Consider the following 71,723-nt stretch of genomic DNA (forward strand, 5'->3'; position numbering starts at 1 on the left):
GCATGGCGGACTGGGACGCCCATGCTAGGTTGGAGGTGCCGAGGCCCTCGGCAGCGGAGGCAGCCATCTTGCCCAAGGAGGGAGAAAAGAGAAGAAAAGAGGTAAGTCGGAGCGGTCGCCGCCGTCTGCGACCGACGGACGCAACACAAACAGGAAGGCCTCATCTCCTTTTTGTCTTCAGAAGTCCGCATCATTGCTTCTCGTCCTCTTAATTCTGTGTTTTCATCAGGTGCTACGGCGGATCCATGAACCCATCCACCACCGTATTTATTTATTAAAATATTAATCGTCCACCTATACTGAACAGCCCGTGCTGGGTAAATTACAAAACTTAACACATAAAACAGAATCAGATCGCATTAAAAACAAAGAATATATACAATGAAGAGTTCAGTTTCAGCTCTTTTAATGGAAAATAATTGTAAAGTTTTCTACAGATGGTACATAACTCTGAGTGATTGTACTCAGAAGTGACTGATAAATGCTGAGGCACCGTGGGGCTAGAGGCACATTCTTTCATATTTAGTGGGGACGCGCAGGAGCAGTAGTCTATTGAGATTTCATGTACGAAGTTGCTGAAATAAGATTAATACAAGATCTCAGATTTTTACTTCTAACCATACCCCCTACACAACAAGATCCTGATCACTTAAGCTCCATTACGACAAATCGCCATGGCGGCCAGGTGTAAAATTGGGCACAGTTAGAGGAGACCAATGGCGCTCCCGAGAGAACACGTGTGCAGGAGACCGGGGAGATTAAACTTCCTGAACCAATTAACGGCCCTGGAGAAGGATACCGTAAAGAAATGTGAACTGATCTGGCAGCCACGTGAACGGTGGAGATGGGCTTAAGAGCGTATCAAGTCCCCTGCAGAACGCAGAACATTGGAAAGTGACTTAACCTTCTTCACTCTGTTCCAGATATACGACTGAGGACATAACAAGGAAAATCAAAGCAACGTGAACCCTGTGAGAATAGTAACTCTCTTAAGAAGTGCACATTATTGAACGGTTCTATATTGTGGGTTGTACAATTGTTGGAAGGCTATGTGCTGTTGGTTCAATAAACATGAATTGCAAACAAAAAAAAGCAATATAACTATAACCGTAGCAGGACTGAAGATTCTGCACTATTGCTACTACGTGCTAAAGTGAAGGGGTGGGCACCATTTTATCCTGGGCGATGGGCGGTCAGAATGAATATCTTTTTCTTTCCTGTCATACTTTAATGGTTGCTGAGATTTGGAAGAGATGCAGTGCAATGAAGTCAGCACATGAGGGAACTCAGCAAGATTTCAGGTCAGATGCTAAAAGGCACGAGCAAACTCCGTGCGCTGAAACTCCTGTTTCAGTAAGCCAATGATATGCCAATGCATTGGGAGTTTAAAAACAAAAAAAAAGTGATGACCTGAAAGCGTGAGCACCAACTGAGTGAAAACGTACACTCAGCATAAGCTGAACACACTTTAAATCGAGGGGGAGGGGAGTCTCTCCGATGTGATTTACGTGCACAAAAATCCTTTTAAATCTTGCTGTGCGCACTCAAAGCATGTTTTCTGTGCATAAATCCTGATTACAGGTCCTGGTGCCAGAACGTCCGCTCCTGCCCTAGGACTGCCACAAGTGCATTTCCATGTGAGGGTGCTAACCAGTGTATATAGTGCTACGCACCCATTTTTTTTTAGGAGAAAGCTCCTTGCTGCATTGAGAGCAACATTTGCACACAAAAAAATTGTGCATACAACTGCAGGTAAAACTGCAATCTGCTAAACCCACCTTATTACATTAGGCACCAAGTGAGATAAATTTGCTACATTCAGGGGTAGATTTTAATAAAGTACGCCCGCTGAACAAGAGTACGCCGGATTTTAATAGATACGCGCGTAGCCGCGCGTATCCTTTAAAATCCGGGGTTGGCACACGCAGCCTGCCTCCGTTCCCTCCGAGGCCGCTCCAAAATTGGAGCGGCCTCGGAGGGTACTTTCCACCCACCCCCCCAGCCCTATCTAAACCCCCCCTACCTTTGTTGGCAAAGTTACGCCTGCCCGAGGTAGGCGTAACTTGCGCACGCCTGGCCGGCCGCCGGCGCGCAATTCCCCAGCCCAGGAGCAGTTTCGGAGGCCTCGGCCATGCCCCCAAAATGCCCCTGGGCCGGAACCACACCCGCGGCCCCGCCCCTGGAAAATGCGCTGCCACGACACGCCCCCGACACACCCCCTAGCAAAGCTCTGGGACTTACACGCGTCCCGGGGCTTGCGCGCACCACCGAGCCTATTCAACATAGGCTCGGTGCGTAGAGGGGGAGGTTGGGGCAGGTTTTCGGGGGGTACTCGCGTATCTTACATGCGTACCTTTGAAAATCTGCCCCTCAGTTTTTCTTTCATCTCAGCCTTCTCCCTTCTGATCCTATGGTGGATATTGTATCTAGAATTTCTGAAATTCTTATCACTGACAAGACATGGAAGTAGCTTCATTCAGGAAAGTGTCTCCAAATGGGCCTATCTTGTATACATCTTCAGATGATTTCTTCAATCTGTTCTCTTATGAATCGTTTATCACATTGGATACAGGTAAGCTATTTTTTTCCTCCATGTGAATCCTTAAGTGCATCTTTAACTGGAATGCATCAATGAAACCTTTATCACACTCAGTACATCTAAATGATTTCTCACCTGAGTGCACCTTCAAATGTTTGTTTAAATAACGTTTTTGACTGAAGGTTTTATCACACTCAGGACATGAAAATGGTTTTTCACCTGTGTGGATTCTTTGATGCACTTTCAGGTGTGAAAACCGAGAGAACATTTTATTACACTCAGGGCATGTGAATCGTTTCTCTCCTCTATGAGTCCTTTTATGCCCTTTCAGGTCAGAAAACTGAGTGAAGCTTTTATCACACTCAGTGCATGGAAACAGCCTTTCTCCAGTGTGGGTCTTCTGGTGCCGTTTCAGATCTGATAGATTACAGAACCTTTTATTACACTCAGTGCACATAAATGGTTTTTCTCCAGTGTGGGTTCTCAGGTGTCTTTTCAGGTATGAAAAATAAACGAAGCTTTTATTACATTCAGTACATGTAAATGGATTCAATCCCCTATGAGTCCCTTGATGCAATTTCAGGTAAGAAAATCGAGTGAAGCTTTTATCGCATTCAGGACACATAAATGGTTTTTTTCCTGAGTGGGACCTTTGATGCATTTTCAGAAATGAAAAATCAGTGAAAGTTTTATTACACTCAGTACATGTAAATGTCTTGTCTCCAATTTGGGACATATGGTGCTTTTCCATATCCAATAGATTGATGAACTTTATATCACAGTCAGTTTGTAGAGATGGTTTGACTCCTGGGTGGGCCCTTTGGTGGAGTTTCAGGTTAGAAATCGAAGTGAAGCTTTTATTTGAATCAGTGCATGTAAATTGTTCCTCTCCCGTGTGGGTTCTCTGGTGCCTTTTTTGATCTGAGAGATTAGTGAAGCTTTTATCACAATCGGTACATGTAAATGACTTTTCTCTTATGTGGGTCCTTCTGTGGATTCTCAGAGAAGAAAACCGCGTGAAGCTTTTATTACACTCAGAGCATGTAAAAGGCTTTTCTCCCGTGTGACCCCTTTGGTGCACTTTCAGATGACAAATCCTAGCAAAGCTTTTATCACACTCAGTACAGGTAAATGGTTTTTCTCCTGTGTGGGTTCTTCGGTGGATGTTCAGATTAGAAATCTGAGCGAAGCTTTTATCACACTCAGTACATATAAAGGGCTTTTCTCCTGTGTGAGTCCTTTGGTGAGTTTTCAGGTAACACAACCAAAAAAAGCTTTTATCACATTCAGTACATGCAAATCGTTTTTTTCCTACATGGGTCCTTTGGTGTCTTTTCAGTTGTAGTAGAGAGAGAAACCTTTCAGCACATACAGTACATGTAAATACTTTCTCTTCTGTCTGTGTGTTTTGGTTTATTATTAAATCTTGCTTTTGAATGTTTTCTCCACTCTCAGAACAAGAAAACATTCTCGCTTCTGATTGCATTTTCTGGTGATTTATTAAAGGAAGCTTACAATTGTAAGATTCCCCACGTTCAGCACCGTTAAAGTGTCTCGTATCTTTGTGCGTCCTTAGATGTATTACTAAGGATTCCTTGCAAGAGAAATCTTTCTTACATTCAATACAATTGAAAGGTTGCCTTTGATTGTGGATTTTCTGGTTTAATTTCAGGGTTAACTTCTGTTTGAAACATTTTGTACACTGAGAGCATGTAAAGGGTCTCCCCTCAGTGTGGGTTCCCTGGTGCAGTAATAAAAGATATTTTCTATCAATGCTTCTTCCACAGGTGTCACACAGAAAAGATTTCTTGATTTTCCCTCCTCTCTGTTTTAAGTCTGAAGTCATATGATCACTGTTATTACTTTGGAAGGAGGTCTCTGCTCTCAGGTGTCTCTGGAGGAGGTCAGAAGTCATTTGATTACCATTATTACTCTGGAAAGGTTTCTCTGCCCTCGGGTGGAGGTCAGAAGTCATTTGATTACCATTATTACTCTGGAAGGGTTTCTCTGCTCTCTGGTGGAGGTCAGAAGTCAATTGGTCACTGTTATTACTCTGGAACGGTCTCTCTGCTCTCAGGTGTCTCTGGTGGAGGGCAGAAGTCCTGTGATCACCGTTATTACTTTGGAAAGGTTTCTCTGCTCTCAGGTGGAAATCAGAAGTCAATTGATTACAGTTAGTACTCTGGAAGGGTTTCTCTGCCCTCGGGTGGAGGTCAGAAGTCATTTGATTACCATTATTACTCTGGAAGGGTTTCTCTGCTCTCTGGGTGAGGTCAGAAGTCATTTGGTCACGGTTATTACTCTGGAAGGGTCGCTCTGCTCTCAGGTCTCTTTGGGTTAGGTCAGAAGTCATTTGATCACTGTTATTACTCTGGAAGGGTCTCTCTGCTTTTAGGTGGTCAGAAGTCTTGTGATCACTGTTAGTACTCGGGAAGGGTCTCTCTGCTCTCAGCTCTCTCTGATGGAGGTCAGAAGTCATTTGGTCACTGCTATTTTTCGGGAAGGGTCTCTCTATTCTCAGCTCTCTCTGGTGGAAGCCAGAAGTCATTTGATTACCGTTATTACTTTGGAAGGGTTTCTCTGCTTTCAGGTGGAGGTCAGAAGTCATGTGATCACTGTTACTCAGGAAGGGTCTTTGTGCTCTCAGCTCTCTCTGGTGGAGGTCAGAGGTCATGTGAGCACTGTTATGACTTTGAAAGAGTCTCTCAGCTCTCGGATGTCTCTGGTGGAGCTCAGAAGTCATTTGAGCACTGTTATTACTTTGGAAGGATTTCTCTGCTCTCAGGTGGAGATCAGAAGTCATGTGATCACTGTTATTACTCGGGAAGGGTTTCTCTGCTCTCAGGTGGAGATCAGAAGTCATGTGATCACTGTTATTACTCGGGAAGGGTTTCTCTGTTCTCGAGTCTCTCTGGTGGAGGCTAGAATTCATGTGAGCACTGTTATGACTTTGAAAGAGTCTCTCAGCTCTCGGATGTCTCTGGTGGAGCTCAGAAGTCATTTGAGCACTGTTATTACTTTGGAAGGATTTCTCTGCTCTCAGGTGGAGATCAGAAGTCATGTGATCACTGTTATTACTCGGGAAGGGTTTCTCTGTTCTCGAGTCTCTCTGGTGGAGGCTAGAATTCATGTGAGCACTGTTATGACTTTGAAAGAGTCTCTCGGCTCTCGGGTGGAGCTCAGAAGTCATGTGATCACTGTTATTACTTTGCAAGGGTATCTCTGCTCTCAGGTCTCTCTGGGTGAGGTCAGAAGACATGTGATCACTGTTATTACTCTGGAAGGGTCTCTCTACTCTCAGGTCTCTCTGGGTGAGGTCAGAAGTCATGTGATCATTGTTATTACTCAGGAAGGGTCTCTCTGCTCTCAGGTCTCTCTGGGTGAGGTCAGAAGTCATGTGATCATTGTTATTACTCTGGAAGGGTCTCTCTGCTCTCAGGTCTCTCTGGGTGAGGTCAGAAGTCATGTGATCACTGTTATTACTCTGGAAGGGTCTCTCTGCTCTCAGGTCTCTCTGGGGGAGGTCAGAAGTCATGTGATCACTGTTATTACTCTGGAAGGGTCTCTCTGCTCTCAGGTCTCTCTGGGTGAGGTCAGAAGTCATGTGATCACTGTTATTACTCTGGAAGGGCCTCTCTGCTCTCAGGTCTCTCTGGGTGAGGTCAGAAGTCATGTGATCACTGTTATTACTCTGGAAGGGCCTCTCTGCACGCAGGTCTCTCTGCTGCTCAGGGACGTCTGTGAGCTCCCTGTTTCTTCTCTCACATGCAGGGACTCCATCCGGTGAGTTCCCTGCAGGGTCTCGCTGCTTCTTCTCTGACTCCTGCTGACTTTGGCTCGTATCTTCCCCCTCCGTCCTCTGGCAAACAGTCTCATGGACATTTCCTGATTTTCCTGGTACTAGTTGCAGCACTAGAGGCCGTTCTGCTCGCTTCTCCTCTTGCTGCATCACCTCATGTTCTGCTGGATCTAGAAAAAGAAGAAGACGTTAAGCAGGCAGGTGTCAGTGACTATGGAAAACTGCCAAAGACTTAGGATCAGACGTTGCCTGGAGTCCCGTGGCCGAGCAGACGTTTGAGGAGCTGCCTGTGAAAACTCGTGCGGGTTGTTTTTAAAACAAATATGCAGAGTAGTTAAGGAAATCGATTGGCTCTCTTTACCATACCCTGTTCCTTGTGCTACTTGCACTGAACCGGGACTAAAGATGTTGCAATCGGTCACTGCAAGCCTGAAGGAAGGAAGCATTGGGTCCTGCCTCATATCTGAAGGGGGAGACGGACCTGTGTGCGCCCCAAGCATTCATGTTCAACGCCATCTATTTATTTCCTTATTTTCCAATATATCTTTATTGAGGAATCCAGCAGAAAGATGCAAGTCAAACTGGAGGCCACGCCAGCAATGCTGTATCCCATCAACTTTTTCCCAATTACGTACCTTCCCCTCCCCTTATTCATAAGACAACAACATCGACGACAGGGGTCTCGCATTGCAAAAAATAAGTACAGAAGAGAGCAATAGTCCAAGAAGCAAAGTGCTAAAAACTGGCTTTCAGCGAAGGGACTTCTAGGCATCAAAGGGACACAACATCCACAGCGAATCAGGTAATGATCGAGAAAATGGATACCAGATTTCTTTAAGGAGAAATTACTTATTTGATAATTTTGTTTTTCTTGGTGTAGACAGATGGACTCAGGACCAATGGGATATGCTCGCCTGCCAGCAGATGGGGATGGAGCAAACTGACGTCACATTATATATAACCCTGCAGTGACCCCCAGCCTGCCAGTATTCTCTTCAAAAGCCACTGAGGACAGACCAGCAAGAAACGTGATTAAAAACAGATAACCAGAACTGTACTCAACCAACCATAAACACTGAACTCACATAAGATTCTAACTACCCCAAGCTAGGGACTGGATGAACACTTACCAGTAATCCCTTGGGACCCGTAGCCTCACAGGAGGAAAGACAATCATTCAGCAGCTGAGAGCGGGAAGCGGAGTCCATCTGTCTACACTAAGGAAAACAAAATGATCAGGTAAGTAATTTCTCCATTTCCTAGCGTGTAGACAGATGGTCTCAGGACCAGTGGGCTTGGGAACATGCAAAAGCTGCATTTTCCCAGGCCTGCACATCCAGACGATAAAACCTGGAAAAAGTGTGTAAGGAGGATCATGACACAGCTCAGCGGATATCGACGGGCGGCAACAGACTAATCTCCGCCCATGACACCGCCTGAGCCCTAGTGGAATGAGCCCTAAGCTGAGTAGGCTACAGCTTTCCAGCACCCACAGATGTGGCTGTGACCACCTCCTTAATTCAATAAGCTATGGTAGCCTGGTTGTTGGAAACAAACAGGAGATCCGTCTTTCGAAAAGACTCAAGAGTCCTCCAGATACCGCACGACAAGACGTTTAACATCCAAGGAGCGCAAAAGGCGAAACTCCTCCGCATTCCTGACCTTATCCAGGGATGGCAAGGAGATGGACTGATTCAAATGAAAGTCCGAGACTACCTTGGGCAAGAAGGATGGAACAGTGCGCAGCTGTAACGCCCCCCAGAGTCACCTGAAGGAACGGATCCTGGCAAGACAAGGCCTGCAGCTCAGAAATCCAACGTGCAAAACATATAACCACCAGGAACACAGTCTTCAAGATCAACAACCATAAGGAAAGGCTACGCAGTGGTCAGAACGCAGGGCCCGCCAAAAAATCCAGCACCAAATTAAGACTCCACAATGGAACTGGTAACCTCAAGGGAGGCCTAAGGTGCTTCAGTCCCTTAAAAAAAAAAAAAAAGAAAAAAAAAGGGCTACATCAGGATGACATAACAAGGAAACACCATTCACCAGGCCTCTGAAACAGGCAAAAGCCACAACCTGCCCTTTCAAGGAATTAAGGGCCAAGCCTTTATTCAATCCATCCCGCAAAAAGTCCAGAATGAGAGGGATCTTAACTGAATAAGGAACACCACCCGCCTCTCACACCAGGCCTCAAAAACTCTCCAGCCTCGTACATATGCCAAGGAAGTGGAGAACTTCTTAGCACGGACTAAAGTGATAATCACCGTAGGGGAATAACCACGCTTTAACAGGTGAGCCTTTTCAAGGGCCAAACCATCAGTCAGAATTGAGTTGGAACCTTGTGAAGAACCCGTCCCTGCTGTAACAGATCCATGTGTGGCGGAAGATGAAGAGGGGCCTCCACTAGGAGTCGTCACAAATACATATACCACAGATGCCTAGGCCAGTCTGGTGCCACCAAGATTACAAGCTCCCTGTGGCCTTCGATGCTGCAAATTATCCTGCCCAGCAAGGGCCACAGAGGAAATATATAAAGCGATCTGTCTTCTGGCCAGACCTATACGAGAGCATCTATTCCCAGGGACCACGGATCTCTCCTGTGACTGTAGAATTGAGGAGTCTTCGCATTTCAAGAAGTCACCAGCAGGTCCAGGAATGAAAGGCCCAGTGATTCACATTTAGCTGAAACGCCTCGGCTGACAACACCCATTCTTCTGGGTCCAGACTCTCCCTGCTGAGAAAGTCCACTCATACATTGTCTTTTCCTGCAATGTGGACGGCCAAGATCTCTTGAAGATTCGCTTCCGCCCATGCCATTAGGGGGTCTATTTCCAGAGACACCTGTTGGCTTCTGGTTCCTCCCTGACGATTGATGTATGCCACTGTTGTGGTGTTGTCCGACATTACTCTGACCGCTTTGTCTTGGAGTCTGTGACCAAACCGTAGGCAGGCTAGTCTGATTGCCTGGGCTTCTAGGCGATTGATATTCCATCCCGACTCTTCTTCGTTCCATTGCCCTTGGGCTGTTAGCTCCTGGCAGTGTGCTCCCCATCCTTGTAGGCTGGCATCTGTGGTGAGTAGGATCCAGGTTGGGGAGGATAGTCTCGTTCCCTGGCTCAGATGGGCTTCTTGTAGCCACCATCGTAGTTGGGTTTGAACTCTGTCTGGGAGTGGATTCCATCGCGATAGAAGTAAGCATTGTAGGGGTCTCATGTGAGCTCGTGCCCAAGGCACTACTTCCAGTGTGGATGCCATGAGGCCGAGAACTTGTACGTAATCCCATGCTGTGGGGCGAAGTTCGTTCAATAGAATTCGAAACTGCGTCATCAGTTTCGATCTCCTTGTAGGTATTGTGGGGTAGATTTTCAGAGCCCTGCTCGCCTAAATCCGCCCAAAACCGGGCGGATTTACGCGAGCAGGGCCCTGCGCGCCGGTGAGCCTATTTTACATAGGCTCACCGGCGCGCGCACAACCCCGGGACTCGCGTAAGTCCCGGGGTTTTCGGAGTGGGCGTGTCGGGAGGCGTGTCGGGGGGCGGGGCCGGATTGCGCGGCGTTTCGGGGGCGTGCCGGCAAGCGTTTTGGGGGCGGGTACGGGGGCGTGGCTACGCCCCGGGGCGGTCCGGGGGCGTGGCCTCGCCCTCCGTACCCGCCCCCAGGTCGCGGCCCGGCGCGCAGGGGTCCCGCTCGCGCGCGGGGATTTACGCCTCCCTCTGGGAGGCGTAAATCCCCCGACAAAGGTAGGATCGGGGTTTAGACAGGGCCGGGCGGGTGGGTTAGGTAGGGGAAGGGAGGGGAAGGTGAGGGGAGGGCAAAGGAAAGTTCCCTTCTAGGCCGCTCCGATTTCGGAGCGGCCTAGGAGGGAACGGGGGTAGGCTGCGCGGCTCGGCGCGCGCAGGCTATACGAAATCGATAGCCTTGCGCGCGCCGATCCAGGATTTTAGCCGATACGCGCGACTATGCGCGTATCTACTAAAATCCAGCGTACTTTTGTTTGCGCCTGGAGCGCAAACAAAAGTAGGCTGTTCGCGCTCGTTTGAAAATCTACCCCTGTATGAATAGCCAGCACAAAACTACACCTAGTAGATTGATATTCTGCACACGTCACACTAGCACTATGAAGAAATACGAAACCTACCAGGGTACCAGCCAGCATGGATGACATCACTCCTGGGAAAACGAAAGTTAACTGGACTTATTCTCTGCTAGTAATAACAAGAGGCTTCTGCCTATAGTAACAGAGCATGTACACATGCTAAAATTTATTAATTGGCTATGAGACAATGGGTGGGCATATGCAGACACCTGGTGACTGGCTGAAAGTGACCCTTAAATTGCTGAGCACGCATGTTACATCTCTGTGTAGATTTGGGCATACATCCATTGCTGTGTACTGTCTGCTTCACCAAAGAAAAGACGCATTTCTTTTTATTAAACTTCTTATTGATTAGATTCTTAGAGCTGGTCTCTACTGGTCTTATTGATCTGAGGTTCTTATTCAGTGTCAGGGTGACCTTGTCTTGTTTGATGTCGAACCGGACTCCCAAGTATTCTAGAGATTAGGAAGGCTGCAGGCAGCTCTTTGTTTGTGCTGACCACCCACCAGAGGCTCTCCAGTGCAGTTTTGACTCTGTTGGTTGCCTGGTGGCTTTCCTCTGGGGATTTCACTCTGATCAGCCAATCGTCTAGATAAGGGTGCATGCGGATTCCTTCCTTCCTCAGTGTTGCTGCCACCACCACTATGATCTTGGTGAACGTCCGGGATGCAGTGGCTAACCTGAATGGTAGTGCCTGGAACTGGTAGTGATGGTCCAGGATCGAGAAGCATAGAAAACACTGATACTCTTGATGGATCGGAATGTGTAGGTAGGCTTCTGACAGATCCAGGGATGTAAGGAACTCTCCCGGTTGTATCGCCCTTATTACCGAGCGTAGGGTTTCCATGCGGAAGCGAGGAATCTTCAGGTGACAGTTAACCGCCTTGAGGTCCAGGATGGGCCTGAATGTTCCTTCTTTCTTGGGGACGATAAAATAGATGGAATAATGTCCAGAATTTATTTGTTGTGGAGGCACCAGTGTTATAGCCTCTAAGGCTAGCAATCTGGTCAGTGTAGCTTCCACTGCCATCCTCTTGGAAGGATCGTGGCAGGGGGATTCCACAAACTTGTCCAGAGGGAGGTGGTGGAAATCCAGGTAATATCCCTCTCGAATGATGGATAGGACCCAGTTGTCCGAATTATCTCGACCCATCTTTGGTAGAATAGGGCAAGTCTGCCTTTGGACGGGTCGGCTGGTTTTCATTGTGGGGTGCAGCTGGGGCCTGGGCCCGAGCTGGCTCCCCTTTTATTGTGCTTGTTCCGAAAGGACTGGCTTCGGCCTGCGAGGCGGGCCGCTTGATATGAGCTTCGATATGGGTTGAAACGCTGTGATCCTCTGCCCCTGGAGGTCCGGGGGAAGGATCGCTGGTTTCTCTTATTCCTGTCCTCCGGTAGCCGCAGCAGTGGGGACTCGCCCCATTTGTTGGCTAGTTTCTCTAGTTCGCTTCCGAACAGGAGTGTTCCCTTGAAAAGCATCCCTTGTGAGTCTCGTTTTGGAGGATGCGTCGGCCGACCAGTTTCGGAGCCAGAGTTGTCTTCTGGCTGCCACGGCGGATGAGACTCCTCTAGCTGTGGTGCGCACCAGATCAGAAGCGGCGTCCGCGAGGAATGATATTTATTTGCTTTTTTATACCGACATTCAAATCAAAATATCACATCGGTTTACACTGAAGCAAATTGTCATCAAATACTATTGAAGACCTAATACAGTATAACAGTTCAAAAACACAGCGTGTGGAACTAAGAAAAACAAAAAAAACCCCAAAACAATAATTATCAATAGATTAATATAGATCTATATAAAATAATAACCTATCATTTTCAAACCAAAATTCAGTATCTCACCAAAAATAAAAGAAACAAACTGTATATAAGGGGATGTAATCTATTGAATTTATTGGGGGAAAGCTTTGATAAAAAGCCATATTTTAAGATTTTTTCTAAAGGAAGATGTGGAAGGGTCAGTCCTTAGTGGCGATGGTAGGGAGTTCCATAGAGTAGGGCCAATTATAGAGGGGGCCCGATTTATAGTAGCTGTTTAGAGAATATTTTTGCTGGTGGGAATAGAGAATAAACCAGTCTCTGTAGAACGAAGATTTCTAGTAGAAATACAATGATATAATGGTTTTTGTAACCAAGATGAGTCATCATTGTATAATGCTTTATGAATAAGCATAATTATCTTATACTATGATCTAAAAGTGATGGGAAGCCAATGTAATTGGTGCAAAATTGGAGAGATGTGTTCAAATTTTCTGCAATTTGATAGGGATCAAGCGGCAGCATTTTGAAGCTGTTTAATTGTGGAAGCTGGCAATCCTATTAAGATGGAGTGGCAATAGTCCAATTTTGCAAAAATTAAGGCTTGTAGTACTGTTCTAAAGTCAGGGGGATGCAGTAAAGGCTTCAGTTTTCTTAGAACTTGAAGTTTATAAAAACCTTCTTTAATTAGATTTTTGATGTGAGGTTTGAAATTAAGTTTTTATCTAAGGTAATTCCAAGGTCCTTAACTGACATGGATATTCTATAATTAGGGAATACTGATGGTGGTGTTAACTTTTTGGAGAGAAGAAGAAACTGTTTTGTTATGATTGAGTGATAGTGCCATTTGAGATAAGATATTGTTGATATCAGAAATATATAGTTCCCATTGTGATAATGTACTGTTGATGTTATCTTCGATGTGTAACAAATTTTGGACATCATCCGCATAAAGGAAGTATGAGAGGCCTAATTTATTCAGATAGTGACATAATGGAAGCAAGTAAATGTTGAAAAGGGTGGGAGAAAGGGATGAACCTTGAGGGACACCTAGTGGGAGAGGTGAGAGATCCAAAGTATTGTTATTGTACGATACTTTGAAGGAGCGATTAGATAGAAAAGACTGAAACCATTTCAGAACATTACCATTTATACCAATCTCAACTAATCTATGGAGTAGTAACTTATGGTCGACTGAGTCAATGCAGCAGAGATGTCTAAGAGAATCAAGATAAGAGAGATTCTGTTATCGAAACCATGATGAATATTATCCACCAGAGTAGCTAAAAGTGTTTCAGTGCTATGTCCTTTTTTGAAGCCATGTTGGGCTGGTAGTAGAGTATTATTGTTTTCTAAGAATTCCATAATGTTACGACCAGAGATGTGGACCCTTGGGCCGGCCTTGAGGAGAAGAGAAGTTGGATTCCACTGAAGAGAAGGCCGGGTTGGCGGCTAGCTGACTAAATATCGTGAAGAAGCTTCACCCTGGAAGTCTGCGGTACCCCCGAGAGGAGCCCTTGAGCATCCGGACCGCTGGGACTTAGGTGAAAGTAGTGAAGATGAAGTCTTCGCCCTGGAATCCCAAGATCCCCCCGGGAGGAGCCCGAGAAGACCTTGACCGCTGGGACTTATGTGACGATGGAGCGAAGTGATGAGAAGACGATTCAAAAGTTGAGGCAGACAGGAGGGAGAAATGGAACCGAAATCAAAGACCAGAAAATCAAGCAATGAATCCAAAACATATACCATGGACTGGAACAGGATCAGAAGAATCAGGAGTCACAGGAACAGGAGCACTGGATCAGGCATCGATGGATCAGGAATCACAGGAGCAGCTGACCATTCTGAAGAGAAACTTTGCAAAGCAATTCTAAGCAGACAGATGCCGGTTTAAGTAGCTTGCCGGCGTCTGACGTCAAAGGAGCTGTCCGTTATCTTCGGGTGCTGGACGTTAAAAAAATCCTCTCTCACACGCTCTCGCCTGCCCCCAGAGGGGCAGAGCTATACTTGGATCTCGGCGGCGTCTCCCTCGTGGAATATTATCCACCAGAGTGGAACATTATTCCCCTCGTGGAGATGCCGCCGCAGCGCGGTCTGCTAGGCTCGAACCTCGCCGCGACTCGGCACGGCTTCCCCGAAGACAAACAAGGTAAGGTCCCGGTCGCTAGCCTAGCGACCGGGACCGCAACACATAAGTTGTAAATTAACTATTTTTTCTATCATTTTACTAAGGAAAGGTAAAATGGAAATGGGTCTGTAATTTGCTAAAATAGATGGGTCTAAACAACTGCACATTTAAGTGAATTTGGGAGAAAACCTTGTGCAAGAGACAGGTTAACTATATCAGTGATAGGCCTAGCTAAACAGCTTGGAATTAGCTTTAGGGATTTAATAGGGATAGGATCAAGTGGGTGTGTTGCTTGGTTCATTTTATGGAGGATGGACTCTACTTCAGAGGGGGCAATGGACTCCCAATGGGACCAATCAGAAGTAATGGAAGATGTGTGTGCAGACAAATCAGAAATACAAGTGAAATTTATTGTATTAAGCTTCGATATTTTGTCATTAAGATAGTTTGCAAATTCATGGCAAGATATTGAAGGTTTATCAATTTGAGAGTCATGATGAATGGGGAAGAGTTAATTTAGACACATTCAAAAATTATTTTTGGATTATATTGATATTTGTGAATTCTTTTAGAGTAAAAATCTCTCTTGGCCGTATTAATGTCAGTCGAATAGATGTAAAGTAGTGTTTTGTATCTATCTTGAAGTTGACTTGAGGGATTTTTTTCTCCAGGCTTTCTCAGCATGTCTTAAAAGACGTTTTTTTATTTTTTAGATCGAAATTAAACCATGGCAATTTATGTTTTGTTGAAGTTTTTATTTTTTTTTTTTTTAAATGGTAGGGCAAATAATTTTAGCTGCTTCCGAGTTAATTTTAAGCCATTGCAGATAAGGTATTTGAAGTGTTCAACTGTTTTAGTGCATCTGGGAGAATTTTTTCTAGAATTTCGCTAGAACAGGGTTTGATGAACTTAATGACTTTCACAATATTTTGCGAATGTAAATAAGAGCAGTCCACTTGTAATTTAGTTTTAATTAATTTATGATCCACAACCAGGGAATAGAGGTGGTAGAAGGAGGTGAGATGATAAATATATTTTGCTATCTACCATATAAATGGGCTTGGACCGACGTGCCGCAAATGCGCAGTAGAGAGCAGCTCTACTGCGCATGCGTGAGAGCACGTCGGTTAGAGGGGAGCCCAGCGGACGGCTGTCTTGGAAGTGGCGAGGAGGAGCAGCGGCGGCAGCACAGAAGGTCTCCGGGGGGGGTCTCTCTCTCTCGTGCGCGGGGAGAAGCAGCGGCGGCACAGACACAGAAATGGGAGATCGCCGGGAGTCTCTCTCTCGCACGCGCCTCATCACCGAGCCCGGTGGAGCGGCGCGCGCGTGAGAGAGTGAGAGATCCCCGGAGACCTCCCATTTTCTGTGTCTATGCCGCCGCTGCTGCTTCTCCCCATGCACGAGAGAGAGAGAGACCCCCCCAGAGACCTCCAATGGAGGAGCAGCGGCGGCGGTTAAGTGTCAGGCGGGCCAGAGAGAAGAAGAGGGAATGGAGGAGGGCTGAGAGAGAGGGACAGGGTTGTGGAGGAAGGGGGAGGGGAAGGAAGAGGATGTAAGTGGGGAGGGTAAAGTTGTGGAATACAGAAAAAGGGAGTGGAGGAGGGCTGAGGGAGAGGGAATGGGTTGTGGAGGAGGTGGGAGGGAAAGGAAGAGGATGTGAGTAAATGGGGAGGGTAAAGTGAAGTACAGAAAAAGGGAGTGGAGAAGGGCTGAGGGAGAGGGAAGGGGTTGAGGTGGGAGGGGAAGGAAAGGGAAGATGAGAAGGGATGGAAGGAAGAGGATGTGAGTAAGTGGGAAGGGTAAAGTGGAGTAGAGAAAAAGAGGGAGTGGAGGAGGGCTGGGAGAGGGGAGAAGTTGTGGAGGTGGTGGGAGGGGAAGGAAGAGGATGTGAGTAAGTGGGGAGGGTAAAGTTGTGGAATACAGAAAAAGGGAGTGGAGGAGGGCTGAGGGAAAGGGGAGAAGGGGAAGGAAAGGGAAGGTGAGAGGAGAAGTGAAAAGGGAAGAGGATATGACTGAACAAGTGGGAAGGGTAAGACAGTTCTGGAGAAGAGAAAAAAGAGTGGTGGAGGAGGGCTAGGAGAGGAAAGGGGTTGTGGAGGAGGTGGGAGGGGATGGAAGGAAAAGGGAAGTTGTGGAGAAGAGAGCGGCTCTAACCATGCCGGTCTGAACGATGGAATCTCACCCGTTTTAACGGGCTGAACGGCTAGTTGATAAATATAAGATCTAAAATATGTCCTGATTTATGTGTTGTGGATTTGATTAATTGTTTAAATCCCATAGCTATTAGAGAGTTGAGGAAAAGTTCTGCAGAAGGTGATAAAGGAGATTTATCCATGTGAAGATTAAAATCTCCTAATATAATTGTAGGGAAATTGGAATTAATTGAAGAAGAAATGGTTTCAATCAGTGTATCTGGATTTTTATTCAGACAACCTGGAGGAGCATAGACCAACAAAATTTGCAGAGATTTAGATTTGAATAGATTTATTTCAATGGGTAATAAGGAGTTCATTGGGACCGACCTAAATTTTAATTTTTTAGCCAATAAAAACAAGAGTCCACCACCGTTTTTTTTTCGGCCTAGGAATGGAGAAAATATTATAAAGATTAGTAGGTAATTGATTAATAAGTGTGATATCTGATTTTTTTTAACCAAGATTCTGTGAGGCACACTAGATCTGGGCATTGCTCAATTAGAAGATCATTGAGAATGGGGATTTTTTTGGCTAAGGAATGAATATTTAGGAGGAGGGAGAGGAGAGAGAAGTTGGCTACTTGCAAATTTCGAGAAATGGGTAAGGGAATAAGTCTTCTAGGGAAAGCTTTAGAATATATATTATGTGGTATCTGTTTGGGGAATAGCCATTGGTTGTATATTGGGTGATTGGGATAAACATTCTGATTGTAATAAGGGGGAATCCTATGAAAGGTAAGTTAGGGTATATTGAGTTGACAGAATACAGGAATAAGCATAATATTATGCAATTAGTTATAATATAATGATTAAATATGCAATATTAGATAAACATAAAATTAACAAAGTAACTGCAAACATTTATAATTAATATTTGAAGATAAAATATAAAACACATGCACTCCGAGTTGAGAGAAGGGGTGCACAAGGGGTAAGCCCCTTTGTCGCGCCCCTTCGGCGCGCGACGCATGGCGTACGACGCCTCTGTTGAGAACTTAATTTGAAACTAAAGAATGCTGATGTCAACGGGGGTGTGTGTCACAAAGACGCCAGAGAAAACAAACAAAAGCAAATCCCTTTTCTTTTTTCAGTTTTCTCCTCTCCCCGTGTGTGCCTCTGCTTTTCTCAGAGTAGGCACTGCTGTCCTCCACAGGAGTGTTGTTCCTGGTCTGTGCTAAGCAGGCGCGTGTCACCACGGCACAGCAGGCCGTGAGCTGTAAAGACATAGCGGAGACGTCACAGGACTGTTTGAGGATAGATTCCAGATGTCTGCCCTGAGCATCCTTGAGTGCTGCTCCTTCCTCCACCGGGATAGTAGTGCGCTTCGAGACCACGCAGACCATGGCATCCACTTTTGGACATGCCAGGAGATATTTGGCGACTGGGTCCAGAGGGTACATGGCTGCCAGAGCCCACCCCCCTTTGAACGTAGTTTCCGGGGAATCCCATTCCAGGTCAATTAGTTGCTGGACGGCTTGTAATAGTGGGAAATGGCAGGAGGTCTGATGGAGTCCCTCTAGTAGGGGGTTCATCTTAGGTTCCCCCAAGGCACTTGTGCCTGGGATAGCAAGCTCTTTTAAGCTGTGTGTGACCAGGTCTGGAAGCTCGTCCTTGGTGAAGAAGTGTCTCATGGTTCGGTGGGGCTCTGTCCCCGGTGGGAGTTCCCCTTCCTCCAGGGGTTCTGAATCCTCCTCCATGTTGTCCGTGTCCCTGAAGGTGGGGCTTCTGGGCGGTGGGATCACTTCCCTGAGCATAAAGGGTCCCGGGATGTTGAGGTCCTCTGGTGGAGCCTGTGGCCGTATTCTAGGAGGCCTCGGTTGCATGTGGACGAAAGTATGCAGACCTTTGAAGAATTCCACCCAGGAGATAGATGCTGGGTCTATACTAGGGGGTGCCGTCTCCCTGGGGAGCCCCGTTTGAGGGCGGGGTCCCGCTGTGCAATGCTAGGTCCGGCGTACTGCTCGAGAGGCTGGAACCTGGTATCGGCTGGGGAGGGCCATGAGTTGGATCCCCTAGGGCCTCTTCGCACTGTATACACAGGGCCGTGGCCTCCTCATGCTGTGCAGCTTTAATATGGCATTGCTGGGCAAAAGCCCTGAGCCTTGAGTTTCTTTTCCGGTGGTGCCATGGCTTGTGCGCGTAAAATACAGTTGTGCGCGCCGGTGTGAAGCTGTGGGCGTAGGTTTGGTGCACGCTCAGGGAGATGTGCGCGCTGTTGTGCACACAGATCGAAGTTATGCGCCCGGCACAGTAAGCGTGTGGCTATGCACGTCGCTTGTGCGCACGATATTATGCACACAAGGTATTTGCACGTACGGCTCGCCTCTGTGCGCACGGATCGGAACGGCGGACAGGGCGGCGAACAGATCAAAATGGTGACGGCGACCACGTGGACAATATAGCGACCACCTCGTAGGGTCTCTACGTGGGAGGACCCTCGGATCTGACTGGGGTCTAGCCCTGCTAGGGCCGATCAACCCGGTGGCACTGGTGCCGGCTGGTGACCTGTGCGTCTCCTCGAGCTTCGGAGACCGGAGACTTTTAAATAGATTTCTACCTTACCTTGTCTCATGCTTCCCGGTCTCGTTCCGAGTGGTCTCCAGCTGCAGGGGAGGAGAGGGAAAAATACCTTCACCGCTGCGCTTGAGGTTGCACCCGCTGCCTCTCAGCCTCACCCGATGTCGGGAGCTAGGTCCCCACTGAGGGTCGGCCGCCAGACCGAGGCTTACCTCCGAGGGATTGCAGAAATCACCTCGGGAAATCTCAACTGGGGGAGGGACCCAATGGGTGTCACCGCAGGAGAGCAGGGCTCATCTGTAGAGGTAAGATTTCTTCTTCTCTTGGTTTTCTTTGGTAAAATTTACTCTAACGTTGTGCTAGCGTGCATAGAGTCCCTAACTGCTGTGGAGACAGAAAATACTGAAGAGCTGCACTTCCTGCAGGGGTATATGTACTAGGGCTGACGTCAGATTGAGATCTGACTCCGTCTCCAACTGCTATCAGGAGTACACTATACCCATTGGTCCTGAGTCCATCTGCTACACGCTAGGAAATTACCCTCACCATCAGCTAGTGCAGTGGCCCTGCATGTGACAGTGAGTGATCAACTGAGCTGCACCACCCAGGAACCGAATGTGAATCTCTCAGCAGCTCACGGGACCCATTTGTACCTGTGACCCCCTGGGAAGTGATACTAAGCAGGGCCGCTCAGATCTCAGTGCAGGGCTCTGCTGCCTCCTTTCTACAGAGATCTAAAGCCCTTTCTGCATCTTCTACCCCTCAGTAAAGAGCTCTAAACCTGCAGAAGAGTTTCTCAGGATCTCTCTCCAAATCCTCCTGTGCTCTGCAATACCTCCCTCTTACTCTGTACAGTATTTATTACTCACCTGTGTATGAGTGAGTAACTTCTCTTTCTCCTGACTCCTGGGGATCCCAGACACACGGCTCTTCCTCCTGGTTAATCCTCAGTAATACATCAGGATTTACCCTGTGACGGCCTGTTTCTAGGGAAAAAAGAGAGGAGTGAGATATATTTCTCTCACATTCACAGGAAAATGCAGAGCGGCAATGCTCAGAGAGGCAGCACACGATGGGGGAGGGACAGCGAGATTCTAATATTCCATAAAGCAGAGGGATCCCAGGGTCATCACAGCAAATAATCTTATGCTGGCCAAACATTATAAGAAGGGAGAGGGACGGAGTCAGAGGAGTGCCAGGAAAGAGAGAGAGAAGCACAAGCAGAAGACAAGAAGGAAATGATCCCTCCCTACAACTCATCGATGAGACCTCATCAGGAGGGCCGTGTCCTGTTCTGGAGAAAGAATCTCCCGAGGAAGTCCAGGGGAGGGAGATGGGAAGGCTGCAGAGTCCATACCATAAACAGTACTGGGTACATGATCTTATGCTCCTTATGTGGGTATAAAAAATAGAATTAACCAGGCTATAATCAGCAGCATCCAGCAGACAATACACTCTTACCTTCATAACAAAGGCTCTTTGTCTACACAGGAGACAGCTGAAGGTAGAATAGAGATGATGGGACCCTGGCTAGGTGAGGGGTAAAGTCATATATCCTGCAGCTCCGTGGTGTTAAGAGTACGAAGAGAGCTTATGCCAAGTATTCGGGCCCTGTGGCCCCTGATCTGCCGTCATCCTCTGTTTCTGGAACTGCTCCAAGTCCCAACAGCTGTCAGCACTTCCAAGCCCTCAGCAGGCTGACCCTCCTGACTATAATTCCCGACTTTCCTAATGAGGCTTCGACCTGGGACCTGCTCTTCAGTCAGGCACCACGGTGCCAAGAACTGCTGGTCTAGAACAACACAACACAGTCAGAAAATAGCAGCCGGTGCTGGTCAGGAAAACTCATCCTGAGGTTAAACGTAACGGGGCATCGCTTAACCTCTACCACAGGGTTACTGGGATGAGTTATTCTGGCGAGGTTTATCATGGGGGGTTGGTATCTTCCTTTTAAAGGCCCGACAGCTCCTAGGGGGAGCGCAGGTGGTCGGCTGTGTCCAGAAGCGGCAATGGGAGGAGGGTGGGTTCTCGGGCGGAGCCCACAGGCAACCCAGGAGGGTTATGGACCCCCAATAGCCTGGTGGAAATCCAACGGGGAAGTGAGAGAACTCAGCTGGAGGGGGCTTTGAGGACTAAATCTCGTCTGATTTTGGAGGAAGGGGTTTGTTGTTGCTGCTTCAGTGTTATAGGAGACTGGGAGCCCTGATTTAAAGGCAGTGACGTAATATTGTTCAGCTCTGACGGCTGGAGACCCCAGAAATCAAAAGTTTGGGGCGGATTTTAAAAGAAGCGCGATCAGCCTACTTTTGCTTGCGCATCAGACTCAAGCAAAAGTACGCTGGATTTTAGTAGATACGCGCGGAGCCGCGCGTATCCACTAAAATCCTGGATCGGCGCGCGCAAGGCTATCGATTTTGTATAGCCTGCGCGCGCCGAGCCGCGCTGCCTCCCCCCGTTCCCTCCAAGGCCGCTCCGAAATCGGAGCGGCCTCGGAGGGAACTTTCCTTTGCCCTCCCCTCACCTTACCCTCCCTTCCCCTACCTAACCCACCCACCCCTGTCTACACCCCCCCCTTACCTTTGTCGGGGGATTTACGCCTCCCGGAGGGAGACGTAAATCCCCGCGCGCCAGCGGGCCTGCTGCGCGCCGGGCCGCGACCTGGGGGCGGGTACGGAGGGCGCGGCCACGCCCCCGGGCCGTAGCCACGCCCCCAAAACGCTGCCGACACGCCCCCGGAACGCCGCGACGACCGGGCCCGCCCCCCGACACGCCCCCCTCCGAGAACCCCGGGACTTACGCGAGTCCCGGGGCTCTGCGCGCGCCGGGAGGCCTATGTAAAATAGGCTTCCCGGCGCGCAGGGCCCTGCTCGCGTAAATCCGCCCGGTTTTGGGCGGATTTACGCGAGCAGGGCTCGGAAAATCCGCCCCTTTATTTGTTGGGGCGAGCCCCTCCTTTATCCCAAGCTGCGGGTTTGAGAGAGGCATCTTCTGTCTCTTCATGACAGGCGCAGGCCTGTCATGAAATTGCCATGCTGGGTCAGACCAAGGGTCCATCAAGCCCAGCATCCTGTTTCCAACAGAGGCCAATCCAGGCCATAAGAACCTGGCAAGTACCCAAACACTAAGAAGATCCCAAGCTACTGATGCAATTAATAGCAGTGGCTATTCCCTAAGTAAAATTGATTAATAGCTGTTAATGGACTTCTCCTACAAGAACTTATCCAAACCTTTTTTGAACCCAGCTACACTAACTGCACTAACCACATCCTCTGGCACCAAATCCCAGTGTTTAATTGTGCGTTGAGTAAAAAAGAACTTTCTCCAATTAGTTTTAAATGTGCCCCATGCTAACTTCATGGAGTGCCCCCTAGTCCTTCTATTATCCGAAAGAGTAAATAACCGATTCGCATCTACTCGTTTAAGACCTCTCATGATCTTAAAGACCTCTATCATATCCCCCCTCAGCTGTCTCTTCTCCAAGCTGAACAGCCCTAACCTCTTCAGTCTTTCCTCATAGGGAAGCTGTTCCATCCCCTTTATCATTTTGGTTGCCCTTCTCTGTACCTTCTCCATCGCAACTATATCTTTTTTGAGATGTGGCGACCAGAATTGTACACAGTATTCAAGGAGGGGTCTCACCATGGAGCGATACAGAGGCATTATGACATTTTCCGTTTTATTCACCATTCCCTTCCTAATAATTCCTAACATTCTGTTTGCTTTTTTTACTGCTGCAGCACACTGAGCCGACGATTTCAATGTGTTATCCACTGACACCTAGATCTCTTTCCTGGGCGGTAGCTCCTAATATGGAACCCAACATTGTGTAACTACAGCAAGGGTTATTTTTCCCTATATGCATCACCTTGCACTTATCCACATTAAATTTCATCTGCCATTTGGCTGCCCAATCTTTCAGTCTCACAAGGTCTTCCTGCAATTTATCACAATCTGCTTGTGATTTAACTACTCTGAACAATTTTGTGTCATCCGCAAACTTGATAACCTCACTCGTCGTATTCCTTTCCAGATCATTTATAAATATATTGAAAAGCACGGGTCCTCAGACAGGCATCAGAACCTCTCTCGCTGTATATCCCCTGACGTTATAATATGATGCTACCCCACCGTGAAACCATCTTTTCTCAGCAGGTGATACACATTCTGCGCTCTCCTTCAGAAGATCCTCTCCACATTCCCCCCTCTCTGTCCTGCGGTTTGGATATCTTTTGCGAGACCTTGCGTCCATCTTCAAGAGAGATATTCAAATTCTTTAGATATCCATGAGGAAGCTATGCCCTATAGCGAAACACCGGCCACTGTCAGATCTTGAATATTTCTTCTTTGTGGTTCAATCTCTCCAAGTCGGGACATTGGTTTAAAATTCATTTTGTTAAAAAGCATTATTAAGCATTCCAGCGTTCAAAAATCATTATTAAGTGTTGCAGCAGTATGTGCCGCAAATGATTAGTAGACCGGACGGTTCTTCAGTGTATAGAACACGTCGCCTGGCTTTCTGATGCGGCACAGACCAACATTCAAATATACCATTGATGGGACATTAATCATTAGTGGCGGTGCCTTTTTTCACGTTGGTCAATCTCACACGCACCATATGTAGTGCAAAAGCTGATGAACTGTCAGATGTCAGCAGAGCCATCATGGGGGCAGCTGTACACCATGCACCCCCCTCAGTACTGTTTACCACCACCTGACAGGAGATGATCAGTGCTGTGGTTCTCTAACAAGCAGCCTCTTCACAGACTCATGAAAAGGGAAAGCTTTCGCTGGTCCTCTCAGCCCATCCAAGACGGGATCTGCCCCTTTCAGGTCGGATTCCACCTGGGAAACTTTGATGCCAAGTTCCTTAAGGTCATACGGAACTAAGGGCCAGAGCTTCTCTTTAAGAAAGGGGGGCATCTCCTTAGGATCAACCCCCTCGGCTACCGGGACCTCTTCTGGACCCTCATCCAGATCTTCCCCGTACTGCCCTGACTCTGCTCCTCCTCCTCTCTCTGGCTAAAGGGGAGCGATGCAAACAGTGCCGAAGGCTCGCGCACTGCTCCTCTTCGTCAGCCTGGGCCTCTTCACCGGCTGAGAATCCTTGGTGGACCAAGACTGGAGCCAAGAGCAAACATTTCCTGCTGCCTTTTTAATAAGCTTTATGCAGAAGTAATACAAAATCCACAGAAAAGTCCTGCGAATCCTCTGAGTCTGGATCCAGAGGATCTTCCTCGGTGCCAAAGCCTCTCTGCACCTCCCCAGGGCCGGGTACTAACGGCGATAGCTGAGGTGGGGATTCCCCTGCCTCTCCCACTGACACTGCAGGCCCTGCAAGGGATTCCAAAATGGCAGCCGTTCCCGCGCTGACAGGGAAAGCCTCAGCACCCGCGGGGCTCGTTTAGCCTTTGGTCTAGCGCTGGGCTCCTCTTGAGTGTCTTCCCCACCAGAGAGACACTCTGCGCATAAACCGTCCCGAGAGAGCAGAGACCCGGAGGTCTCCACAGGAGTGGCACCGTCTGCTGTGCGCCATGCTCATGTGGTCTGGGCAGCGCGCCACCCCCATCTCCCAGTTACCAAAGCCGCAGAAAACAATCTTGCCAGGTAAACAGCACTGCTGCAGCGATTGAGCTCTTACCGACCGGGCACCGTGATTCCCTGTGAGGCAGCACTTCCTCTTTGAACTTTTTTTTTTTTTTTTTTTTAAACAAAAAAACTTTAATGCTGCCCCTAGCACCGGTACAGAAAAAGAAAAGTAAATACTTCCCTGCGAAGCCAGGCCACAAAATGCAGAGCTGTCAGCGGACCGATGCTGCATCATGGGGGGGATGAGGGATCTGGATCACCAGATATACACCCTCATGGGATCTAGGACCGAGCCACCATCAAGGTCACCTACCCCCCCTGCTTCTCTGCCTAAACCCAGGGGGAATGGTCCCTCCAGGACCTAGCAACCCCCTGGGACGAACTGGCAATCTATCTTCTTTTCCTTTTTTACACTCCAGACTGCAGGTTTTGCACAGTCTACCATGGGGTTATGTACAGTGTCCGTGAAACTCTCTCTGTCTCCATCTGCTGGTAGGAGAGCAAAAGCCCAGGAGTCTGGCCTGATCGGTGGTATGAAAAGGAAATGTCATATGTCAGCCTTTGGGCATTGGTCAGGTGTGAGGGGTCAGAGCCATCATCATGGGGTCATCTGTACACTGTGTGCCCCCCCTCATTACTGTCCCCTGATAGGTGGAGGCAGACATCAGTGTTGGGCGGAGCAGAGTGACACCGCCATTAGGCTATTTTTTTCTGCACTAAGAGGTAGATTTTAAAAGGGCTGCTCACGCAACAAAAAAAAAAAAAATGGCCACATACGGGCGCATGCGGGCCGCATGCAAGCAAGGCGAATTTTAAGAAACCGCGAAGTGCGCGCGTCAAGAATACGGAAGCGGAAAAGGGGAGAGGGAATGGGCGGGGCATCCCAGGGCGGGGCCAAGACTCACATGCACGTAACTCCGAATTTTGCGAAAGCTGACCACGGCGTGCGTCGGCGTGCCGTTCATGTAACTTTACTGCTGGGTCCTGGTGAGGAGAGAGTCTGGAGATCTCGAGTTTTAAGCCTTTCGGCCCAGCGTGAAGGTTCGGGGGGGTCAAGTGGGAGGTTCATAGGCCTTGAAACTGTTGATATCAACCTGACAAACTGGTGGACTCATTGGGAAAACACTTTTTTTTCTCACGCACGCGAGAAACCCTGCATACGTGCGCTGAGGCCTGAACAGGAATAGGCCTCTTGAGATTACGCACGCATGTACGCACAGCGGGGGGGATTTTAAATGATACGCGCGTCCCTGATTATAAAATTGCAACGTGTCTCAGCTCGCGCACCATGGGCATACGCGCATTCCTTTTAAAATTAGCCAGTTAGAGTGCAGCTTTCCTGTTTAGTGGATGTTAAAGTCCCTCCTGCAGAGATCCATGAACGAGGCATCCAAGGCGCCTTGGTTTCAAGCTCCGAGAGGGGAAAGGCCTCAGCTCCGGCAGGAGGATTCTCACCTGGGAGCAGCACCACCTCTGCCTCACATCATCACTGCCGCATTATCTGACTCCCCTCTCTCTCCATAACTCCTGGTACCATCAAGAGACGGAGTCAGGTTTCCTGCTTACTATAAGAACCAGCGCCGTTAACGCAGGGTGAATCCCCACTTCTGTACCTTCCGCTGCTGAGAGGAAGCCCGAGGTCACCAAAATATGCCAAGGGGCCAGGGAGAGCTCCAGAGACCCCGTAGCTCAGAGATCCAAAAGGGAAGGCCAGAGGTCGGTTAGCACTGCTGGTCTAGCCTTCATGAAACCTACGAGGGAGGGTGCGATACTCGATCTAAAGCTCACTCATGGGGATAATGTCTCGAATGTCCATGTAGGTGCCCCACCTGAGCACCAGGGATCATCAGACAGTATGGTTTGGTACTGCAAACAGGATACAGAGAAATCACACAAAGACCCAAGTTTTTGCATTTTAAAAATATGGACATTGTCAAAATGGGATCATATCTGGAGGAAAAAAAACTAGAAGACTGGGAGAAGGTGGGGGAGGTGGAACCACAGTGGGCCAAATTACAAAGGGGCAATTACAAAGGCAGCAAATCTCTATGTTAGAACAGTAAAGAAAAGTAAGAGGAACAAGAAACCGATCTGGTTCTCTGGGAGGCGGCTGAAAAAATAAAGGCAAAAAGAACAGCGTTCAGGAAGTATAAAGGATCCTAAAAAGAGGAAGACAGGGAAGAATATGTGGTGAAAGTGAGGGAGATGAAGAAAGAAATCAGGAAAGCAAAAAGGTCAAGTGGAAGAAAGGATTGCCAAAGAGGTAAAGGGAGGAGTCAAAACACTTTTCAGATGCATCAGAGAAAGAAGGAAGGCCCAATGTAGAACAGTGAAATTGAAAGGTGACGAGGAGCACTGTGGGGAGAGAGACGAAGAAATGGCGGAAATATTAAACAGATACGTCAGTTCAGTGTTCACTGAGGAAGACCCTGGAGAAGGACCGCTGCTGGTGCAGAAGACCGTAGAGGCGGATGGGGTGGACGAAACACCGTTTCCAGAACAGAATGGATGGGAGGAGCTAAGTAAAGTGAGAGTGGACAAGGCCGTGGGGCCTGATGAGGTTCATCCCAGGATACTGGGGGAGCTCAGAGATGAGCTGGCGGCTCCGCTGAACGACCTGCTTAATAGATCCCTGCAAACGGGAGTGGAGCTGTGGGATTGGAGGAGAAGAGTGGGAGCAGAGAGGAGGCAGGAAACTACAGGCCGGTTAGCCTCACCTCAGTGGTGGGAAAATGAATGCCAACGCTGCTGAAGGAAAGGATTGTGAACTATCTACAGTCAGGAGGATTGCTGGACCCGAGGCAACATGGATTCACCAGGGGAAGGCCCTGTCAGACAAAGCCGATTGATTTTTTTGATTGGGTGACTAAAAGAATTGGATCGAGGAAGAGTACTCGATGTGATTTACTAGGATTTCAGCAAAGTTTTTGATACAGTCCCGCATAGGAGACTTGTGAATAAAATGAGAAGCTTGGGAGTCAGCGCCAAGGTGGTGGCGTGGATTACAAACTGGTTGATGGACAGGAGGCAGCGAAGTGATGGTAAATGGAACATATTCTAAAGAGAGAGTGGTGTTAAGTGGAGAGCCACAGGGATCGGTATTGGGACCGGTTCAGTTCAATATCTTTATGAGCGACATTGCGGAAGGAATAGAAGGTAAAGTTTATCTATTTGAGGATCATACTAAGATCTGCAACAGAGCGAACGTGCCTGAAAGAGTACAGAGATTGAAAAATGATTTTAAAAAGCTTGAAGAGTGGTCGAAGGCTTGGCAGCTGGGATTCAATGCTAAGACGTGCAGAGTCCTGCATCTGGGATGCGGTAATCCAAAAGAGCTGTATGAGATGGGGGATGTAAGACTGATGAGCAGATATGGGGTGATTTTGTCTGGAGATCTGAAGATAGCGAAACAATGTGACAAGGCGATAGCTAAAGCCAGAATAATGCAGGACTGCATAGAGAGAGGAATAACCAGTAAGAAAATGGAGGTGATAATGCCCTTGTGTACAGGTCCTTGGTGAGGCCTCACCTGGAGGACTGTGTTCAGTTCTGGAGACCGTACCTCAAAAGGGACAGAGACAGGATGGAGGCGGTCCAGAGAAGGGCAACCGAAATGGTAGAGGGTCTCCATCAAATGACTTATGAGGAGAGGTTGAAGGAACTAAATATGAATACCCTGAGGAGAGGAGGTGCAGGGGAGATATGATACAGATCTTCAAAATACCTGAAAGGTTTTAATGATGCACAGTCAACCACAAACCTTTTCAGTTGGAAAGAAATCAGTAGAACTAGGGGTCACAAAATGAAATGTCAAGGTGGGGCAACTCGGAACCACCAGGAAACCAACACTGGGCCCTGACTTTTACGGGGCAGGGTACTGATACACAGACATTAGGCATAAAGCATAGGACTGCTTTTATGGCCAAGTCCAAAAGCAAAGCACGTTCAAGCAGCACTGTCTGAATTATCAGGAAGGCTGCTCACTCCATAAAAATGTGGCTAGCAGTAATTTTATTACGGGTTGTGTTGCTTGGTTTTGATTGTAAATATTACTACCCTTAACAGAAGGCTTGGGGATAACCTGCATGGAGCTGCAGTTACTACCATAAGAAGTTTAGTGGGCATTCTGGATGGACTATTTGGTCTTTTTCTGCCGTCATTACTATATTCTCTGTATATTTCTTCACAGAGAGGGTGGTGGATGCCTGGAATGCTCTTCCAGAGGAGGTGGTGAAGACAAGAACAGTGAAAGATTTCAAAGGGGCTTGGGGGTAAACACTGTGGATTCCTAAAGGCTAGAGGATGGGAATGAGGAAAAGAGTGCATGGGGGTAACTTGCTGGTGCGGAGGTTACTACCCTTTAACACAAGGCATGGAGATACTCCCCTTAACCAGTAAGCCTTGATGCTTTAGGCTCAACTGCCACATCGCTCTCCTCTTCGAGGGCAGAGGGAAAACAGGGAATTGGATTCAGGCAACCAAACACAGGCCCCATCGTTTACGGTCTGTGTACTGCTATGCACGGGGGTAACGTGCATGAAGCGTTGATACTACTGTAGGAAGCTTTCTGGGCAGACTGGGTGGACCATTTGATCGGTTTTTTTGCCATCATTACTCTACAAAAGGCTGAGCCCCACTGCTTGGGTATGACAATATCCTTGTCCTTCTCTCAGGATAAGAACAAGTTATCCTCTGGGTCTGCTAAAAATGCAGATAATTCGACCCTTACCTACAGAGCTCAGGGTCTCGTAATTCTCCTTCATCACCTCCCTGTAAAGCTCCTTCTGCCCTTCGTCTAAATACCCCCACTCCTCCTGGGAGAAAGAGACAGCGATGTCCTCAAACGTCACCGGCACCTGAAACAGAAAGCAGGAACTCTCAGGGACACGCAGAGGGGCTCAGAATGTGTTAGATCTCAGCTGGCTTTATCCTCCTAACGTTGTTGTCATGGAGAAGGGGACACCAGGACCTCTTACTGCACAGGTACAGCCAGGCTTGTCCCTCCTGTGCATGCCTCTAGTCTAGAGTGACTTTCCTCTCTGGTCTAACCAGAGTTTGCAGGTCTAACCATGAAAGGATTCTCTGATAGCTCTGACAGAGAACAACAAAATGTCATTATTTGGATAGATCAGTGAATAATGAATCCAGAGCTGGAACAGAGCATCACCCAGAACATCAGAAACATCCGACTCTGCTGCGTCGCGATACCTGACGGTGCTAAGTCCGAACACAGCAGGATGAGTTTTGTGTTCCAGGCAGTATTTCTATTTCAAATGTACATGTCGCCTATATCCAAGCAGTAACCAGGCCCAACCCTGCCTAGCTTCCAAGATGCGACAAGATCAGCACATTCAGGGTGGCATGGCCACAGGCAATGTACAAAAGGATCCATAAGGAAACTTAACAACATATATAAATGCAATAACATAAAATCAAGTACATAAATGAACAACTAAAACATAAAAGCAGGAATAAAAGCAAATATATATACAAACATAGCATAATTTGTATTGTATATGTCTTCCACTTTCTGGACTGGAAGAAACACTTTGCTGCTGCCTAGAGTATCCTCAGTTTTGAGGGCAGTGCAGCAGTTGCAAAAGCAGGCTTGCTTCCATCATGCCACCCGCATACCTGGGAGCACGCCGGGTTTGATCCAGAGGCTCTGGAATTCTAAAAAAAAAAAAAATTGCCAGATAACTGGGCTCATACCATGAAACTCTGGTGCGCCTGCACAGGCCTGGAAGTGCAAGAGTCATGTTGCATGGATCTACCCAGGAGGGAGGAAGGAAAAGCAATAGCCATAGCTGGAAGAAGGCGCAGCCTCAGCCAACATGACTGAAAGAAAACGGAGGTGTCCTGTCTGCTGTAGCTTGTTGAAGGAGACAGAGTGAGCGAAAGAGCAAGTGCACGAGTGAGCATGTGCGTGAGAGTGAGCGAGCGCACGAGTGAGAATCTGCGTGAGAGGGGCAGAATGCATGAGTGAGCATGTGTGAGAGTTTAGCAAGTGCATGAGTCAGTATATGAGTGAGAAAGTGCATGAGTGAACATGTGCATGAGTGAGTGTGCATTAGTCAGCATCTGTGAAAGTGCAAGAGTGAGCATGTGTGAGAGTGCATGAGAGCATGTGTGAGAGTGAGTGTTCATGAGTGAGCACGTGTGAGAGTTTAGCGAGTGCATGAGCGAGCATGTGTGAGTTTGCGTGCATAAGTGAGCATATATATGAGAATGCATGTGGGAGAGTTTAGCGAGTGCATGAGCGAGCACGTGTGCAAGAATGCATGAGCGAGCATGTGTGAGTTTGCGTGCATAAGTGAGCATATATATGAGAGTGCATGTGTGAGAGTTTAGTGAGTGTATGAGTGAGCAATGTGTGAGTAAGAATGCATGAATGAGTATGTGTGTAACTGAAAAGTTATCCGTCTAAATTGCTAAGCCGCGATATTAAATGGTTTATTCATCTAAACTCTACCCGGATAATGAGTTATCTGGCTAGAATTTAGCTGGATACGTTGAGGGATGTTCCTGGGGTGGAAGGAGCAGAGTTAGCTGGGTAGGTACTCCGATATCCGGCTAACTCTGGTTGTGCCATAGGACTGGTCTAAAGTAGGCAGATATATAAATATATATCCGGCTGATTTTAACATAGCCGGGTATATTCAGCGGCGCTGCAGCAGCACTGAACATCCCAGTTAAGTCAGGCGTATCCGGCTAACTTCACTAGCCGCTCGGCAGCTGAATATCGTCCATGTCCTGGTCATCCGCGTTGTGAGGGGCAACACTGAGAGAAGAGGCGGCGGCAGGATCAGGGTCCGAGGAGGCAGTGTTTGCTCTATTCCTAATGGAAAAAAATCGAAAACAGACTTTCCCAGAAAATATTTGAACATTTTTTTTTTATATTTTTGGTTTATCAACAAAAGAAAGGAAAAAAAAACCAAAGGGAACAAAATAGAGGGTCTCCCCGAGCCTGCAGATCATCATGATCAGGTCCTTCCAGGGTTTCCCCCCAGGACACCCCCTCCTGAAGGGCCTCGCCACTTCCCCAGCCCCCTGCACACACACACACACGTCCCTGGTCCCCTCTGTGCCTCCCACGCTAACCCCCTCCCTCCCAGACCAGACAACGAGCTGGAGCAATCCCCTGCCGACTCTTTTTAAATACGGTGACGGCCTCCGAGCCAAACTGAGCCCCCTTGTTTTAAATGGCCACGTGGACAACTCTGCTAGACAAAAGTTACCCCTGATCCATTGGCGAGGAGGGGGCCCGGCAGGGGGCACTGCCCTTGGGCGCAGGGCTGTAGGGGCGTCCCATGCAGCCGCCAGTGGACTTCATTTATTTATCTCTCAGCTTTCCTATACCGCCCAACAGAAGAACTGGTCAGAGTGGTTTACAATATAATAAAACCATATACAATCAACTATATAAATTGAGCGCCTCTGTGAAATTGGAATCTCTGGCACGTTCGCAGCCTTGGTGTTATCCACGATAAACACCATAACTTAAAAAAATTCATCAATTCCATCCTGAAAGAAGGGTTTCCTCAAGCTCCACACTCTAAAAAAAACAAACCTGAAACCTCTGCTTCACACAAACGATTTCCGTACAGTCCTTCAAGCCACCCTTCTATCCAAGCTTGATTATTGCAATGCTATGCTCCTCGGCCTCCCTAAATAGGCCCTACGGCCACGTCAGATTCTCCAAAATTCGGCAGCTCGTATCCTCACCAATGCCCACCGAGGTGATCACATCACACCGGTCCTCAAACACCTTCACTGGCTGCCCATCCACGCCCGGATTTTATACAAATCCCTAGTGATCATACATAAAACGCTCTACAACCACGACATGCCCTGGTTCAAAGAACATCTACGATTCCGTACCTCTAACAGACCCATCGGATCACAACACGGTGCCACGCTCCATAGTCCTCCTCCCAAAACTGCTAAGCTTAAGTCCACCAAAGAACGTGCACTCTCTTTTGCTGGTCCCACCCTCTGGAACAAGAGGTCTCCTAACCTCCGCCCAATAAGATTTAAACGGAACCTAAAGACTTGGCTCTTTAAACATTCATACACCTAATTTTCCTCAGCACCCCCTACACCACCTCCCCCCCCCCCTGAAATCCCTAAAAGTCCTGTAAATATCGTGTAAATTCCTGTAAAGTTTTGCCTCATACCCAGCTCTCAATCTCCGTAACTTGTAAATCTCTTTTAAATACTTGTATAGTTTTGCTTTCATACCCAGTTTTCAATCTCTATCGCTTGTTGTCTGTTGATTCGTTTTGATATGTGTTTTCTGTGAAGCTATTTGCTACGTTCTGTTAAATGTAAACCGAGATGATGCTCCCAACGTATCTCGGTATATAAAAATGCTTAAATAAAATAAACAAACCAAAAATAAAACCTCTGTAATAATAATAAAACTCCTCCTACTGGCGGCTGAACAGGGAACTGCTGCTGTGTTGTGAGCCGGCTGCGCACAGCAGCAAGATCGGCAGGGTCCTCATCCCACCACGGCCCAAAGAAGAAGAAAAAAAGTCACGTCCAAACCCTCCGAGTGCTCCTCCTCCTCCTTCCTGCCTGCATGGCCCCGGAAGAAAAACATTGCCGGAGCCGCAATGGCAGGAAGGAGGAGGAGCTCAGCAGTCTGCAGAAGCGGAGCAGAGTCTGCGGGAGGGGCCGTCGCGGATCCCACCTCGCAGTGGCCTGAGGAGGATCCCATCCCAAGGTTGCGGCGGCCCGAGAGGAGGAGGCCCTGAGGCGAGAGAGAGGCTGAGGTCCTGTAAAGTGTGTATGTGAGTTGAGAGATTTTGTGTGTGTGTGTGAGAGAGTGAGTTGAGAAACTGTGTGTGGGAGAGCCTGAATGTTCAGAGAGACAGCATGTGAGAGCCTGTGTGTGTGTGAGAGACTGCATGTGACAGTGAGAGCCTGTTTGAGTGAGACAGCATGTGAGAGTGAGACTGCATGTGAAAGAGAGAGACAGTGTGTATGTATGTATGAGACAGCATGTGTGAGAGCCTGTGCCTATGTGTGAGAGAGACAGCATGTGAGAATTAGAACCAAAGGGTGTATTTGACAGAAGAAAGGAAGACGACAGATGGAGAGAGAACAGAAAAAAAGACCCTGTAAAAGGAATTGGCAAAAAAACAAGAAAGGGTGGGGGAAAAGAAAAAACCTGTGACCAACCAAGATCAGACAGCAAAGGTAAAAAAAAAAAAAAAAAAAAAAATTTAATTAATTTTTACCGACTGGCACATGAAATCTTTGGGAATGTGCAAGAGTAGCACTTTCTCTATGCAGATCTCACAATGTACGAGATCGGCATGGAGGAACTGGAAACCCGAAAATATTTAATACCGTGGGGCCTGCACAGAGGGGGCAGCAGAATGGGCTTCAGTGCCAATAGCAGCAATCGGCGCCTCCCCAATAGCCACGCGGCAGCAGTGACAGTGGTAGCAGAGGAATGAGAGAGGCTCTGAGTTTGCTGGCAAAAGAAAGAGAGGGGGTCTGCCTTTAGTGTGTGCATGAATGGGAATCTGCCTGGGGGTGTATGTGTGTGAATGTATGGGTGTCTTCCAGGGGTTTGTATGTGTGAGAATAGGTGCCTGCCTGTGTGTGGTGCATGTGTGTGTGAATGCATGGGTGCCTGCCTGCCTGGGGGTCTCTGTGTGTGTGTGTGAGAATGAATGTGTGCATGCCTGGGGAATGGGGAGAGAGCGGTGTGAGAATGAATGGGAGCCTGCCTGGGAGTCTGTGTGTCTGAGAATGAATGGGAGCCTGCCTGGGAGTCTGTGTGTCTGAGAATGAATGGGTGTCTTCCAGGGGTTTGAATGTGTGAGAATAGGTGCCTGCCTGTGTGTGGTGCATGTGTGTGTGAATGCATGGGTGCCTGTCTGCCTGGGGGTCTCTGTGTGTGTGTGTGAGAATGAATGTGTGCATGCCTGGGGAATGGGGAGAGAGCGGTGTGAGAATGAATGGGAGCCTGCCTGGGGGTCTGTATTTGTGTGCGACTGGGAGCTTGCCTAACTGTGTGCTTGTGTGTATGTGAGGGAGCCAGTGAGAGTGAGAGCGAGTGTGTGTATGTGTATGAGAGAATCCAGAGAGTAAGAGCTTATCTGTGGGGGGTGAGGGGAAAGCGAGGGTCTTAGAGCCTGAGAGTGTGTCTGTGAGAGAGAGGTTGTGGGTTTGTATGTATGTCTGAGTGTGTATGTGATAGTGCATGTGTGAGAGAATGGACATGCGAGTATGCGTGTGAGAGAGAGAGGGTAAAGTTTGTGCACCCCACTAGCCCCCTAATCCTCAACAATATCAGGGTGACTGGAAATCAAGAGTTCTCAGCTATGGCCAGCAGGGGCTTTTTTTTATCCTTATTAGTTTTAATTATTGGGTGTTGTTTGATATATGTGCTGTTCTGAAATATTTTATTGGTGCTTGGGAAATTGTAAAAATGTATATGATTTTAATTAATAGAAATTCTATTTATCAGTTGTTTTAACATATTCTTTTATTAGTATGGTTTTACTATTATAACTGATGCTTTGTTTCTTGATTTTAATTTGTTTTATGAGGAATGGTGGTTCTGTTATTCCATTGTTACACTCTCTGACTTCTTGGGGTTTCCATTTCAGGTTTTGTCTAATGTATGATCCTTTATTCTGTATTTGGTGAGGGTCTGTCTCTGCTCTGTCTGGGAACCAGGGTAATATTTACCTGTGTTTTTTCACAGGTAGGGTTTCTTGTTTGAGTCCTTGGTGTTATTACTGTTATGTTATGATAAGTTTGCTATATAGCTTTTGAGTGTCTTTTTTGTAGGGTTTTGTGTAGGTTCTTCTGGCAGTGAAAGGTGTTTGCGCTGCTATTACTGTGAGGTGACACCAGAATTTGAAAATATCTTTCAGTATGATGAGCTGTAAGGGAAACATCCAAGCTGCATTGTTGGAGGAATTTCAGTGGATGCACAGAGTTACAGAACTGGAAGTGCAGGATTTATATTGACATTCTTTCCCTTCTTGTATACATTCCAGACTTCACTCTCATAGCCATATAGAATTAGCTGAATGAGGCTATCAAATAAGTTTAATAGTAGTTTTACTAGAAGTGTGAAACTAGCCAGCCTTTTAAAATTATGCAGAAGACCCTTTGGACTTTCTTATTAAGACTTTTTTTTTACAGCCAATTTTAAATCAGGGGGCCATGCTATGGAGGTGGGTATGATGAGGAAATGTCATTTTGGCTCCCTCCCAAAATTCTTCTTCCTAGAGACGCCACTGATTTTCTGTGACCTTAAGCATTAGTACAAGAAGGATGGGCACTGGAGAGGCACTAGCCCCCAGGTGCCAGAGACCCTTGGTAAGGCACTGCCCTGATCCCTGCACCGATTCACTTGTACCTGGAAATTTCCCTGCACACTTTTTACATCCAAAATACCTGTGCAGAAATCCAAACGCCCCCTCAGCTCCTCCCCAAGAAAACCTCTCTGTTGCATAAGAAGTCATACTGGGTCAGATCAAGGGTCCATCAAGCCCGGCATCCTGTTTCAACAGTGGCCAATCCAAGTCACAAGTACCCATACATTAAATAGATCCCAAGCTACTATTTCGTATTGATTAATAGCAGTTTATGGATTTTTCCTCTAGGAACTTATCCAAACCTTTTTTAAATCCAGTAACACTAACTGCTGTAACCACATCCTCTGGCAATGAATTCCAGAGCTTAACTATGCGCCGAGTGAAAAAGGATTTCCTTCGATTTGTTTTAAATGTGCTACTTGCTAACTTCATGGAATGCCCCCTGGTCCTATTATCAGAGAGAGTAAACGATTTACATTAACTTGTTCAAGACCTCTCATGATCTTAAAGACCTCTATCATATCCCCCGGCTCAGCCGCCTCTTCTCCAAGATGAAGAGCCCTAACTTCCTTTAGCCTTTCCATGCACAAATCTTAAAAGTAGAAGTGCGAGCCGTGCTTTTCCCTGGCAATGTTTGTAGTTGAGGTCCCGGCGACAGCTCAAGGAGGGACAGGAGGACTCGGGACAGATTGGGGCATTTTTAGCTCTGGGTGGAACTTGAAATTTGTGGCTCAGCAAAAGGAGCAGAAAGATGGGAACATTTTATTTTCATTGGAGGAGGAGATTCCTCCGTCATTAACAAAGCCTCCCCCTGGTGTAAGATTATTCTTCCTCTTTGGTGAGCAGATAAGTCTCAGATTCTTGCAGGATCTGCTCCCTCGCAAGTGGCAGCTTCTCCCCTGCGGGAGGAAACGTCCCACCTTGTTCTCCAGCGCCTGCAGCCGCTTCGCCTGAGCAGAGATTTCCTTCTCCTGGGTCCCTGAGCGCAGCTCCAGCGAGGAGATTTCCCCTTGAATCCTTTCCAACTTGCTGCTCATTGTGGCTTCCAGCCGCACCAGAACCATCCACAGAGAGCCCAAGGTCCTGGGCTGCAGGGGATCCAGAGCCCGCCCTGCCCCCGGGGGCTCTGCCAGAGGCTGCACCGAGGAGGGAGCGGACCCCTTCCTGCCGGCGCCGGGAGACTTCCCCTTTCTATTCCCCATCGTCAGCATCGGAGAAAAAGAGAAAGGCACAGCCCTGCCCTCCCCCTGCAGCTTCTTCTCTCCTAAGGGATAGAGAGGAGGATGTGTAACATTGTCAGCGCCAATAAAGTTATTTGAATCTGAAGCAGGAGAGAGGGAGGTAGGAGGGAGGCTGGGGGAGAGCCGCCTCGGACTGCTGCCACCTACTGCTCCCGCCCAGTGTTGCCAGTTTAGCTATTTCGTAGCTAGATTTGGCGACCCTTTGAATCAAATGGAGATGTTAGAACTGTGAATGGGACGAGGAGCCGATTTAGCTATCTTTGGACACTTTAGCTATAATTCTAGCGACTTCCTCACAGCTTTAACCTTTTCCATCGGGCTCGCTAATTACAGAGCATATCTGGAAGCAGAAAACTGCAAGTGAATGAAACCCCCTCTGTCTAGAGTGCAGCAGGAGAGTACAAGAGAGGGAGACCTCCTCTGGCTAGAATGGGGCAGGAAAGTACAAGGGATTGAGACCTCCATTGGCTAGAGTGCTATGCTGGCTGACTCTGCTCTCTCTCTCCCCTTGCTACAGCTCCTTGGTCCTCAGCACAGGCTCTGCTGGTTTTCCATGCCACTACAGTTGCCCTACTTGATGACGTCATCTGACAGCACCAAGTCAGGCTCTGATCTCTCAAGCTGATCTTCTAGAAGTTTTCCAAGCATGTGCGGCCACTGCGCAGCCTCACCCGTTCTCCCTCAGTCTCTTTTCCTCCACCTATGCGAATGGTTGGGTACTCCTCTCCTCCGCTGTTTGCCACTGCAACATGTTTGACGGTGGTCATCCTCAGAAGGGCGTTTGACTTTTCAAGCTTTGTTCTAAGTGCTTTAAGGAGATGTCAAGCAGGGACCAGCAGTTCCTCTGCTTACTTTGCCTTGGCCCAGACGACGACTCCACTTCTTGTAAGGCATGTGGCCACGTCTCCTCAGGCTTGATGCTACAGGGACTCTCAAGGCAAAATCCAGGTCCAAATGTTGCCTATTGGACTCTCTTTCCCCAAAATGTTACAAGTTTTGTTGCTCATCTAGCAGAGACACTGCTTCATCTCGATGTCTCCCGACTTTCTCTCCGGTGATGGACCTCACCAGAAGTCTTTCTGAATTTTGTGAGTCTTCTTCCTTTCGTGTGGGAGTTGCTGAGAGTGACCCTAGTTCAGCGTCTTGAGCATCCACTCTGCAACATGCAGCTTGTTCCTCGGTGCACAGTAAGTCTCATGCTAAGCCCACAACGCACAAAACGGACACAAAGGCTGACAAGGCGCTGAAGTCATGTATGGCTCTGATATCAAGCACTGATTCCAAGGTGTGGAAAACCAGTGCACTGAGAAACAGCACCACTGCTAAGGCACGGAAACCTCCTACCTCCCATAGCACCGAGAAGAAGTCGCTTAAGCCCAAGATAGCACCGTCCTTTGGTGCCGATGCTAAGGTGTGTAAGCCACACATGACATTGTCCCATGGTGCTAATTCCAAATCGCAGAAACCCAACAAGGCACCTACCCACGGTACCAATGCCAAAGCACAGAAGTCTGTTAAAGTGCTGACTTTTGCCACCGCTGCTGTGGCGAAGGTTCCCTCCAGCTCTTCATCTGCTACCGAGGCTGGCCACCATTCTTCTACTGCCTCCCAGGAGGTTACTGCGGCAAAACCTACTAAGACTTCAGGGAATAAATCCTCTGCTCCTGATCCACTTCACAGCACTGACCAAGCTTGTGCCATCCCAGCATCTCAAGGTCATTGGCGCTCTTCTGGACACGTCCGCTACCATGGTGTTTTTCCTTCGCCAAAGGAGCAATGCCCTCCAGGACCCGGTCCTCCTTCTAGCTCAGAGCTCCTGGACTAGAGCCAGAATATGTATTTGCCTTCTGGGGAACATGGCTTCAACAGTTCACGTTTTTCTTTTCGCCCATCTCTTTATGTGCCCTCTGCAATGGCACCTTGGTACTCACTGGAACCAGTTTCATCACCCCTTGCATACCAGAATTCCTCTGCTTGCTCATCTGCTTCCCATCCTCTGCTGGTAGTTGCTGGACACAAGTCTTCATTCTGGCAGGACTATTCATATGCTAGAAGTGCAGCTAATTCTCATTTTATTTATTTATTTATTTAGATTTTTTCTATACCGGCATTCGTGAAAATGTCACATCAAGCCGGTTTACAATAAACAATGGGGTGATAACCGTAACAGAGAACGAGATAATATGTACTAAACATACTATAGATGCAGTTACAATAAAACAAGGAGTTGTACAACTAGGAGCAAGAAGAAGAAAAGATAGTAACTTTAACATAGTATATTAACCCATAAAATGGTAGACTTTCCAAAAAGGGAAGTGTGTGATTTACAATGAATTGATCAATTCAAATAAATGTAGTTTTTAACAATAAGGAAGAGATCAGAAATAATGAAAATTCTGGATGTTTATAATGCTTAGGGTAGGTTGCCAGGATGGTTGTAAAAAGAAAGTTGTTGCTTGGAGGTTGAATGTCGGAGAGAATTGGGTTTAATCTGAGTCTGGGAAGGCTTGTTTGAAAAGCCATGTTTTGAGTCTTTTTCTGAATGTCAGTAAGCAGGGTTCCTGTCTTAGTTCCGTTGGTATGGAGTTCCAAGCACGGTCAAGGCCCTTGGTGAAGGTGGTAGTGGCCCGCAGTGTACCGCGTACACCGGTAGGGTCCTCGGTGAGGCTGGTAGTGGGAGAGGTCACGTGACGTGATGGATGAGTAGCACATGGACCGGCCTAGCTCTGGATCCCCACCTCCCTATTTTGTTATCAAAATGAGTTCATTTTAAACTTTTCATGTCGGCAACAGTTCTTCTGCTTAGCTACACTTTGTGCAGTTGAAACGCCAGTTTTCAATGGATAATCAAGCAGGTTTGTGGCCTCTAGACTGCAATGATGGGAGAAAGAAAAAAAAAACAAACCGCTGAATCAAAAAACGGTGGCTTCTCTCAGCGCTCCTCTGTTGCCCAGAACGATAGAAACTAGAGGAACAAAGGTAGCGGCAGCAGTGGTTGCTGCTTTGGAGACAAAGGGGGTTATTTTCTAAAGCTTTGTCGCGTGCGTTAGGGCCTCAGTAGGGCCCTAACGCACGCCATAAGGCCATATCGCATGCGAAAAGGGCCTTTTCGCATGCGATATTATGCAAATTAGGGGGAGGGGAGGAGGCGGGGAGGGGGCGGAGTCAGCGGTGTCTTCGCTGCCGGCGATAATGTTAGTAACGTTATCGTCGGCAATAGCGCGCCGAAGAGCAGCACCTTTCACGGTGGAGCTATTCGGCGCGAAAGCCGGCGCACCGCTGTGGTGCGAAGGCTGCGGCCTTTCGCAGGCCCCCCCCCCCCGTTTTCGCAGGATTCACCATTCTGCGAAGAATGATGAATCCTGGCCAAAGTTTGATAAGGTCTGTGCCAAATTTGGCAAAGTGGTTTTCACTTCTTGCTGATTCAAATAAGCAAGTTCAGGAGATGCAGACGAACATGTCTGACCTGAGAGATTGTGTGGCCTGCCTTGGAAACCGAGGTGAAGTCACGAAAGGCAGATCGTGATCAGCAAGCCCTCAAAACCGATGACTTGGAGAACCAATCACGAAGGGGTAACTTATGCTTTATTGGGCTCCCCGAGAGCATCCGTGATCATGAGCTGGCCGAAGTCCTAGAAGAACGGCCGCCACGTGTGCTGCAGCTGAGTAGAAAACATGGCGAACTCTGAACGGAAAGGACCCACCGCCTGGGGCCGAAGCCAGAGCAAAGGATCAAGCCGAAACCAGTTCTCGCGAGAGTGCTAAATCTGGCGCAGACCTTGGAAATTTTGCAGGCTTACTGAAAGCATCGAAAGCTTCTCGACGAAGGAGAACAGCTATATTGATACGTCGAGATTATTCGGCCATAGTTGCTGCAAAACGCAAGAAACCTGCACGGATCTGCGCTCAGTTAAACCGAGAGGAAACTGCAATTTATGTTGCTTTTTTTTCCAGCGAAACTAGAGGTCTTCTTTGAACATAAGCCCCTGATTTATGAATCGGTTGGCGGTGCTGCAGCGTTTTTTTTTAAGTTGCTACCGGTAAGTCGGTCTGGCTGAGGTCAGGACGGGGCTAAACTGGTGTACAGGTGGTGATGCCACTTGAATAAACTTTGAGGTGTTCATTTTCCTCCTCGCCAAGTCTTTGTGGGGGTTTTTGTAATATTTTCCTTGGATAAAACGTTGGAGTGGTGAATCCTCCGCCGCCTTGTGTGAATAAACATGGCGGTCTAGTCGCAGCAGTCTGAACAAGTCCACTTGAATTCATAATGACTGCGGGTCAGTCTTCTAATGACAGTTAAACAGAGATTACCCGGATCTTCGGCACTTAATACAAAAGCTGGTTGACCGTGGGTTCAGGTAATTGCGGTGGATATAGCGTTAGAGTTTCGGTGTTTACTGTTTGAGACCTTCAAACTATTTTGTCAGTAAACATGGGGCTTATTGGGACTTTTGTGGCCGTTCAATGATTTCATTGAAGGTTAAGAAGTTCTTTTATAGCTCCCTTTGACAGACTGAGGGGATCCAGAAAGAGGCTCCTGAGAGAACAAGTTGGCTTAAGTTAGTCTGGTTACAGTGCGAATACTAAATGGATTCTTCTGCAGGCTCTCGGATCGAGTGCTTTTGACGAGTGTCAGAGGCAGTGGACGACAACATCCCCTTTTTTTTCTCTCTTTCTTCTCTTTATTGATGCTTCATACATTGCTCGGTTGGTGTGATGGTAGGAGGTGGGGGATCCTCGTCAATAGCGGGCCTCTGCCCCTTTGGTAAGGGTACAGTGTTTGGGAGGATGGAGGTAAAGGGGAACAAGATGAGGGGGGAATGGAATGGGAGGGAGGGGGGAGGATGTAGCGAGTGGTGGGGAGTGGAGATGGGAGTTGTAAGCTGGAGAGTTAAGGGTAAGGTAAGGGTGAGGTTCTATTAAGTGATGCCTGGCTGGGGTGGAAGAAGTAGGTGGTTCCAGTCTAGTTTGGCAGGCTTGGATCAAGAATTTGGAAAATTTTAATGAAGATGGGACAGGCACAGAATATGGATAGATAGCAAGAATAATTCCTCATACACTTGGAATGTATCCGGGATAGGTTCTGTTTATAAGCGCTATAAAATACTGCAAGCGTCCGTTGGAGCGCACTGTTAACCTGCCATTGGACGTGCGTTTTCCCTTACCCCTTATTCAGTAAGGAGCGGAAACGACTTAATATCATGGCGATATTAAGTCGGAGGTCCCGAAGGGTAAAAAAAAGTAAAAGAAAACAAATTGGAAGTCAGCCGGCGGCTGTCGGGTCGAAAACCGGACGCTCAATTTTGCCGGTGTCCGGTTTCCGAGCCCGTAGCTATCAGCGGGCTCAAGAACCGACGCCGGCAAAATTGAGCGTCGGCTGTCAAACCCGCTGACAGCTGCCGCTCCTGTCAAAAAGGAGTCACTAGGGACGCGCTAGTGTCCCTAGCGCCTCCTTTTACCCGTTTCTACCGCCGGGCCTAATTTAAATACTGCATCGCGTGCACAGGTGAGTGGCCTGTGTGTGCGCCTGGAGAGCGGGCGTTTGCCCGCTCTCCCGCGGACTTTACTCAATCGGCCCGATTGTAACTAACCCGGAGTGGAGAGTTTTGTTGATTGTGGGTATTTTATTTGGTCAGGGTGTAACCATCTGTAATGTTCATGCCCCAAATACTTATCAGCACTCCTTCTTGATCAACAAAACTCAGGGTCTCCTCATGATGGGTGGGGACTTTTGATTGTATTCGAGATCCAGACATGGACAGGTCCTCTGGTACTCATATGGAGGGGTTCATCCAAAAGGAGTTTCTTATGTTTGTGACAGCTTGGACCTGGTGGACGCTTGGCGTATCCTATATCCATTAGATAAAGAATATACGCAAATCTCTAGAGCTCATGGGTCACACTCATGCATAGACTATCGGCTAGTGGGAGGCCAGGCCTTCTCAAGAGTAACTCAAGCAGAGATAGGGCCCATGGAGATTTCCAACCACACCCTTTGTGTGGTTGGATGGGGAGGGTTTTCGCTACATTGAGGCGAGAGTAGTGTGGATATTCCAGAGGTATCTCTACAGAGATTTAAGATTTAGGGAATTTCTAAGTAAGAAATGGGAAAATTACATAGCTTTTAAATGTAGCCCATAGGGATACACCAATCCTCTTTTGGGAAGCAGCAAAACGTTTTGCGTGGGGAGATAATTTCATATGTAGAGGCCCAGAAGCAGGCATTGACAAAAGAGGTGGTACAATTAGAATAGCAACTGCAGTATGCAAAGAAAACTTAGGAAACTAATGTGACAGCAGGGAACAAAGCTAAGTTTTGGAGATACAGTCAACTCTAAATTCATTATTTCTTAAAAGAGCACAAAAGTCTCGTATTAGAAAGTGAGATTGTATCAGTATGGCAACAAGTCAGGGAAAATGGAAGCAAATTTAACTAAAAACTGAGGAGGAGTGCGATATATAAAAGCCCTGAGATAGCATGGGGGGAATAAAAAATTTCACTGAAGATATTTGTGAAATTCTTCACTCATTTTACAAAGTGTTGTATGTACTATGCTACTTCCGTAGATGTTGGGCAAATCGATGATTATTTGAAGAAAGCTCAATTATCAAAATTAATAGATTCCCAACAGGAAATATTGAATGCCTCTATTCAGCTGGAAGAAATTCAACAGACTATTCGGCATACTCACCTTCTTAAGACCCCAGGTCCAGATGGCTACCCTGCGGAATTTTATAAGCTAATGAGAGATAGAATATTACCGCCTCTTAAGTGCAATGCATGAAGAGCTTATTGAGAGGGGATATTTTCCTTGGTCACCAAATTTGGCTTATATAACGGTATTGCATGAACGGGGCCAAGATCCATTAACACCAGGGTCACATAGGCCAATCTCACTACTAAAATTTGAAGTAAAATTATTAGCTAAGATAATGGCGGATCGTTTAGCTAAATACTTACCTTTATTGATAAAGAAGGAACAAGTTGAGTTTGTAAAGGGGAGGAGATCGCTATATAATGTTTGGCACGTGTTAGCTTCAGTGGAGATCAGTGCCAGGCAAAGCTACCATTGCTTCTTTTAAGTTCTGATGCTGAAAAAGCATTCGATCGCGTTAACTGGAGATTTTTGTTTGCAGTTCTCGAGGCAGTGAGCATAGAGAGTTACGTTAACAAAGAGGTGAGGGTGCTATACAGTAATGCAGCTGCCTGAGCGCTAGCAAATGGGGCTCAGTCAGAGAGTGTTGAATTTAAGAGAGGTATGCGTCAGGGTTGCCCGCTATCCCCCTTGTTATTTATTCTTACGTAGGAACCTCTATTAATGATGATTTGGGAAAATAAGGCTATTAGGAGAATTAGTGCAGGGAATGAGCATTTCGGCATTTGCTGACGATGTCTTGGTTCATATTACAGAAGTGGGGACTTTTCTGCCGGCTCTCATAGAAGAGTTTGCTAAATATGGGGCAATGGCAGGGTTTAAAATTAATAGAGACAAAACGGAGGCCTTGCCTAGGCAGAAAGAAGTTTGATCCCCACATAAGATCCTATTCCCTTTCAGCTGGGCTAGAGAGTCATTTAAGTACTTAGGGATAATACTGAATAGGGATATGTCCAAAGTGCATAAGGAGAACTATAAACGTACGCTCACTCAAATTACGAACCTTTTATATTCTTGGATGGAAAAGAGATTAGTGCGGCCTACCTAGGTCCTGTTTGTGATTACCAAAATGTCTCCAGGAAAGTATCCTCTTGACTCGGATAATTAGAGCTTGACAATGGTACTGTAAGAGGGTAGGGTCGGATTACCATATATCTCATTTTTTACCTATAACGGGGAATGATGAGTTTCCTCCAGGATTACAATCCCGACTTTTTCAGGAATGGGGGAAAAGGGATTGTTACTTCTATATCATACTTTGTTCGAAGAGGGGACTATTATATCTTTTCTAGACCTGTGTCGACAATTTAATCTTCGTCCAAAACATGGTTTTTCATATTTACAGTTAAGGCACCGTGGGGTCAATTTTAAGACCCTAGCGCGCACATAGACGGGGCTATTTTAGAACACAAGCGCGTGTTTTAAAATACAATATCCACATGTGCGTGTGCGGGCGGACGGCCTACTCCGCGCGGGGGGCTGGGGGGGGATTTTAAAAGTCCATGGACTTCCCCAGTTCCCTCCAATTAACGAGCAGACTGTGTAGGAACTTCCCTATACCCCCACCTAATCTTCCTCCTCTTTCTCCTCTCCGAGCCCTAATCCCTTCCTAGCTACTTTTTTTTTTTGTTATTTACCATGCTGCTCCTCTGGAGCAGAAGTAATCTCCAGTGCTGGCCAGCTGCCGGCGCGCGCTTCCCTGGGACAGCGTCGAATGGTGCTGTCCCAGCCTGCCTCCCGGTCCACGACTCCCAGCCCGCCCCTTTCTTTGGGCCGGCACTTCGGCACGTGACGGGGGTTCCATGCATGGCCGGGCCCTTCCGAAAATGCACGCGGAAGGCCCGGCCATCCGCGTAACCCCCGTTATTTACGCGCGTGGCCTTTGAAAATGTACTTGTATATGCACTCATTGAACCCTAAAGCTTTGGAGGCACAGCAGCGAGAGATAATGTTGGACATTTTTGATTGGGAAGACCCGGGCCATCACTCCATTTCTTTTTTGGTAAGGAACTTTACAAAATTAGCAAAAAGGGCTTGGTTTGGAGGAAACAGAGCGGGGTTGGATTAGAGAGTTGAGTATAGAAATGTTGGGGCATTTTCTTTTTAGGTCAGCGGTGAGGACTCAATCTCTTACATCCAGTGCTTCTCCAAGGGAAACCCGATATACAATTCTCCTTAGAGCACTTTCCTCCCACTCTCAAGCACATGAAAGTAATTTGGTGGCGACTAATCTGTGTGTGAAACGTGGGCAGGGGACAGGAATGCTGGGCCATCGTTTTTGGAGTTGCTTTAATATGCAGAGTCATTGGAAAACACAGTACAAAGGTAAATTTGGGAAGTAACACGAGTAACGCTTGCTTTGGAGGTGAGAACTTATTCATTCCCTTCTGGTTCTACAAGACTACGGTGCAGGAAAGTGCAACTATTGGCTAAGAAACGCATTCTACAAAAATGGATCAACGGCAGAGGCGCCTGATTTAGGGCAACTCAAGAACCTGACCTATCAGACATGACCGTTAGAAAAATACATTAAACAAACGGATACGACTAAGAAACCCCGGACTTTCATCTGCAGTTTTTTATTGCCTCGTGCCAGAAGTTTAATAGTAAACGACGTCGCTTGATAAATACGTCGGATGGTTTGCTAAAGCTGATTAAGCATTTTGACTAGTGGTATGTTTTCCTAAAACACGAGATTTGAAAATGTTAGGATTGGGAGGGGCGCGTTTGAGAAGTGGGGTAAGAGGGTAACAGTCTTTGTTTGTAATTAATAAATGTTGCATTCAGCATGCGCTGGGAAGCGTACACCAGCTCATGGCTCTCCTCGCTTGTGATGCTCTGCAAATGGGTTACTAAAATGGATTTAAACATAAACTACAATGGTACAAATTACTCGAGTGAAAATTAGATTAAAACTATAAAAGATTTATGAAAGTTTTACAACTTTCAGACAAGTCACACAAACGTTTACAAACTGTCATTCCTAACGAATAGTATTTCAATGTACAGCACGTGACTGTGCATTTGTATTCTCAACTTGCACTGCACAGGGAATTTCTCCGAGGCCAGGCCTACGTACCCTTTTTCGGCAGCTTTGCCCATCTCCAAGGCCCCAGCATGGTCCTCTCCTCGGCCGGGTGAAGTGGCACTTTTTCTGGTTGAAGGGTCTTGAAGCAGTTTATCCACCAGGAGCTGTCAGCCTTACAAGACTTTGGAGGGGGCTTTGAGTGGTTCAAGCTTCAGAGGTAAGCTGACAGAGGGGTGAGGAGCACCGCTCGCTGACTCCTGCTACCGGAACTTGACATCATCAAAACAAGGACAAAAAGGGGATTGGGCGGGGCTATGATGGATGTCACCAAAGGGGGGGGGGGCTAGGGCAGGGTTTAATCCAAAAGTGAACGCTGATTGGCTCAGAGGAGAGTCAGAGGGCAGGGTTTAACCTGGAGGTGGGTGTGGCCATCTGTCAAAACAGTTTTGACAAGTGCTGTACCCTATAACTACTTACATATAAAATTTGCAGGTTTTTGTCATTTCTAACAACTCTAACAGAGCATCCTTTTCTTCCCTCCCCCTCCCCACCTAACCCTGTTCCTAATAACCCAAACACACCCATTCCCTCCCCATCCAGCTGGCCAGACCTTTGCTCTGTAAAAGGTGGGCTGAATGGTAGACTATACATCACAGAATACAGAACTCACATATTTACAAAGTATAGAAGTTTTTACTTAAGTCTGAGAATAAGCAATAAAAGCATACAAGATTAGATTTTTACATTAAAGAATATATACAAAGGTACCTCCCCTCACAGTTTCCAGTGTGAGCCTTATATATCTTGGGAAAAATGGAATCACAGTACTGGGAAACAGGAACAGTTCATCAGTCACTACCTTAACCATTGTAATGTCCAACAAGATTTTCTTCTGATTAGTTCTCTCTCTGATCTGAAACAGTTTGTTGGAAGTTGGGGTTTTTATGTTGATTCTTCTGTCCTTTGCTCTAGTTGCAGTTTTTCTCTGGGCTACTCCCATATGTTCTTGTCATCTGCTGAGGTCTCAACTATCTAGCTAATCATATCAGCAACAGTTGGGTGTGGCTAAGTTGCTACTATCCTTTACCCTTGATATCTGCACCATTAGCCTCATGAGTAATGGCTCTTTAATATACCCGATCTCACGACTTGTTTCTTGTTAAAAGCAAGCTAAGTGGCATATGTATTCTCAAAACTTACACTAGCAGTGTTAGTGATTTTCCTTGTTCCATTACTTTCTGTCGTGTTACAAAGTTCTTAACATTAAGCTAAATAACTCCCTAAATAGTTTTTCCATATGCTCCCAGCATATTCCATTAATGTAACCACTTTATTACAAGTATGAAAACAATTAAGGAACACATCCAAGGTCTACACTACTCAAACTCAAAAGCTCACCCTCTTATGCAGAAAAAAATAGATGCTTCGATTTCACGTGTTACTTCTTTAACACTCAAAAAGTAAAACATTATACCTCAGCACTTCCCCAGTAGACATTCAGTGAATCACGAACATCTCAAGAGCAAGATTACTGCATTCTCACTTTCTTCTTTCTCAGATGCACTTTCTTGAGATCAATTTCTTTACTAAAGCTATCATCTGTGCTACATTTACTCCACCCCTTATCAGTGTCTCTTCTCCCAGCCATGCTGCTCACTTTCCTGGACCATAGATTGACAGAGTCCTCTCCTTTACCTCTTGCTCCATCACACTTTTCCTCCAGTCTTGCAGTAATTGATCCGTTTGACTCACTTCTATAGCCACTGACAATACCAGGGACCCAGACTGTCTTTCTCCAAACACTCCCATTGTTATTGCAGATGTCAGCATATGAGCGTCCTGATGAGGTCGAGGCAACACCTGAACGAGATTCCATTTTTCACTTCACTTAAAATCAATTTTGAATCTTAAATGAATTTTCAACTAGGATGCATTAGTGAAATATTTATCACACTTAATACATCTAAATGCATTCTTAGGTTAATGTATCTTCAAATGTTTTTTTAAATTTGATTTTCGACTGAAGGTTTTATCACACTGAGGACACATAAATGGTTTTTCTCCTGTGTGGATTGTTTGATGTAATTTTAGATGTGTAGACTGAGTGAAGCTTTTATTACACTCAGTACATGTGTATGGTTTCTCTCCCCTATGAATCCTTTGATGTATTTGCAGGGCATTAAACTGAATAAAACTTTTATTACACTCAGTACATGTAAATGGCTTTTCTCCCTTATGAATCCTTTGATGTACTTTCAGGGCAGAACACTGAATAAAGCTTTTATTACACTCAGTACATGTAAAGGGTTTCTCTCCACTATGAATTCTCTGGTGCACTTTCAGGGCTGAACACTGAGGGAAGCCTTTATTACACTCAGTACAAGTGAATTGTTTCTCTCCACTATGAATCCTCTGGTGTGCTTTCAGGGCCGAAACCTGATTGAAGCATTTATTACACTCTGTACATGTGAATAGTTTCTCTCCACTATGAATCCTTTGATGCACTTTCATGGAAGAATGCCGCGTAAAGCTTTTTTTACACTCAGTACATGTAAATGGTTTCTCACCAGTATGAATCATTTTGTGCGTTTTCAAAGCAGACCAATTAGTGAAGCTTTTTGTACACTCAGTACATGTAAATGGTTTCTCTCCACTATGGATTCTTTTATGCACTGTGAGGGTAGCAGAAGAAATGAAGCTTTTGTTACACTCAGTACATGTAAAAGGTTTTTCTCCACTATGAATCCTCTGGTGCACTTTCAAGTAAGATTGACTAAAGCTTTTATTACACTCAGTACAGATACATCGTTTCTCACTCTTATGAATCCTTTCATGCACTTTCAAAGAAGAAGACCGAGTGAAACATTTATTACACTCAGTACATACAAATGATTTCTCTCCCCTATGACTCTTTTGGTGTCTTTTCAGGTTAGCATGAGTGAAGCTTTGATTAAATTCAGTACCTGCAAATGGTTTCTCTCTCCCATGAGTCCTTTGGTGCTTTTTCAAGTGTGATAAACTAATGAAGCTTTTATCACATTCAGTACATTTGAATTGTTGCTCTATCATATGATTTGTTTGGTGTCTTTTCAGTTGTGACTGATAGATAAATCTTTTATCACATACAGTACATGTATGTTTTTTCTTTTCAAACTGTGTTTTCTGGTTTATTCTTTGATCCTGCTTTTGAATAACCTTTGACCCACCTTCATAAGATGGAAACATTCTCTCTGCTGTCTGCATTTTCTGTTGCTGTATTAAAAAAAAATTACAATGTTCAGGATAATTAAAGTATCTCTTGTCATTGTGTGTCCTTAGATGTATGACTAAGGATTCCTTGCAAGAAAAGTTTTTCTTACATTCAACACAAGAGAAAATTTTCCTTTTAGTGTGGATTCGCTGGTGTAATTTCAGGATTAGCTTCTGTTTGAAACATTTTACACACTGAGAACATGGAAAGGACCTCCTCCCCATCTGGGCTCTCTGCTGCAATAATAAATATTTTCTATTAACATTTTTCCCACCAGTGTTGTAGAGAAAGGATTTTTTCCCTTTCTCATTTCCATCACGGGTGTCAGAAGTCATGTGATTACTTTTATTAGTTTGGTAGGGTCTCTCCCCTCTCCCCTGTTGCTGGTGCTGAGGGATGTCCGTGAGCTCCCTATCTCTTTTTTTACATGCTGTGACTCTATTTGGTAAGTCGGCTGCAGAGTCTCGCTTCTCCGATTCCTGATGACTTTGGCTACTTTCTTCCTCCCCAGTCTTCTGGCAAACAGTCTCACGAACAGTTTCTGATTTTCTTGGTACAAGTAATACTACAGGACATTCTTCTTGCTTCTCCTCCCTCTCCGCATCCTGAATTTCCGCAGTACCTGAAGAAATGTAAAAATTAATCGGTCAACATTTGTTGAGAATTGCAAAGTTCAAAGGATATAACCACCTTAAATATCGAGAACTTACACGCATGGTGAAGACCTACTGCATCCAATGAGTCTGTCATTGACAGTGACCTGCTGACAGACGCTGACATTTGAAGTAAAAAAAATCCCGCCGATTTGGGGGATTGACAAGCGGATATGACGTCAATGTGTCCAAGAAAGGACATGTACGTCAGACGGCAGCCATTGTGGAAAGGCCAGGAAAGTCTAACCTTCCTTAAATGGGTATCTACGTCATCTGGTGGCCATACTGAAACAGAGAGAGGACTAGAGGCTGGCATTTAAATCAAAGAAAATACATAAAATCCAGCTCAAGGTGAAAAGGAAAATGGTTGTTGAAGCTCTAGGGAAACCTCATATAGTGCCACTAGGGGCTAAAAGCTTAAGTATGCAGCTCTAGAAGGCGCTAGGGCTTTTTAATCATCGGTAACCCAGAGATGATGATTCTTTCTTAGAAGCCATCATGCGCATAGGTGAAAAAAGTCCACTTAGGACTATTTCTGTTTTATATTACCAGACCTGTAGTTTACAATCAGGTCGTGCCAGGCTTCATGCATAGAGTATCTTATGCTGTCCGACATTGTAATGTTTCGGAAGACGATCCTTCTTCAGGGAAACAGGATTTGCTAGATGCCAGCGATTTTGACTGGTAGATGACCTAAGGCAATATATGACAAACAACCCTTTCAGAGATGTGTAACATCTTTAACATGGGTGGAATTGGATTTGTTAGGACACCTGCTTGGTCTAATGCAGGGCGGTCAATGCGTCGGTGAGGCAAAGCTTTCAAACATGCGGAAGAAATGTAAAAATTAATCGGTCAACATTTGTTGAGAATTGCAAAGTTCAAAAGATATAATAACTTTAAATATCGACAACTTACATGCGCGGTGAAGACCTACTGCATCCAATGAGTCTGTCAGTGACAGTGACCTGCTGAAAGACGCTGACATTTGAAGTAAAAAAAATCCCGCCGATTTGGGGGATTGACAAGCGGATATGACGTCAATGTGTCCAAGAAAGGACATGTACGTCAGACGGCAGCCATTTTGGAAAGGCTAGGAAAGTCTAACCTTCCTTAAATGGGTATCTACGTCATCTGGTGGCCATATTGAAACAGAGAGAGGACTGGATGCTGGCATTTAAATCAAAGAGTACCATTCTACTTTCTCATTCAAACCTGCAGGTTTCTCAATACATTGTAGCCGGAAGATCCACTGGTTCTCCTTAAAGTTGAGAATTGATTGCCTGTCCCCACTATGCCATGGGTGGGGGAACGTGCTCAAATATCAATCACTTAAAATCTTCAAAAGAATGATTAAAAGCGATACAGTGTTGTACAGTAGGTGCTTTGATGTCCTCATTATTGATGCGGCTTTTGTGTTCACTCAACTGGGTCCGGATCCGCCTTTTGGTGCGGCCAACATATAATCAAAAGGACAGGTACATACTAAACCGTAGATTACAAAGGTTGTGTTGCAGTCTACCTCTTGTTTTCTATATATTTTGATGCCACTTTTCGGATCAATCCACTCTGTACCTGTGAGTGCTTGTGGGCAAAAAATACATCTCCCACATTGGATTTGTCAGGCTGTACTAATTGCTGGTTTGGGCTGCGGAGCCGCCCTCACAACACGTTGCTTAATGTTGGTGCCCCTAGAATAAGCAAACATAGGGGGAGATTGGAAAATCGAGTGTGGCCTAAGAACGTGCCAGTTCCTTTGAATAATTTGTTTGATTTGCTGAGTAGACTCGGTGTGTGGTAAGACACATACCAAGTTAGAAGCTCGTGGCCTGTGGCGGTATTGTAACAACTGGTCTCGGTCAGAGAATTTAGCTCTTTTGATAGTGTAATCTGGATAGCCTCTTTCACGAAATCTGTGTTTTAGTGAGTTTGCCTGGTCAAAGAATTCCTCTTTTTCTGAGCATATTCTGCGGATTCGAAAGAATTGTCCAATAGGCAGACCTTCTTTAAATCATCGAAGATGATGGCTCTCAAATCTAAGAAAATTATTTCTGTCTGCAGATTTACGGTATAATGTAGTCTGAATACCTGTCGATGTTTTTTTGATGAGAATATCCAAAAATGCTAGTTGATCTTGATGAAAAGATAAGGTGAACTTAAGATGGGGTTGAGATTGATTAAGCCAGCTGTGAAATTACAGCAATCGTGCTGGTCCAAATAAAAAATGTCATCTATGTACCGTGACCATTGCTGTACATGTGCAAATAATAGTGATGGATAGACAGTAGTTTCTTCAAATTTCGACAGGAATAGATTAGCAGAATCAGGGGCCACTGGGGACCCCATGGCTATTCCATGTATTTGTAAAAAATATTGTTGTTCGAAGGAAAAGAAATTGTTAAATTAAACTAGTTCTGTTAACAACAATAAGAATTCTGATGGAATACGTTGGGGACGCTGTCTTTTGGATAATATTTCCGATACTAAATTCAAAGCCTCATGCTGCGGAACATTCGTGTAGAGAGCTTCTACATCAAGACTGACCAAAAATGCCTCTTGGGGGATGGGTCCCATTTGTGCGAGTTTTTGCAACATGTCAGATGTATCCTGTATGTAAGAGGAGGACTGTTGTACCGCTGGTTGTAAAAATATGTCCAAGAATTTAGCTAATGGTTCGAGAATAGAACCATTAGCAGATACTACAGGTCTACATGGGGGATTGTGCAAAGTTTTGTGAACTTTTGGTACTCCGTAGATGACTGGAGTTCGTGGGAATTCCACACTCAAGAAATTGAACTCTTTGGTGGTTAAAAAGCCGGAATCTGTGGCTCCTTGAAGAAGCTGTTGAATTTTGATATGAAGTTCTGGCGTTGGATCCAAAGGTAGCTTTTGATAAAATGTTGTATCTTCAAGTTGGCGAATCATTTCCTTCTGATAATCAACTTGATTCATAATAACAACGGCTCCACCTTTGTCTGCTGGTTTGACTATGATGAATACTTAACAACTGGATATAAACTGTAATAGTAAGCTATATTAAACTGTAGTAGTAAGCCTAAGCTATTTAATATATGTATATTAGTTTCATTAAATCTATGGTAACCCTCAGCTACCCTCCCCCCCACCTTCCAACCCCCCCCCCCCGTCGGAATACCTTGTTACCCCAAAAAGCCAACTCTTATCAGTTCTTACCAGTTTTGACATGTTACTCCCCGTGCTTAAGCTGTATCCAAGTTTTTCTCTCCCCCTGTTCTATGTAAGACAACTTTGTCACTGTTTTATGGTTGCAATGTAAACCGGAGTGATAATTAACTCTGTTATTTGAACTTCGGTATAGAAAAGTTATATATATATATATATATATGTGAATCGGAACCAGAATCGGATCCGATATCAGTTCCGATTCACATCTCTAATAAATAAATAGTAATATGACAATCATATTTATAATGAACCACATTTGTTTGAGAAGCCAATCAACATGCACTTATTGCAACAACCACCCTCATACGAGAGCCCAATCTTTACACCTGAGACGAGTGTATTTTTTCATTCACTTGAATAAATATGGGATTTGTAACCCATTGCAAAGTGAATAGCTCACCGTATATGTCATATAACCATCAGGTTTGTTGCAATTGCTTACAACAGATGTTATTCAAAAACAAATGTGAACCTTGACGGTTTTCTTTTTTTTAAAATTTTTTTCAAATTAATTCTTTTTTTTTATGTCCACACAATCTGTTCACTGCAAAGTATATCCACATTTGATTTTGAATAGCAACATCTGTTGTAAGCTATTGCAACAAACCTGATGGTTATATGACATATACGGTGAGCTATTCACTTTGCAATGGGTTACAAATCCCATATTTATTCAAGTGAATGAAAAAATACACTCGTCTCAAGTGTAAAGATTGGGCTCCCGTATGAGGGCGGCTGTTGCAATAAGTGCACATTTATTGGCATCTCAAACAAACGTGGTTCATTATAAATAAGATAGGTTTGACCATGATGTCATGGTTATTGGATAATGATTGTAATGCCTCTTTTTCCTCCTGTGGAAAGATTAAAGAAGATCCGTTGTGGGTTTGCTTCTATGTTGGCCATGTCCGAAAGAACTAGTGTTTAGAAAGCCTTAATTTGTTGGTCAACAGGGCCGGGTGGGATCCATCTCTATTTAGGTTTGACAATGGACATGTCTTGTGCTGAATCTGGTTGTGCTGAGAAATAAAGATTGATCATTAATAATCGAAAAAATGTATATAATGCTATCCTACAATTGAAAGGATTATGTGGATTGGTTGGGACATATGAAAGGCCTTTGCTGAGCACAGATTCTTCCTCTTTGGTCAACACATAACTGGATAAGTTAATCAGCGGCGATTGTCTTGTTTCTGTGACCGGGTGATAGGCTTGTGCCAGTGGGTATCCTCGTCTGACGTGTATGGTTGATTGAGTTTTTTGCCTCGAGCTGGTCTGGATGGATTCCTGCGTCTATCTAAAAAAGGTTTGGTTTGTCATGTATCTGGCTGTTCATCTGAGCCAGATGAAACATCGGAAGTCGCAAAAGTGACCTTTCTAAGTTTCGGAGATGGATCTTCCTTGGGAATTAACCAAGTGTATTCGTTAGCGTTTGCATAGTCTTTTTTTGTCCCTATTAAATTTGGAAATCTTGTTACGTTTAATGTCTATCTTGAATTTGTCAATAGATTGTTGTAGCTCATCCAGTGATGCTTGTATTGTTTCTGTGATGGAACTTAATTTATATTCTTCCTCTACTACTACAATTTCTGCTTTAATTTCATCTGATGTGATTTTGGTGTACTCTATAATAAGTAATATCAAGTCCAGAGAACATTTGTTCAATATGGCTGCCCATTTAGCTAAGAAATCAGCACGCTCAAGGAACATAAGTGGGGCTTTGTTGATTCTCAATTCCCTCAGGATAAGTTACTGTTTGACGTATTCTATTAGTGTGACGCCATGGAGTTCAGCTCTGGCACCCTTTTTTTTTTTTTTTGATATTTAAAGTTTATTAACTTTCAAACTTACATAACATCAAAAGAGACTCTTGTCGTACTCTTTTCCACCCTGTAACAGGGTGCATGGAACATCATAAACATACTTGATACATATTAGATGACAAGGCAATAGACATAACAGTAAATCCGTTGTATAGTCGTAGTCATACGAGTACATTAGTAGACAACAATGACAGGTATACATGTCCCAAGCACGTTTTTCCCCCTTCCCTAACCCCCCTCCCCCACCCTAAGTTCGACTAGCAACAGGAGGCTCTCTCTAGGTCAACAGTGAACACCAATGGTGTAAGCTCTGGCACCCTTTTCATAAAGTTTCGTAAGGTCTCCTAAAAGATCTGAAGTGGAGACTGGAGTTGCTGAGTCTGAGAAGAGAGACGCTTCTTGGGCTATGATAGCTACGTGGTCAGCCAAATGGTTGAATGTGTCCTTCCAATCTGTAACCGCCATTCAAAAACAAGGAACTTAGCATGTAAATACAAAAAATTGAGATCCGAAAAGTGGCAAAAAAAAAAAAATATAGAAAACAAGAGGTCGACTGCAACACAACCTTTGTAATCTACGGTTTAGTATGTACCTGTCCTTTGATATATGTTAGCCGCACCAAACGGCGGATTCAGACCCGGTTGAGCGAACACAAAAGCCGCATCAATAATAAGGACATCAAAGCACCTACTGTACAACGCTATCGCTTTTAATCATTTTTTTAAAGATTTTAAGTGGTTGATATTTGAGCACGTTCCCCACCCGTGGTGTGGTGGGGACAGGCAATCAATTCTCAACTTTAAGGAGAACCAGTGGATCTTCCGGCTACAATGTATTGAACCTGCAGGTTTGAATGAGAAAGTAGAATGGTACTCTGATTTAAATGCCAGCATCCAGTCCTCTCTCTGTTTCAATATGGCCACCAGATGACGTAGATACCCATTTAAGGAAGGTTAGACTTTCCTAGCCTTTCCAAAATGGCTACCGTCTGACGTACATGTCCTTTCTTGGGCACATTGATGTCATAGCTGCTTGTCAATCCCCGCATCGGTGGGATTATTTTACTTCAAATGTCAGCGTCTTTGAGCAGGTCACTGTCACTGACAGACTCATTGGATGCAGTAGGTCTTCACCACGCATGTAAGTTGTCGATATTTAAGGTTATTATAATCCTTTGAACTTTGCAATTCTCAACAAATGTTGACCGATTAATTTTTACATTTCTTCCGCATGTTTGAAGTCTTTGTCTCACCGACGCATTGACCGCCCTGCATTAGACCAAGTAGATGTCCTATCATATCCAATTCCACCCATGTTAAAGATGTTACACATCTCTGAAAGGGTTGTTTGTCATATATTGCCTTAGGTCATCTACCAGTCAAAAATCGCTGGCATCTAGCAAATCCTGTTTCCCTGAAGAAGGATCGTCTTCCGAAACATTACAATGTCAGACAGCATAAGATACTCTATGCATGAAGCCCAGCACGACCTGATTGTAAACTACAGGTCTGGTAATATAAAGCACAAATAGTCCTAAGTGGACTTTTTTTCACCTATGCGCATGATGGCTTCTAAGAAAGAATCATCAACTCTGGGTTACCAATGATTAAAAAGCCCTAGTGCCTTCTAGAGCTGCATATTTAAGCTTTTAGCCCCTAGTGGCACTATATGAGGTTTCCCCAGAGCTTCAACAAACATTTCCCTTTTCACCTTGAGCTGGATTTTATGTATTTTGATATTTAGTAGTTCTCAGCAATTTCTTGGATTCTCAATGTTTTGTATTTACAGGATATAAAAAGAAGGCATGAAGCACAAGTCAGTGACTCTGGAAACCTACCAATAACCTGGATCAGACAGAGTCAAGGGTTTACACAATGACCACCTGGAATCTCTGATGTTCAGAGAATGTCATAACTTAGCAGAAGCTTTAGGAGATGCCTGGGAAAACTCTTACGTGAGGGTCTTTACACAAACCTCTAGAGAAGTTAAGAAAAATAAATTAATTCTCATTACCATACACTGTACAATGTAGCACTTTCAACAGAGCAGCAATAAAGCTCTCGTAATGGGTGAGCTGTGGAAACCACATAGGTCTCTCCTTCAGAGGACTAACAACCTGCTGTCCTAGGAGAACACCTGTTACAGGTAAGCAACTCTGCTTTCTCCTAGGACAAGCAGGATGGTAGTCCTCAAGACTATGAGGCTTGCCGATGTCACCCTCTACAGACTCCCGTGCTGACTTTAACTTGCCAGTATTTCCTGTTATAAGATAAAAATAATAATATACCAACACTCCCTCCAGTCAGTCAGGGGGCTTTGCAGGGAGAAAAAACAAAAACAAACATTGAACAACATTTTAAGGAAACAGTAGAAAGTGAATAAATCAGCACATATGTTTTTGGCCCTTAAAAAAAAAAAAAAAAAATCAGGTGAAACTGATCCAAATGAATTCTTGCTATAAGGAATTGCTAGCAGAAATGTAGAAGTTTGTAAGCATAGGAAGGGTCCTGGACTGTTCTGGCTGGACTCAAAGAAAGGAAATTATCAGCTAAGAATTCATTTCTCCTTCCTCGTCATCCAGCCAGATGCATGGGATGTAACCAAGCTAATCCTCTAGTGGGTGGGAAACTGCCAAATCTCCAAGTCAAAGGCAGCTCCTTCTCTGACCTGAAGATCCAGCAGATAACGCTTAGAAAAAGAATAGAAGACTAAGCTGCCGCCTTCCAAATGGATTTCTGCCCACGACACCACTTGTGCTCTAATGGAATTTGTCAGCTTCGTTTGGACGTGACAGCTCTTTATCTATCTATGTACCCTGCTCCATGACCTCCTGTATCCAGGGTGCTAATGAAGCCTTTAACACTGTTTCTCCCGTACTGGGGCAGCAAACAGAACGAACAGACGATATGACCACTCATGATCTTCAAATATTGCAAGAGATCTTTCCTTGCAGCCAAGAAGCGGAGCCGAGCGTAATCCTCCCTGCCCTCCTCTCTACTAATGGATGGGAGAGAGAGCCCCTGACTAAGGTGAAAAGGTGAAATCAACTTTGGCAGAAGAGAGGCAACTGCATGAAGCTTTACTATTTCATCCAAGATAACCAAAAAAGGCTCTTTGCACCTAAGGGCCTGTAACTCCAAAATTCATCGTTATTATTTAAAAAAATAAAACAATCAGTATATAAAAATATACAATACAGCAAAAATAAAATAATATAATACAACACAACACAAACTGCAACAGCTGTCATAGCATAAATCCATCATGGGAATGCTTCCCAGAATAAAAAGGTTTTATGCAGCTTTCTAAATGGTACATAGCACACATTCAAATGTCATCAGGTGGGGCTTTCCATTTTACAGGACGACAACAGAAGCCGCTTGAGAGCGGGATCCCTGCAGCGCCGACAGTAATAGAAGCTTTAGGCGAAGAATGCAAACTGGCAGGAGGTGAACAGGAAACAAGCAAACTCGCCAGAGGAGGCGGCTTTGGATGAACAAATGCTTTTTTTTTTTGTAATTTAAAGTTTATTAACACATCCATTAATTATGTTACAGACACTGGAACCAAAGTCAGCTTTCTGAAAACACGGTCGTCATGTACAAGATTGTATATGCTAGATGCTGAAAGTGTCCGTCGACCAGGAACCATAGAATTGTATGGAATCTAGTAGAATACACTGAAATTGTGTAAGATGAAATAACAGTCAATAAAATGAATGAGTTAACTGTAAGCTCCGGCGTCCCGCAGTTTGTGGCTACATCCGCAGACTGTATACGCCCCTGGGTGTGTTCTTAATTTCCGGGAAAATTCCCCTCCCACATTGTAGAATAGCTTGCATTGTAAGGCTGCTGCTGCACATACATTCAGTAATACCCCACTAACAGAAGTGAGCAAAACTAGCAATTTGAAAAGAACCAGGTACCAAAATGCCAGGACACAGAGAAGAAAAACTCATGGGAAGATAACTATGGCCATCCCCAAGTATGGCACCCCTAGTTTGGAGAGCCCAGTCCCAAAATGGACACCACAAGAGGTAATATACTAGATATCCATTAAGATGAGGACTGGGCGACCAATGGCTGCCACGTTTTTTTTAAAAACCGTGAAGGCGGTCATTGCGGATGGCAGTCAGCTTTCCCATGTAGAATACTTTATCCAGACGAAAGCGGATTTGGCACAAAGAAGGGGGTGTCCGTCCGTCCGTCCTCCACCAAAGGCCCAGTTCACATTTAACAGCTATAAACGCTTGCTGTATCCATCTTTGGTTGTCCAAGGAGCCTGCCTCGAAGGGGGCACCTAACAAGCAGACTTTGGGCTCGTTGGGAGGGCTGACTATTTTATGCGTTAATCCACGTACAGCCGCCCACAAGTTTTTAACATTTGGACATTCCCACCACTTGTGCAGGAAGGTCCCGACCTGTCCGCACCCTTTCCAGCATGGATTAGACTTCCCCGCGTACATTTTACTCAGTTTATCCGGTGTTAAATACCAACGGTATAAGACCTTGCATCCGTTTTCTTTAATCGATGAGACTGAACTCCTGCTAGTGGCACAGAAAATTTGGTCCCGCTCCTCTGCGTCAAGGCTCCCTCCCAGATCACGTCTCCACGCTCCCTGATAAGCTGCCTTGCCTCGAAAGGTCCCCTTAATAATAGCGAGAATTCTAGGGAGAGGTTCGGCCACATTTTCAAAGAGGGATTTCCCCTTCAGGAGTTCAGACTTTATGTGATTGTACGCAAAGAGATCAGTGTCAGGCAGATGGTATACCCCCTGCAATTCGGTAAAACTTAGTATTTTCTGTCCGTCCCGTGAATGCTCCCACTCGTCGAGACCTTTATCCCTCCAGCGAGTGACTGCACTAGGAGTAGTGCCCGGAGGAAACCGGTTGTCGTGCAAGAATGACATCAGCTGAGAAACCTGTTTGCACCCCATGAGTCTGGGTCTCCACTTTACCCATACTTGGAAGATGAGCTGAGTGAAAGGAGATAAGCCCCTATACCCTGGGCCCCCTCTCTTTGCCAAGCCCGGATACGAAGTGGCGGCCTGCCTGGCTGTGGAGATGCTATCCGGATCCATGGTTTTAGGACACCCCCCCCCGAGAGCCACTGCAAAAATGCGCTAAGTTGTGATGCTGCAAAGTACCAGGTTAGATTAGGCACTTGTAACCCCATCCCGTAGTTTCTCTTGAAAAAAAAAGAATACCATGGGCCACCCTAGGTGGCCTCCGTTTCCAGATAAATCTGAGCAGTTTACGTTGCCATTGGGCCAAAATGTTATCGGGCACTAGAACCGGAAGGGTTTGGAAGAGGTCGCTAAGGCGTGGGAGAACGTTCACCCTAACTCCTGCTATGCGTCCGAACCAAGAGAAATCTCCCCTGTCCCAGCGACTCAGATCCCCCTGGAGATGGCGAAAGAGTGGGGTATAATTTAAACGAAAAAGATCCTGGTATGTGGGGCCGATTTTCACCCCGAGGTCTCGGGAGGCCCTCCTGCAATATCATCAGACGGGGTCTGCTCCACGGAGATATTGAGAAGCTCTGATTTGTCCACGTTGACCTTAAAACCAGATATCCCTCCCACCCACCCCCAAATTCCCTCAAGCCAGTTAGTAATGTGGGCAATGAACTCCCTGGGTCAATTATTGTGAATAAAAGGTCATCTGCAAACACGGTCATTTTGTAGTCAGTGGGCCCTATCCTCATTCCCCGCACCCCAGGGTTAGTCCGTATGCCAGCCGCAAAGGGTTCTAAAGACAGCGCGAGCAACAGAGGGGAGCGAGGGCATCCCCGTCTCGTTCCCCTTTTCACAGGAAATGGTGTAACTTATTCCCCACTAATCTTTAAGCTGCCCCCCCTGGGGTTCTTGTAAAGGCGCTGGATCCAGCGTATAAAAATCTGTTCCAAGATTAAATTTAGCGAGCACTTTAAAGAGATATGGCCAGTGAACCCTGTCAAAGGCCTTCTCAGCGTCAACGGCCAAAAGGAGGGCTGTCCTGTCTCGCCCTCCATATCAACTCCAGGACTCTGCGGACATCATCAGAAGCCAGCCGGCCTGGAACAAAGCCGGCCTGGTCCTCATGAATCAAGGAGGGGGCGACCTGAGCTAGCTGGGTTGCCAAAATCTTAGCTGGGATTTTTAGATCTATGTTTATCAGAGGTATGGGCCGGTAGGACCCACAGTGTGTGGGATCCCTCCCGCTCCTGGCAAGAATAGTTATACCAGCTAGACTGGCTTCCGGGGACAGTGAGCCCTCTCCTCGTAGTGCGTTAAACATAGATAGCAGGGGTGGGATGACCACTGCCTGAAAAGTCTTATAAAAAAACTTAGTGGTAAAACCATCTGTGGGAAATATGCACTTGCCAGCAAGCCATTTCAGGGTTTAAACACTAACTTCCCTTCTCCCTGACATTTGCCTGAATAAAAGCATCACTTGTGCTTAAGTCTCTGCCTGGGAAAGGATACCTGTTGGCCCTGAATTCCTGGGGGAGGGGCTGGGTTTTCCCTAGTCAGAGGCAGGACAAAGTCAGGAGGTATAGATTTCAGCAGCCAATGATATGATCCGTGCACACCCCCTGAGCCAAAGCCAATGGTGTAATGACTCTTCTGTTGCTATGGGAAAGTAGCCAATCATGCAATGACACATCATCTGCCTTTGTATGAATGTACAATAAAAGGAAGAGGCTCGGGAGGACAAACCCTCTTTGCCTCTTTGCCTTCTCTCTTCCTGCCTGCGATGAAAGCTGTCTGAGGCCTCTTCATTACTCCTATATCTGGTGAGCCCGACCGTGATGATGAACTCCATGCTTATTTCGGCTGGTCATAGCCTAGGTACCTACAGTTCAACAGATTTGCAATCGTAAGTATTTTTAAGGTATTTTTTAGTATTTTTAAAAGTATTTCTCAGCAAGTTTGTTCCCCACACTCGTAAGCATGGGTAGTGATTTGACTATACAGCAGAGGCTACATGCCAGAGAGCTGCAGCAAATCATCAATAATCATTATTTCATCACCAGAAGAAAAATAGCGCAAGTCAGCCTGGGGGACTTAGAAAAATTAATAAGTGAAATAGCTTGCCGTTGCCCTTGGTATTCTATGGAGTCTGGAACTCTAAATACCCAGAATTGGATTTCAATTGGCAATTATCTTCATACGGCTCCCAGAGCTCCCATAAAGCAAAGATTAATTTGGCAAAATGTACAGAAGCCATCGAACACATGGTAGAAAAAAAAGGTTTAAAAACAGCAGTTTCAAACCATGTGCTTTTAGAAGCAGGCAGACATACCCTTCCCCCATCTTCTCAGTCTTCCTCAGAGACAGCAAATTCTTTGTATCCTCAGCTCCCCATACCTACACCCAAAGCACAAGCAATTCACACCTTCCCCATTTCTTCAGAAAAGCAGTCCTTGAGAACAATAGAGCTACAACCTGGCCTGGGTGGGGCAATTAGCATTGAATTTCAGCAGAAACTGCAGAAAGAAAACCTTACAGAAACAGAATTATTAGAAGGACTTCAAGCCTTCCCCATCCCAGAAAAGAACCATGAACAAAGGGGGACAGAAAATGAAATAGAACATCTGGGGACACACACTCACATGGCTCCTGTGGCTTCCTCTGCATCCACCTCAGAGAAAAGACCCCAGGAAATAGAAAACACTGAGGTCAGAAAAACTAGCCTTCCTCCATCTTGCCTGCAACCCCCTTCCCCCACCACAAAGGGGATTAAAGAGCTGGGTGTGGCAGCAAGTGCCATGTGCAGTGACTATGCCCACAGGTCTTCAAAGAAATCAGCGTGTAAGACCTTGGGCCAAGCAGCTACACTCCTGCGTTACAAGCAAAGAAAATATCAATATGAAAAAAAGGATTTAATTAGACTCATGCGTTACAAGCAAAGAAAATATCACTATGAAAAAATTGATTTAATTATACACTTCAATGACCTCTTGCAGACCAGATTAGCAAAGTAACTGTGCAGACAGTACAAATTTGGAAAAAAATGGTTTCTCCTGGTCTTCGATGTTCAGTTGCAGAGGGACTGCATACTTAAGGAGTAGTTTCTATTTGAAATTCAGTTACAAAAAATCTGCATACTTTGAGAGTATTTTCCCCCACAAAGTGAATGCTGAACCTTATGTTAAAACTGTACTGAGATTTGCATAATATTCTGTGTAAATTTCATGTGAAAGTTTCCCTTTTGCAAAGTTTATTTGGCTCACATTTAAAATGACTCCATTTCTCTGAGATTTAAGTTTGAATTGCTACTGTGATTCTACCTTTCAGGACAAAAGTGGATTGGAATGGTGTCCTGTCTGCAGGGAATCAGTCCTTGCCAAGCCATTGTATATGGTTGATGTTAATTTGTTAAACAATGCTATCTTCAAGTTCCTATTGACTGAAGGATTAACTCCTTGGGTGCAGTTCTTTTCTTTTGAGAAACACTGCTCCTCCCCCCCTTTTTCTGTAACTCTTGCTAGCCACTCATGGGGGAGGGAGGGAGAACTTTTGAAAAGAAAGAAAAAAAAACTGGGACTTAGTCTGCAGTTTCTCTCTCTACTTTCTATATGTCTTTAATCTTTTAATACTTTCAAACTTTAGCGTGCAGCAGACAGAGCTGAGCAAACAGCGTGTTTAATTTCCTATTCCTAATAATTATAAGAAGAAATTCTATTCTGATATTCCACATTGAATTAAGCTCAGAGTATTATTGATTGCAAACCTGGAACAATAGTTGCAATCTATAATGTAATGATGAGGTCTCCACTAGGAGGCGCTATGTTATTCTACAAGTTATATTATATTATTGTTTTAATAATTCTGTTGTATAATAGTTTTTATTTTTCAGGCCTACAGACCTTCTGTATTAAGGACACTTCAGTTTTATTTTCTTTTTCACAAAATTTTTACAGAATTCTGAACCTTAAAATTTTACTGACAGAGGTTGCTACATCTAAAGCAATCCCTCCCAAGCCTTGTCTTGCAAATCCAAATTGATTTTATTAAATTGAATAATAGAATTGATTTCTCTTCTAGGTTAAAAAAGTAAGAATTTCACTTTAATCCTTACCTTAGTAATTTTTTGCTGTATGCCAGTTTTTAATATTTCCAGATTTACAGCCTTCCTGCCATGAGGAGATGTGAATATGGACACTTTGCAGTTTATTTTAACATTTTTCTAAACACCTTTTGACTTTTGATCCTTGATCTAATTTTGTTTTTGATAACTTTTTGATAAGATTTTTAGCTCATATTATGTGTTATCTGTTGTCTGTCTTGATGCAAGGAATATTTGCAGGATGGATGAATATGTGTCAGTTTTGTGTAAATTAATATTTGCAAGATGAATGAATATATGTCAGTCTTGTGTAACATATGTTTAATGTAATGTCTAATATATTGTCATTTGATTCAGCTTACAGCAAATGACTTTTCCTTTAAATGATTAATTTACATTTATTGCTATTTTACTGAATGAAAATTGATCACTGCATAAAAACTTTCTTGATAATGGGGTTACCCTCTTTTCTGAAAACTAAAAATGGCTCTGCTTACTGCAGCCATTCCTTTACATGAATTTTGTCAATAATTGAATATTAAATACTTATTTGACATCCCCTACAACACCACAGGGCAAGCCATTGTGGAGAGAGCCAATCATACCCTTAAGAGCTCTGGACCAAACAAAAAGAAAAAGGGGGGATTGCCCCTGGATTTTCCCCCTGAACAAAGTATTGTTTACTTTAAATCATCTAAAACATATCAGGTTCACATAAGAACACAGCCATGAGTAATCATTATGGGACTAGGGTTAGTCACCCACAGCCATCAGTTTTGTATAGAATATTTAATGTCTGGTACGGTTCCCGTTCCCTTAAAATGGGGAACGAGGATATGTTTCTCTGCTTGCTTCCACAGGTCCAATCAAGCCGTGGAACGATGGAAAGGTGTCCAGGTCTACAGGACCCGATCCCCAACTTCCCCCCTGAGCCTCCACAGCCCTCAGAAGGACAGAGACCGGACTCCTTGCAAAAAGCAGCACCACATGACCTGGGGACAGATCAAGGCCCTATCCAACCAATCTGCACAACTCTTAGAACAGCAAGGCCTTGAGAAAACTCCAGAGAACTTATTAGCCGTCTTTTCTTGCCTGAATGCCAACTCATTAACAATTGTGTTCTGCATCCTCCTCCTTTGCCTTATTTCTCCAGCTATGGCGATTTCAGAACAAGGACTCTGACAGGACAACATGTACATCCTCGATGCACAGAAACTTTTCACACCTGTTGAATCGAACAGACTGTTGGATCTGCACACACATGCCAACCCAAGCCTGCGGAGAACTACTGATGCATGCTGTACCATTTAACCTTACAGTATGGACTAATATCCTTTACAGAGAGGGTGTTTTCATTAACTCTCCAGTTAATAATACCATACTACACATTGGTAGCTGTATTCAAGAGACTGCCGCTCTTTGTTGGGACTATGATACAGGGGATGGGAAAGGGATTCAGGTGGGAAATATCCATATTGTAACCGAACCTTGTAATAATCACTGACACTTGCATAGTTATACCACATATGTATGCAATTGGCAGATTTCAGGATGTGCAGTGGGAGACCCAAGCAGGTACAGAAAGTATAGAGGGGATGAAGGATTTACCTTTGTAGTTATATAGCCCAAATGATAACCAATGACATGTCCACTAATCTGTTAGGAAACATATGGATGTTATGTGGGCCGTAGAGCATATATGTACATTTCCCCAAGATGGAGAGACAGATGCACTTTAGGCTACATCCTCCCCTCATACTATGCAGTCAAAAATTTACCCAAGCAAGGCTCTGTAACAAAAGGGAGGCGATAAATAATCCCATAGAAAAGTATACAGAAACTCAGATAGCTAGAAGCCTGTTTCCCCCAATGGGAACAGCTATGAATTACAGAGACTTACACATCCTAGCTAACTGGACGACTGCCATATTTAATCAGACAGTCCATGCATTAAAACTACTCACAACAAAAGTCTCTCAGATTAGAGAAGTAGCATTACAGAACAGCTATACCTTAGAAACCATTTTAGCCTTAAGGGTGGTGTTTGTGCATTAATTGGATCTCATTGCTGTGTGTACATATCAGTTTGTAAAGCAAACCTCACACATACCAAGCAGAGCAGATAGAAACCATGGTTGCTGATGCACCACTTTCAGACAAAATACCAACTTCTCCATGGGACTGGCTATGGTCCTGACTCCCTGATATTTCTGGTCTCATAAGGGTGATTTCTATTATAATGACCATAATTGTCTTAATTATTTGCCTGTGATGCTGTATTCAGTGCATACCCAACCTCATATCCATCCATATTGAAACCTTGCTCTCAGCCCGAATACAAATGTCTTGTAAGATGCCTAATAGGGAATCCGGAGCCCTGCAGAGTTGGCACACCACCTGCACCTGCTCTGGGTGATATGGAGATTCAGAAGCTCATCGACAGCTGGCACACCACGTCGAATTAGCTTTCTTCTCTCCATAATCCCCCTTCCCCTATTTCCAGCCCATACCAAGACATAACAGATTTCAGTAAGGGTCTAAAGCTTTACTGAGCTGCCTAAACAAAAACAGAAAGGGTGAGATGTGGGAAATATGCGCTTGCCAGCAAGCCATTTCAGGGTTTAAACACTAACTTCCCTTCTCCCTGACATTTGCCTGAATAAAAGCATCACTTGTGCTTAAGTCTCTGCCTGGGAAAGGATACCTGTTGGCCCTGAATTCCTGGGGGAGGGGCTGGGTTTTCCCTAGTCAGAGGCAGGACAAAGTCAGGAGGTATAGATTTCAGCAGCCAATGATATGATCCGTGCACACCCCCTGAGCCAAAGCCAATGGTGTAATGACTCTTCTGTTGCTATGGGAAAGTAGCCAATCATGTAATGACACATCATCTGCCTTTGTATGAATGTACAATAAAAGGAAGAGGCTCGGGAGGACAAACCCTCTTTGCCTCTTTGCCTTCTCTCTTCCTGCCTGCCATGAAAGCTGTCTGAGGCCTCTTCATTACTCCTATACCATCCATCCCCGGGGCTTTGCCTACCTTCAAACCTTGATTTGCCCGAAATAATTCCTCATGCGTAATCTCAGCATTGAGGGACCTTTGTGCATTGTCAGACAGTTGTGGGAGCTCCAAGTCCTGCAAATAGTCATCTATGCGGGAGATGCCCTCAACAGGATCGGATGCATAAAAGGTTGGTGTAAAAACTCGTAAAGCGAGCACTGATTTCTTCAGCATTATATAGCATCGCCCCCAATGCATCTTTGATCTTAGTTACATGGGACTGGGCCGATCTCTCTTTTAATTTGCAAGCTAAGAGACGCCTGGCTTTATTCCCAAATTCAAAATGTTGTTGGCGTACCATAGCTAGTTTGATGCGCTATGTTAATAATGTCCAGGGCTCGGAGCTCTCTCTCGTATCAACAACCTGCTCATCAATTGACAGGAGTAATTCAGAATCTTTCTCCACTTAACTTAAAGACACCTGATCCCCTTTGGCATTTATTGCAACCTCTCTACTGGGATGCCCTAATTTCCCTGTTCTCCTAGTATCCTTCAAAGATACATCATTCTAATAAAAAACGAACCATGCGCTTCTGAGCGACTGTCGACCTTCCCCCATCATAGAGTTTAAAAGCTGCGCTATCTCCTTTTTAAAAGGTTAGTGCCAGCCGCCTGCTTCCACTCTGGTTAAGGTGGAGCCCATCCTTTCAGAAAAGGCCTCCCCTTCCCCAAAATGAAGCCCAGTTCCTAACAAATCTAAAACCCTCTTCCCTGCACCATCGTCTCATCCACACACTGAGGCTCCGGAGCTCTGCCTGCCTCTGTGGTCCTGCACAGAGAACGGGAGCATTTCAGAGAATGCCACCCTGGAGGTTCTGGATTTCAGTTTTCTACCTAAAACCCTAAATTTAGCTTCTAGAACCTCCTTCCTGCAGCCCGTTCCCTCCCAGCACTGTCTAAAATCCTATCTATGTCATGCCAGATCAGCACAATCACCCATCAAATACTCTTTACACACCCAAAGGAAACAGCCATGAGGTTTCTTTCAAAATGAAACAGAATTCCATTCAGTTTTGATATCAACAGGGAATTCATTGCATAATTGAAAACCCTACAAGTGGATCCAGACAATACGATGAAGCTGACACAAAGAAAGTACCTTAATAACAAGCCAATGTAAACCCCTCATAAGCGAAGATACAGACACCTCACTACAGCAGCCAAAGATGGCACGAGCTGCTGGATTTTGGACTATGTGAAGTCTGTGTAGCAGCCTCACAGGAACACGGATAAGGAGACAGTTACAACTGTCCAAAGAGGAAAGGACTAAAGGAAATTGGTTCTTACCTGCTAATTTTCGTTCCTATAGTACCATGAATCAGTCCAAACTCCTGGGTTTATGTAACCCTGCCAGAGAAAGTGTCACTGACACTGCTCTATAAACCCCAGTGCCACCTGCAGCTCCTCAGTATTGATCGGTACCCAAGCCAAAAGAAGAAAATTCAACTGTAAAAAAACAACGCAACTAACGGTTTAGACTCAATAAACTGTGACAACACATACTGCATGCAGACCAACAATACTACAGCTGAGTGGGCGACTCTCCAAATCTCCTAAACCGGACGGGACTCTGGACTGATCTGTGGTACTACAGGTCCCCTTCTTGGGGACCACGAAATAAATGGAGTAGCGACCCGTGCAAAACTTCTGTCAAGGGAACTGGGATTACCGCACCCAAACGCTGGAAGCGATCCAGGGTCTCTCATACCGCTGCCTGCTTGACCACGGGACCGCAAGGGGAAATAAGGAACAGACTGCGAACAGGACAAGCAAATTCTAAAGCGTAGCCATTTCCTACTACACTGAGAACCCACTAGTTGCGTGTAATCCGGGCCCACTCATTGTAAAATTGAGTCAAGCGACCTCCAATAAAAGGAACGATGGTGTGGATCGGCCTCGCCTCATTGTGAGGGTTTACCACCAGCCGTAGCACCTCCAGTGGCTCCAAGAAACGGTCTCCAGGCCCCCCCCCAAAAAAAAGGACTGCCCCCAAGAAGAAAATGGTCTCTGAGCTCCCGGAGCATCCCTCGAGGGCCGCAATCATCTATCGGAAAGAAAATGAGACCGCACCTGGAAAAAAACTCTTGGTTTTAGGCTTATCCTCAGGCAGGCGGGGAGCCTTATTATCTCCAAGACACTGAATCAGATGCTCAAGATCCTCTTCAAACAAAACCCGACCCTTGAAAGGTAGCGAACCTAACTGAACCTTGGAGGATACATCCGCCACCCAGTTTCGCATCCAGAGCAATCTCCTGGCCACCACCACCGCCGAAGCCATCACACGAGAGGAGGTATGGAGCAAATCATACAGAGCATCTACCCCGTAAGCCACTGTGGCCTCAATCCGCTCAGCCCTGTCCGAGTCCTCACGGACCTCGGCAGAGGCTCCTGAACCTGCTGAACCCACTGATGGCACGCACGTTGCACGAAGCTGGTACAAATCACCGCTCTCAAACTCAAGGTTGAGATTTCAAATATGCGCTTGAGGTGCACCTCCAATTTACAATCCTGCACGTTCTTTAACACCGCGGAACCTACCACAGGAATAGTGGTCTTCTTAGTGACCGCCGAGACCCGCCACTTCGACCTTAAGGAGAGAAAAAAGTTCCAAGTCCTGCTCCGGAAGAGGATAAAGCCTCTCCATACTCTGACAACCTTTAGGCCCGCATCAGGGACCCCCCCCCCCCACTCAGCTTCAACCATCTGCTTAACCGCCTTGTGGTACAGGAAGGAAGACGGGGGACCCCCTCATCCCATCTAGGATCGGGTCTGCTCCCTCCAAATCCTGGTCGTCCTGGGGCATCTTGACCCCCAAAACCTGAAAGGCCAAAGTGAGCAAAGCATCAAGCTCTTCTCGATTGAAAAGGCGCACCACCTTGGGGTCATCTGCTCTGGGAACGGGAAACCCCTGGTCATCAACTCCCCTGGAGCCTGATTGACTGGACCCACTTGCGGCCCCTGACCAGGGTCATCTCCGGTGCCCCGGAGCATCATCGGACTCCTCCGCATAGCTAGCACTCGCCAGCGCGACCCCCCGAAGGAGGTCCAAGAAGTCTCTGAACAGGAGAAAACCGCGGTCTGCCCGAGAAACTCAGACCAGAACCAAAGCCAGTCCTCCAAAAGGCTGGGAGGGCTGAGACTGGGCCTGAGCGACTCCCACAGTCACCTGTTTCTTTGCCAAAAAGGCATCGTGAAGTAACAAAATAATTTGGGGGAAAAAATGTCACTGCTGCTGCCCCTCCTGGGCCAACGGCAGGACTCGGCAGCAACGGTTGTCCCCCGCCTCCAGTCCCCCCACCCCCCGATCGGTTCCCAAATTCGAATGGGCTGTAGATAAGCAGGGAGGATCCTCCCCTACTCCCCCCATGGCGTGGGAGCAGGCGCCGAAAATCTAAAATGGCCGCCACTCCACTTGCTTTGTCCGGGCAGAAGGCAGGATCCCAATAGAGCCCCGCCTGACTGCTGCCCCGACTCCGCCGACCTTAGATGCAGTTTCACGGCTGGTGGGCCCCCGGAGGAGCCCTCCCCTCCCTGGGCACAACCTGCACAAAGCCCGCCCCGATTAAGGCGCCAACAGGATGAGCCGCACGCACGACACACCACGGCCACCGCGAGTCATAACGGGGGGAGGAAACTACATGAAGACCCCCAAAAAACCAGAAAATACGGTAGAAAAAATGATCCCCCACGGGAAAACAGCCCCCACTTACTGCCACCAGGAGAGTAGGAGGTCACCGTCCCACAGTGCTGTGTTGCAGCCTAAAGAGCCTTTCTATTTTTTCCATA

At 45.9% G+C, this 71,723-nt stretch overlaps 2 protein-coding genes across 3 annotated transcripts in view; both read right to left on the reverse strand.

Annotated features, from left to right (window-relative positions):
* Nucleotides 1-2,260: 2,260 nt before the first annotated feature.
* LOC115085850 (zinc finger protein 658B-like) lies at nucleotides 2,261-37,263 on the reverse strand. Of its 2 annotated transcripts, XM_029592353.1 has the most exons (5): nucleotides 36,892-37,263; nucleotides 29,353-29,479; nucleotides 19,907-20,023; nucleotides 5,569-6,508; nucleotides 2,261-5,310 (listed from the first exon to the last, which is right to left on the reverse strand). In XM_029592353.1, the coding sequence occupies exons 1-5, from the start codon at nucleotides 37,180-37,182 to the stop codon at nucleotides 2,544-2,546; spliced, it is 4,242 nt and encodes a 1,413-aa protein (XP_029448213.1). In that variant the 5' UTR covers nucleotides 37,183-37,263; the 3' UTR covers nucleotides 2,261-2,543. The 2 variants fall into 2 exon arrangements, with proteins under 2 accessions (XP_029448213.1, XP_029448212.1); XM_029592352.1 differs by having other exon boundaries at nucleotides 2,261-6,508.
* Nucleotides 37,264-47,547: 10,284 nt separating this feature from the next.
* The window catches only part of LOC115085881 (gastrula zinc finger protein XlCGF26.1-like), a 25,960-nt gene continuing 1,784 nt past the window's right edge, over nucleotides 47,548-71,723 (reverse strand). Inside the window, exon 2 of the mRNA XM_029592416.1 lies at nucleotides 47,548-50,768. Coding sequence (XP_029448276.1) covers nucleotides 48,877-50,481 — 1,605 coding nt within the window. The 5' untranslated portion in view covers nucleotides 50,482-50,768 and the 3' untranslated portion in view covers nucleotides 47,548-48,876. The remainder of the gene's footprint in view (nucleotides 50,769-71,723) is intronic.

Source organism: Rhinatrema bivittatum, chromosome 2, assembly GCF_901001135.1.
Source record: "Rhinatrema bivittatum chromosome 2, aRhiBiv1.1, whole genome shotgun sequence".
Lineage (NCBI taxonomy): Eukaryota > Metazoa > Chordata > Amphibia > Gymnophiona > Rhinatrematidae > Rhinatrema > Rhinatrema bivittatum.

Bases quoted from the DNA above. Each gene is read 5' to 3' on its own strand.
- LOC115085850 (XM_029592352.1), bottom strand. From the start codon at position 37,182: ATGCTGACGATGGGGAATAGAAAGGGGAAGTCTCCCGGCGCCGGCAGG. The intron at 20,024-29,352 runs GTAAGGGTCGAA...TTTTTTCCCTAG, and splicing joins CGAGACCCTGAGCTCTGTAG to AAACAGGCCGTCACAGGGTA. The intron at 6,509-19,906 runs GTGAGTAATAAA...TTCTTTTTCTAG, and splicing joins AGTTACTCACTCATACACAG to ATCCAGCAGAACATGAGGTG.